Here is a 72,089-nt window from a genome sequence, read left to right as displayed (position 1 = left end):
TTGTTTCTTGCCTTGTCAATTTTTGCCATTCTAACTGGTGTAAGGTGGTATCTCAATGTGGTTTTGAGTTGAATTTCCCTGATGGGTAATGATGATGAACATTTTTTCATGTGTCTGTTAGCCATTTGTATGTCTTCTTTGGAGAAGAGTCTGTTCATGTCTTCTGCCCATTTTTTGACTTGATTATTTGTTTTTTGGGTGTTGAATTTGAGAAGTTCTTTATAGATCTTGGATACCAGCCCTTTATCTGTAGTGTCATTTGCAAATATCTTCTCCCATTCTGTGGGTTGCCTCTTTGTTTTGTTGACTGTTCCCTTTGCTGTGCAGAAGCTTTTTATCTTGATGAAGTCCCAAAAGTTCATTTTTGCTTTTGTTTCACTTGCCTTTGGAGATGTATCTTGAAAGAAGTTGCTGTGACTGATGTCCAAGAGGTTACTGCCTATGTTCTCCTCTAGGGTTTTGATGGATTCCTGTTTCACATTGAGGTCTTTCACCTATTTTGAGCTTATCTTTGTGTATGGTGTTAGAGAATGGTTGAGTTTCATTCTTCTGCATGTGGCTGTCCAATTTTCCCAGCACCATTTATTGAAGAGACTGTGTTTTTTCCATTGCATATTTTTTTCCTACTTTGTCAAAGATTATTTGACCATAGAGTTGAGGGTCCATATCAGCTCTCTATTCTGTTCCATTGGTCTATATGTCTGTTTTTGTGCCAGTATCATGCTGTCTTGGTGATCACTGTTTTGTAATATAGCTTGAAATCGGGCAACGTGATGCCCCCAGCTTTGTTTTTCTTTTTCAACATTTCCTTGGCGATTTGGGGTCTTTTCTGATTCCATACAAATTTTAGGATTGTTTGTTCCAGCACTTTGAAAAATGTCATTGGACTTTTGATCAGGATGGCATTGAAGGTATAGATTGCTCTGGGTAGCGTAGACATTTTAACAATGTTTATTCTTCTGATCCATGAGCATGGAATATTTTTCCATCTTTTTGTGTCTTCTTCAATTTCTTTCATGAGTGTTCCATAGTTCCTAGAGTATAGATCCTTTACCTCTTTGGTTAGGTTTATTCTGAGGCATCTTATGGCTTTTGGTGCTATTATAAATGGAATTGTTTCTCTAATTTCTCTTTCTACAGTTGCATTGTTAGTGTATAAGAAAGCCACTGACTTCTGTGCATTGATTTTGTATCCTGCCACATTACTGAATTGCTGTATGAGTTATAGTAATTAGGGGCTGGAGTCTTTTGGGTTTCCCACATAAAGTATCATGTCATCTGTGAAAAGAGAGAGTTTGCCTTCTTCTTTGCCAATTGGAATACCTTTTATTTCTTTTTGTTGTCTGATTGCTGTTGCTAGGACTTCTAGTACTATGTTGAACAATAGTGGCGAGAGTGAGCATCCTTGACGTGTTCCTGATCTTAAGGGAAAGGCTCTCAGCTTTTCCCCATTGAGGATGATATTTGCTGTGGGTTTTCCATAGATGGATTTTATGAACTTGAGGAATGTTCCCTCTATTCCTGTACTCTGAAGAGTTTTAATCAGGAAAGGATGCCGTATTTTGTCAAATGCTTTTTCTGCATCAATTGAGAGGACCACATGCTTCTTCTCTCTCCTCTTATTAATGTGTTCTATCACATTGATTGATTTGCGAATGTTGAACCACCCTTGCATCCCGGGGACAAGTCCCACTTGGTCGTGGTGGATGATCCTTTTAATGTATTGTTGGATCCTCTTAGCTAGGATTTTGTTGAGGATTTTGGAATCCGAATTCATCAGGGATATTGGTCTGAAATTCTCCTTTATGATAGGGTCTTTGCCTGGTTTGGGAATTAAGGTAATGCTGGCCTCATAGAATGAGTCTGGAAGCTTTCCTTCTGTTTCTATTTTTTGAAACAGCTTCAGTAGAATAGGTACTATTTCTTCTTTGAATGTTCGGTTGAATTCCCCCAGCGAATTCCTTAAGCCCTGGACTCCTGTTTTTTGGGAAGTTTTTGGTCACTGCTTCAATCTCGTTACTGGTTATTGGCCTATTCAGGTTTTCAATTTCTTCCTGTTTCAGTCTTGGCCGTTTATAGGTTTCCATGAAGGCTTCCATTTCATCCAGGTTGCTCAGTTTATTGGCATATAGTTGTTGATAATAATTTCTAATAATTGTTTCTATTTCCTTGGTGTTAGTCGTGATCTCTCCCCTTTCATTCATAATTTTATTTATTGGGGTCCTTTCTCTTTTCTTTTGGATAAGTCTGGCCAGTGGTTTATTGATCTTATTAATTCTTTCAAAGAACCAGCTTCTAGTTTCGTTGATCTGATCTGTGTTTCTGGTTTCTAATTCATTAGTCTCTGCTCTAATCTTAATTATTTCTCTTCTAATGCATGGCTTAGGCATTGTTTGTTGCTTTTTCTCTAGTTCTTTAAGGTGTACAGTTAGTTGGTGAATTCAGGATTTTTCTGTTTTTTACAGTGAGGCTTGGATGGCTATGTATTTCCCCCTTAGGACCGCCTTTGCAGTATCCCATAGGTTTTGGGCCAATGTGTTTTTGTTCTCATTGGTTTCCACGAGTTGTTTAAGTTCTTCTTTGATTTCCTGGTTGACCCAAACATTCTTGAGCAGAGTGGTCTTTAGCTTCCAAGTGTTTGAATTTCTGTCAAATTTTTTCTTGTGATTGAGTTCCAGTTTTAAAACATTATGGTCTGAGAATATGCAGGGAATAATCTCAGTCTTTTGGTATTGGTTGAGACCTGATTTGTGCCCCAGTATATGGTCTGTTCTGGTGAAAGTTCCATGTGTGCTCAAGAAGAATGAGTATTCTGTTGTTTTAGGGTGGAATGTACTGTATATATCTATGAGCTCCATCTAGTGCAGTGTCATTCAAAGCTCTTGTTTCTTTGTTGATTTTCTGCTTAGATGATCTGTCTATTGCTGAGAGTGCAGTATTGAGGTCTCCTACAATTAACATATTGTTATTAATATGACTCCTTATTTTGGTTAACAGTTGGTTTATGTAGGTGGCTGCTCCCATGTTGGGAGCGTTGATATTTAAAATTGTTAGATCTTCTTGTTGGAGAGACCCTTTAAGAATGATATAGTGTCCTTCTGTGTCTCTAACTACAGTCTTTAGTTTAAAATCTAATTTGTCTGATATAAGAATTGCTACCCCAGCTTTTTTTTGAGGTCCGCTGGCATGGAAGATGGATCTCCATCCCTTCACTTTCAGTCTGAATGTATCTTTAGGTTCAAAATGAGTCTCTTGTAGACAGCATATGGATGGGTCCTGTCTTTTTATCCAATCTGCAGTCTTGTGCCATTTTATGGGAGCATTTAGGCCATTCACGTTGAGAGTGATTATTGAGAGATATGAATTAATTGTCATCATGTTGCCTGTGAAGACCTTGTTTTTATAGATTGTCCTTGTATATTTCTTTTCTATATCACTCTTGAGGTCTTTCTCCTTTTATAGAACCCCCCTTAATACCCTTAATATTTCTTGCATGGTCAGCTTAGTGGACACATATTCTTTCAGTTTCTGCTGGTCTTGGAATCTCTGCATCTCTCCATCCATTCTAAATGACAGCCCTGCCAGTTAAAGTATTCTTGGCTGCATGTTCTTCTCATTTAGTACCCTCAGTATGTCTTGCCAAGCCTTTCTGGCTTGCCAGGTCTCTGTGGATAGATCTGACGTTATTCTGATGTTCCTCCCTCTGTACATAAGGAATCTCTTCCCCCTAACTGCCCTTAAGATGGTTTCCTTGGGAAAAAAAAAAAAAAAGATGGTTTCCTTTGTTCTAAGATTTGTGAGTTTTACTATTACATGCCAGGGTGTTGGCCTGTTTTCCTTGATCTTGGGAAGGGTCCTCTCTGGCTCTAGGATATGAATGTTTGTTTCATTCCCCAGATTAGGGAAGTTCTCAGCTATGATTTGCTCAAATATATCTTCTAGTCCTCTCTCTCTCTCCACCCCCTCAGGAATTCCAATAAGTCTGACATTGGAACGTTTCATGGTGTCACTTATTTCTCTGATTCTATTTTCATGGATTCCGCGTTGTTTTTCCCTGGCCTCCTCTTTTCCCTTTTTGTCTATCAGTTGGTCTTCTAGGTCAGTAATTCATTCTTCTGCCTTGCTTACCCTAGCTCTTAGATTACCTAGATTAGATTGGATCTCATTGATAGCATTTTTTAAAATTTTTATTGTTATGTTAATCACCATATATTACATCATTTGTTTTGGTGTAGTGTTCCATGATTCATTGTTTGTTCATAACACCCAGTGCTCCATGCAGAATGCGCCCTCTTTAATACCCATCACCAGGCTAACCCATCCCCCTACCCTCCTCCCCTCTAGAACCCTCAGTTTGTTTTTCAGAGTCCATCATCTCTCATGGTTCGTCTCCCCCTCTGACTTACTCCCCTTCATTCTTCCCCTCCTGCTATCTTCTTCTTTTTCTTTTTTCTTAAAATATGTTGCGTTATTTGTTTCAGAAGTACAGATCTGTGATTCAACAGTCTTGCACAATTCACAGCGCTCACCGTAGCACATACCCTCCCCAATGTCATTCACCCAGCCACCCCATCCCTCCCACCCCCGACCACTCCAGCAACCCTCAGTTGGTTCCTGAGATTAAGAATTCCTCATATCAGTGAGGTCATATGATACATGTCTTTCTCTGATTGACTTATTTCACTCAGCATAACACCCTCCAGTTCCATCCACATCGTTGCAAATGGCAAGATATCATTCCTTTTGATGGCTGCATAATATTCCATTGTGTATATATACCACCTCTTCTTTATCCATTCATCTGTCGATGGACATCTTGGCTCTTTCCACAGTTTGGCTATTGTGGACATTGCTGCTATAAACATTGGGGTGCATGGACCCCTTCGGGTCCCTACATTTGTATCTTTGGGGTAAATACCCAGTAGTGCAATTGCTGGATCAAATGGTAGCTCTAATTTCAACTGTTTGACGAACCTCCATACTGTTTTCCAGAGGGGTTGCACCAGCTTGCATTCCCACCAACAGTGTAGGAGGGTTCCCCTTTCTCCACATCCCTGCCAACATCTGTCGTTCCCTGATTTGTTAATTTTAGCCATTCTGATGGGTGTGAGGTGGTATCTCATTGAGGTTTTGATTTGGATTTCCCTGATGCCGAGCGATGTTGAGCACTTTTTCATGTGCCTGTTTGCCATTTTGATGTCTTCTTTGGAAAAATGTCTGTTCATGTCCTCTGCCCATTTCTTGATTGGATTATTTGTTCTTTGGGTGTTGAGTTTGATAAGTTCTTTATAGATTTTGGATACTAGCCCTTTATCTGATATGTCATTTGCAAATGTTTTCTCCCATTCTGTCGGTTGTCTTTTGGTTTTGTGGACCATTTCTTTTGCTGTGCAAAAGCTTTTTATCTTGATGAAATCCCAATAGTTCATTTTTGCCCTGGCTTCCCTTGCCTTTGGCGATGTTTCTAGGAAGAAGTTGCTGCGGCTGAGGTCGAAGAGGTTGCTGCCTGTGTTCTCCTTTAGGATTTTGATGGACTCCTGTCTCACGTTTAGGTCTTTCAACCATTTGGAGTCTATTTTTGTGTGTGGTGTAAGGAAATGGTCCAGTTTCATTCTTCTGCATGTGGCTGTCCAATTTTCCCAACACCATTTGTTGAACAGACTGTCTTTTTTCCATTGGACATTCTTTCCTGCTTTGTCAAAGATAAGTTCACCATAGAGTTGAGGGTCCATTTCTGGGCTCTCGATTCTGTTCCATTGATCGATGTGTCTGTTTTTGTGCCAGTACCATACTGTCTTGATGATGACAGCTTTGTAATAGAGCTGGAAGTCCGGAATTGGGATGCCGCCAGCTTTGCTTTTCTTTTTCAATATTCCTCTGGCTATTCGGGGTCTCTTCTGGTTCCATACAAATTTTAGGATTATTTGTTCCATTTCTTTGAAAAAAGTGGATGGTATTTCGATGGGGATTGCATTGAATGTGTAGATTGCTCTAGGTAGCATTGACATCTTCACAATGTTGGTTCTTCCAGTCCATGAGCATGGAACGTTTTTCCATTTCTTTGTGTCTTCTTCAATTTCTTTCCTGAGTATTTTATAGTTTTCTAAGTACAGATCCTTTGCCTCTTTGGTTAAATTTATTCCTAGGTATCTTATGGTTTTGGGTGCAATTGTGAATGGGATCGACTCCTTGATTTGTCTCTCTTCTGTCTTGTTGTTGGTGTATAGGAATGCCACTGATTTCTGTGCATTGATTTTATACCCTGCTACTTGACTGAATTCCTGTATGAGTTCTAGCAGTTTTGGGGTGGAGTCTTTTGGGTTTTCCATATACAGTATCATATCATCTGCAAAGAGTGAGAGTTTGACTTCCTCTTTGCTGATTTGGATGCCTTTGATTTCTTTTTGTTGTCTGATTGCTGTGGCTAGGACTTCTAATACTATGTTGAATAGCAGTGGTGAAAGTGGACATCCCTGCCGCATTCCTGACCTTAGGGGAAAAGCTCTCAGCTTTTCCCCATTGAGAATGATATTCCCTGTAGGTTTTTCGTAGATGGCTTTTATGATATTGAGGTATGTACCCTCTATCCCTATACTCTGAAGAGTTTTGATCAAGAAAGGATGCTGTACTTTGTCAAATGCTCTTTCTGCATCTATTGAGAGGATCATATGATTCTTGTTCTTTCTTTTGTTAATGTATTGTATCACGTTGATTGATTTGCGGATGTTGAACCAGCCTTGCAGCCCAGGGATAAATCCCACTGGGTCGTGGTGAATAATCCTTTTAATGTACTGTTGGATCCTATTGGCTAGTATTTTGGTGAGAATTTTTGCATCCATGTTCATCAAGGATATTGGCCTGTAATTCTCCTTTTTGATGGGGTCTTTGTCTGGTTTTGGGATCAAGGTAATGGTGGGCTCATAAAATGAGTTTGGAAGTTTTCCTTCCTTTTCTATTTTTTGGAACAGTTTCAGGAGAATAGGTATTAATTCTTCTTTAAATGTCTGATAGAATTCCCCTGGGAAGTCATCTGGCCCTGGGCTTTTGTTTCTTGGGAGATTTTTGATCACTGCTTCAATTTCCTTAGTGGTTATAGGTCTGTTCAGGTTTTCTATTTCTTCCTGGTTCAGTTTTGGTAGTTGATACATCTCTAGGAATGCACCCATTTCTTCCATTTTTAAGTTCTACCAATTCAGCTTTCATTTCTGCCCTTAGAGACTCTGTTGCCATTAATTGATTTCTCCATTCTAGCTATTGTCTTCACAATTGCTACCCTGAATTCCATCTCCGACATCTTGGTTATATCTGAATCCATTTGTAAATCTGTGGCATAAGTCATATCTCTGAGTCTTTCCTATTTTGGGGGTTCCTCCTCCTAGTCATTCTGTTGATGGTTGAGGGAATGTATAGAATCCAAATTACTGACCGCAACCCAAGCAAGATGCACCTGTTTTCTAGGGACCTTAGGGTTGCTGGCCTCTTGTTTTCCCAGCCTGTTTTTCTGGGGGAGGGGCCTGCTGCACTGTTACTCAGGCAACCCTGTTTAGGCAGAGTTACCCTGTCCCCTGTGGCAGGGGATGGGCTCAGTGGAAACCAGTTTTGGGGGGCTTTTGTTCTCTGGCAGCTTTCCCTGGTGGCTTTCTGCATCTCTTCTGAGAGTGGGAGCAGAAGAGACCGTTTCTAACCCTCTGCCTCAGAGCAGAGAGATCGCAGTCTGTTCTTCAGTGAGCTCTCCAGGCCACACTATCTCCGTTTCTGTGTGTGCTGCTATAAACTGGAGTCCTGGGTTGTGCGCCCCTCAGCAGGGCTACCAGTCCTCACCTCCAGGTCGGGGTATGTGTCCGCCCTTTATGCTTATAAAACCGCCAGGTGCTCCCAGTTCGCATGTGTGGCCCTGCTGCTTTGGGTTTCTGTCCAGGGGCTGCCCTAAAGTCCTTTCTCTGACGCTACCGGTCTGCGAGTCTGTGCCCCATCCCCAGTGTGGGAGGCTATCACTTACCAGCAGTGTAGGATCCCAACGGCCAGGCTCCCTCCCCCTTACGTTTATCCCCTGCTTTTTACCCTGAAACCTCGATATTCTGTTTGTAGACATCCAGATCTGTCTTCTTACATCTCAGGCTGATTTTGTGGATGTTCAGAGTGGTCTTGTAGATATCCAGCTCAAATCCATCGACCAGTTGGAATAGGGTCCCCTACTCCTCTGCTGTCTTTTCCCAGCCTAGGTCATAACATATCTTTGAGCCAGTAACAGAGGCTACATATGCTTATTACTTTTTTTTCCCTGCAGATTCTCTATGGGATACATTTGGCTGTATTAGACCTTCCTGGAATTTTAGTTGATACCCCAATCACCTATGGTTATTAACTATGATCACAGAGTTGTAGGAGAAGCATGAATTTAAGTACTTGGGGATTCCTGGAGAAGGTATGACCTCTGTACTCATGGGGAAATCAGGGCATGATGTCTACTAAGAGATACATTGCTATACCTCAAATTGGTGCCATGGTACTAGGATTATAGTGATTTAAACATTCTCAGTTCTCTCATCTGACAAATGGGATTAATAATGCCGTGGATTAGGCATTATTATTATTTTGACATACTGTTTTTCATATTTGCATTGCTGAACCTCGTAGTTTTTCTCCATTATTTTACCTTTGTCTCATACAGGCAAGACCATGCCCTAATCAGATCAATGAGTATTTACCCAATCTATCTTTTCTAGTTCTTATATTGTTTTACTTTTTACATTTATCTCTCTGATCTTCTTGAAATGTATTTGATATTTGGTGTGAGACAGGGACCCTAATTTCTCTCTTTTCAAACACTTAGCCAGTTGTTTCGATACCACTCATTTAAGGAATCCATCTGCCACCTATTTGTCGTGCCAGTTTCATGATGTACTCCTCCTGGATGTAAACAAGGAAACATAGTTTTATTTCTTGATTTCTTCTTTCTGTTCCAATTATTCACCTACCTAATCCTTTATCAGTATTAAACTGTTTAATTATTGTGGCTTTATAATGCATATTAATATGTGAGTCCTTTTTTTTTTTGCTCTACTTAATCCTGTCCAGCTATTATATGTAATCTTCAGAATCATTTTTGTTCTAAAAACCACATCAAATAAATTAAAGGTGGGTGTTCACTCTTCCAGTTGTTCTCACTCTATACCTATAAATAAGTTTATGTGTGCGGTGTTTTGTATGTCATGGGAAGGATAGGTGATTATCATCTTTAGGTATGTAGGGTGACCATATAATTTAATGTCCAAACCAGGATACTTTCAAGAGTGAAAGAGGGTAGGACAACTGTGTAGGGCAGTAGCTCTACGCTGGTACTCTGACAACCTTGCATACCTCCACATGGGCCATATAGGTGAGGCTCAAACACAGACTGGCCTGAGTCTTAGTGGAATGACCTGTGATTCTCCCAGGAACATGGCAAAATTGGCAGCCTTGTGAAGAGATGTCACAAGGCATTTCTCATTTGACCCCTTATCTTGTGAGAGGCTACTAGGAGGCAATTTCTCACCTGCCTTCCTGGTTTTGATGAGGCATAGGATATTCCACCTCACTCCCCTCTCCTTCGAGTACAGCTGCATTCTATCAGACCACTTAGCTGAAGTCTGAATGAACTCCCCAGCAGCTGAGCAACCTACTGCTCATGTGGTCTTTCATCTGGCCACTTTGATTTGTTGTCATCCTGTAAGTCAAGTGATGCATGAAGGTGACACCATGTTGGTCTTGCTTTTGCTGTCTTTGTAGGTAAGAAACTGAATCTATCTGGGCCCTTTATCTCCTTACTATCTGTTAGTCTGTTTGACAAAATGCTAAATCAGTTGAGATTCGGGAACAGTAAGAATAAAATGCAACAGAACAATCAAGCCCACACTGTTCTCAACATTTTCTCCATGATATGAAAGGGGCTCAGTGGTGGTTTGTCCATAACAGTTTTATGCAGTCAGCAATATCACTAAAATACTTCCCTGGTGATATCTTCTGGTAAGCTCTTGGGCTTTCCATTATTGTGGTTGTACTGCTGGAGGAAGGCAGCTAATCAGACACACATTCTATTTAACTTCAGCCATAATAACATGCTGACTCTAGAACATTTTGGAAAGTACACAAAACTAAAATGACAACTCTTATAAATATTCTTGGTGCATATCCTTTTAGTCTTTTTATTATGTACAACTTTTACATAATTATAATGATGTATTATGTCTATCTTTATATCTGCCTTTTTAATCCTAATGCTTGTAAATGCTTTATAAACATTTTAATGACTGCATATGTTTCCATCAAGTGGATTTATCAGTTTTTGTAAATACTTTCCAATTAAGTGAATTGAAATTATTATTATTTTTTTAAAGATTTTATTTACTTATTTGAGAGAGAGAGAGAATGAGAGATAGAAAGCACGAGAGGGAAAGAGGGTCAGAGGGAGAAGCAGACTCCCTGCTGAGCAGGAAGCCCAATGTGGGACTCGATCCCGGGACTCCAGGATCATGACCTGAGCTGAAGGCAGTCGCTTAACCAACTGAGCCACCCAGGCGCCCCTGAAATTATTTTTCTTTTCTGTTTTTTTAATAGTAGGCAATAATCTTGTGATGAATATATCCACCCCATATGATAGATTCCCAGCAGAGAGAGCTGTTTGTTTTCAGGCTCTTGATGCCTACTGTCAAGTTGATTTTTAAAGGGTTTGCCAATTTACATTCCCACCAGCATCTGTAGTATCCATTGTCTAGCTCTGAAAGTGCAAAACAAATCCCAGAACCTCCTAATTATTTATATTAACTTTTGGGAAATTGGGAATAATTTTGTCTATAAGGACCAAGCAAATCAATGAAACACTAAATGAATGTTTTTTCATAATCAAATAATGTATTGCATTTTTAGTGAACATTTTTTGACAGATAAGTTTTCCTGGCATATTTTTTATTTCTGTTATAAACATATTAAATGTTTGTTGTGGAAGAGGAATGTCTGGTGTGGATTTGATGGTCCTGGATATTATCTAGAATTTCCACAAAGGTAGAATGCATATAGCAGGAGTGTGCTTCCTATTGTTGATCAAAGAAAGATTTCTAGATAGCCACTGTCTTGATTGCACTACCCAGGACATACAATAGACCAGTGGTTGTTAACTACCACGAAAGTAGGGAATCCTTTGGAGAGTGGGGAAATGTAAGGACTTTCTCCCTAAATAAAATGAATGTATGGACATAAACATTAAATTTGCAGAAATTTTCAGGTTATTGATGATCCTCTTGACATATATGTGAAGATTCCAGATTAAGAACTTCTGGTTTAGGCTGTGATAGCCCCACCCTAAAGATGTTGCCCCAGAAGAGTGGAATGTGGTAGACCAATTTTGCTGTAGCACATACGGAATACAGCGTAGTGAACTTTTACTCTCTGGGCACCACACTTCCAGGCACAGTTTTGACTCAAATTTCTGACTGACTTCTTGGCGAGTGAAAGTCCCAGACCCTTGCCTGAAGGAATGTCATCTCAGCCAGTTTTCCTCCCTTTCTTCTAATGTATATCATTTCTTCCCAAAAATGTGAACGTTTGCATTTACAATTGTTGGCCATCGTCCCCGGAAGGTACACATAAATTGTGAGCAGTGGTTCTCAAACTCCAGTATCTGTAAGACTTGTCTAGGAGCAACTGTTAGTATGCAGAGTCCCAGTTCCCACTCTGGAAACTGTTTCAGTTGTCTGTGTTAGACCTTGGATATCTTTTTAAAAATAAATGTTTAATTTTAGAATCATTTGATTCAGGGGCACCTGGGTGGCTCAGTCGTTAAGCTTCTGCCTTCGGCTCAGGTCATGATCCCAGGGTCCTGGAATCAGCCCTGCACTGGGCTCTCTGCACAGTGGGGAGCCTGCTTCTCCCTCTCCCTCTGTCTGCCGTTCCCCCTGCTTATGCTCTTCTGCTCTCTCTGTCAAATAAATAAATAAGTAAATATTTTTAAAAAAGAATCATTTTGATTTACAGAAAACCTGTGAAGATAAAACATAAAAGATCTTTATATTACACACCCAGTTTCATTTCCTCTGTTTTTAACATTTGACATTAGCATGGTACATTTTTCACAGTTAATGAGCTAATACTGATACATTATTATTAACTAAACTCCATACTTTATTCAGATTTCCTTTGTTGTTAGCTAATTTCCTTTTTCTGTTCCAGGAGCCCATCCAGGGTACTACATTACATTTAGTTGTTATATCTCCTTAGCCTCTTCTTGACTATGACAATTTGTCAGATTTCTCATGTTTTTTATGACCTTGACAGTTTTGAGGAGTACTAGTCAAATACTTTTTTAGGAAACCTGTCTAATGGAATTTTTCTGATATTTTTCTCATGATTAGACTGGAGTTATGGGTTTGGGGGAAGACGACCACAGAGGTGAATTACCATTCTCATCACATCATATCAAGGGTATATATTATCAACATGAATTATCATGATTTACGTTAGTCTTGCTCACATGGCAGAGGTAGTCTTCATCACGTTTCTCCACTGTAAAGTTATCCCCGTTTCCCCTTTACCATACTGTCCTCTTTGGTACCAAGTCACTATGTATAGCCCACACTTAAAGAATGGGAAGTTAGGCTCCACCTCTTTGGGGGTGGAATATCTGCATGAAGTATTTGGAATTTGTCTGCAGGGGAGATTTGTCTTATTTTATTCTTATTTATTTCATCATTTATTTATATCAGTATGGATTCAGGGTTACTTATTTTATACTTTGGTCTATAATGTAATGCTACTTTATTTTATTCATATTGTTCCAGTTTAGACTATTGCGAACTCTTATAGTTGCCACCCATGCCCCTTTGCCATACCCCTATCATTGTGTTTTTTCCTCTTCTTTTCTTTTTTTTAGTACTTCCTCACTTTCTGTCTAGTGCTTCAGGCACTTGTTTATTTCTGGCCCCAGCCTTACAATCATCCGTTTCTCTAAGGACCCTTTGTTCTTCTTATCTGGGCATTAGATATGTTTATTGCTACTGGGGCGTCATTGTTTCCAGATCCTCTCAGCTGACAGAGCAAGGGAATATATGTTGTATACTAACATATGTGTGTATATCCAGCTGGCTAGATAGATGTCGTCTGTATTGTCTATGTGTACATCTCTTTCTATATTAAGATAAACATGAGTTCATGCTAATTCTTCACCTTTAACCATTATTACATGGATCATTCTAGCCTTCGCCTTTGTTTGCTGTAATCTCTCATTCTGAGAGTCAGAAGCCTGGCTCCCACAATCCTCTATCTATTTACTTAACTCTTCAATTCCAGTATACATGTTCAGTGTTTCAGAATTGTTAACTTGTACTACCATGGGAAATGACTTTACCAACTTTACTTTTATATAGAGTTCCTTTTGCCTTTAGTCTTACAGTAACCAGTCATTTCCGAAGTTACTTAGGTTACCATCTTTTCCCCCACTGTCCCCTTCAGTGAAGTTGTTTCACACTTGTATAATGTGGTTAGATAGTTTTGTCACACTCTATATTCCATCCTGGGATTTCGGACTTCATAAATGACTTCTAAAATTTGCATACATTAAGATACACTTTGTGTTGTGAAGTTATATGGGTTTTGACAAATGTATAGTGTCATGAATCCACAAATACAGTATCATACAGAATAGTTTCACCACCTTAAAAAATCCTCTGTGCTTCAGCCATTAAACCTTCCTCCCCTAGCCCCATGCTCTGCAAACCTCTGGCCACTGATCTTTTTATTGTCCCTATAGTTTTGCTTTTTTCAGAATGGCATATAATTTGAATCATACAGCCTGTAGCCATTCTGACTGGTTTCTTTCACTTACCAGTATGCTTTCAAGGTTTCTCCATGTCTTTTCATGGCCTTATAACTCATTTCTTTTTATTACAGAATAACATTTCACTGCATAAAAATACAGCAGTTTTTAAAACTCTATTCACCCATTAAGGGGCATTTTGGTTGCTTCTAGTTTTGAGTGACTGAATACAGCTACCATGAACATTTACATTCAGGTTTTTGTGTGAACATAGGTTTTCAAATCAACTGAGTAAATACTTGGGAGCACAACTGTTAGATCATATGGTAAAACTATGTTTAGCTTTTTAAGAGACTGCCAGACTGTCTTCCAAAGTACCATTTTGCATTCATACTGATGAATAAGAGTTCCTCACCAGCAGTTGATATTGTGTTTAGGTTTTATCCATTTTAGTGGATGTATAGTAGTATGTCATTGTAATTTGCATTTCCCTAATGTAAAAGGATCTTGAGCATTTTCATGTGCTTATTTTCTCTGGTGATGTATCGTGATATTTAGTCCATTTTTAATTAGCTTGTTTCTTATTGTTGAGTTTTAAGAATTAATTATATATTTTAGACAAAAGTCCTTTATCAGATATGTATTATCAGGTAGCTGTTTTTTTTTATTTTTTATTGTTATGTTAATCACCATACATTACATCATTCATTCTTGATGTAGTGTTCCATGATTCATTGTTTGTGCATAACACCCAGTGCTCCATGTAGAACGTGCCCTCTTTAATACCCATCACCAGGCTAACCCATCCCCCCACCCTCCTCCCCTCTAGAACCCTCAGTTTGTTTTTCAGAGTCCATCATCTCTCATGGTTCGTCTCCCCCTCCGACCTACTCCCCTTCATTCTTCCCCTCCTGCTATCTTCTTCTTTTTCTTTTTTTTTTCTTAACATATGTTGCATTATTTGTTTCAGAGGTACAGATCTGTGATTCAACAGTCTTGCACAATTCACAGCGCTCACCATAGCACATACCCTCCCCAATGTCTATCACCCAGCCACCCCATCCCTCCCACCCCCCACCACTCCAGCAACACTCAGTTTGTTTCCTGAGATTAAGAATTCCTCATATCAGTGAGGTCATATGATACATGTCTTTCTCTGATTGACTTATTTCACTCAGCATAACAATCAGGTAGCTCTTTTGTAAATTTTTTTTTTTTTCAGTCTATAGCTTATCTTTCTATGGCCTTAATGGTATCTTTTGCAAGCATAAGGTTTAAATTTTAATAAAATCCAACTTATCAATTTTTTTTCTTTCATGGATTATGCTTTTGGTTAGTGTCTAGAAACTCATCATTTCACCCAGGATAACATGGATTTTTCTCCTAGACTTCCTTTTCAGTAAAAAAGCAACTTTTCCTACCACCCCATTCTCATTCCTCACCATAGATTCTGATATGCATGGTCGTTTCTTGTATTACACTTTGGGAAAACATTGGTATAGAATTTAAGAGCTTGGGTATTATATTTAGACAGCTGTCTTTTCAAGTTCTGGCCCCACTATTTCATAGCAATATGATTTTTTTTCCAAGTCCCTTTATGTCTATGAGCTTTAGTCTCCTCATTTGCAAAATGTATCTATAATATCTACAAAGTAGAGTTGTAAAGATTAAATGAGTTGAAACCCGTGTTGTTCAAGGGTCGACTATAAATTGCAATAAGAACTTTTAGGTAAGCCACATGGTAACCACAAAGCAAAAACTGACAGTAGGTTTACAAAAGATAACCAGAAGAGAATCTAAGCATACCACTCTGTAAACCATTCAGTTCACAAACTAAGGCAGCGAGAGAGGAATAAAGGAATGAGGGAACTACAAAATATCCAGAAAACAATTAAAGATAAGGCAAATGAGGCTCTGAGAAATAAAGTTCCTTTTCTAAAGGTCACATAGCTGTTAGATGTCTGAGTCTGGATTGGAACTTAAGATTATCTGATTCCAAAGCCAATCCTCATAAGCACTATGCTCAGCAGTCTCTCATGGTTCAAGTGAAATGGGTGTAACAGTTACTGAGGGTAATAAAGTGATATCCAAGAAAATCAAATAAGGGTTAAACGACAAGATGTATTTTCTGGGTAATTATCAGTTACTTTATCTTAGGTTTCTGTTTTAGAATCTCTGTCCTTAGACTGTCCAAATATTCTTTTGGTTCTTTTGGTAGTGCATATAATGTGACAGCCACCCATCTTTCATGATGATCCTCATTAGGCAAATTATCCACGACTGAAAGCAAAGATAATTCTATTTTATATTTTGGAAATGTGTGTAACAGAGATTCCAGTAATTGTGTGACATTTGTCTTTTTACATTTTCTAAAACTAACAACTCTGTGGGTGATGTAATTTTTAAGAAAGTCAGTTGTTTAATTTCCCAAAGTAAGTTGGATGTCAGTGCTAAAATTTAGAAGCATCCATGCTTTACTTCAACCTCTGCATATGGTTTTTCTTTGCTAATTCGACATTATATATTTCTTAGCACACTATTTCTTGTCAGCATCTTCATGAACTTTGTAATTATTGGTTTATAATTTGACTTTACCTTCATGTAGCATTTGACAGATATGAATTTGTTGTACCTTTGTTATGAAACTCACCATAGTATACCAGTTCTCAATATGTGCCCATTTCACATTATATTGGCACTCCTCAAGGGATGGATGCATGAATTATTCATCTCTATGTGGTATTTGGTACTAAACACAGGCCACTTCCTTAATATCTCCTTTGAATTCAACAAATATGTGTTGAGATGAATAAAGCCATAGAGTGGACTTGCAGATATTTCTGGTCATAATCTCAAGACGTTTCACTGACATCAGGAAGTTTTCATATTCTATCTGACTTTTGCCTATAAAGAATACACTCAAGATTGATATATACATTTGGTACAGTGATGTCTAGCATAAGATTCCAAGTTGGAATTTTGAGGACTAGTAGATCTCTGATTTGCATTTCATATGAAAATTTGCTATTATCAAAATAAATTCTTTATAGCTCAAGAGAATGATTTTGAGAAAGATATCTCTAGAGCGTGAGAAATCTGAGATTTTTCTTTCCACCAAAATACTTTTTAAAACAAAATGTTCTCATTGGGTATCATAGCCCCCATTTCTTTTAATTTCATAAACATCTTTATGAAGTAAAATAAATTTGAAAGCCATTTTTAAAGCAACTTTTCCTGCTGCATTTTAACTGGCATCTGTCCTTTCTCATGATTAATGAAGATTATTGACTTGGCTTGTTTATGACACGTTCCTCAGTATTGGGAGACTTTATCTTATTTCTCCTTCAGATTTTATTTCCCCTACAGTTTTCTAAAGCTGTTAATTTTCTGCAGGTGCTTTGATGCACCTATTCCCAAGGACAGAGATGCTCAGATAAGATTTGGCAACGTGTAGAAAAAAACTTTAACTCTTTGCTCTCCTGGTGGGGAAGTGAAGGATTAATGGAGCAGTGAAAGAGAATAACTGAATTGTTGTTATGGATTGCTTAATAAAAGCAGGTTTGTGAAGCAGTTACATTTCATGTTAAGTAATATTTACAATGTAACCATTTTGCTGTAGGCTGAATGAGAAGATATATGTGAATATGCAGAAAACTGCGAAGTGCCGATGTATGTGAGGCATCATAATTATCATCATTAAGCTATTCGTTATTCAAGCTGCTATCAGAAGCCTTACCACACCTCCTCCCCATCAGCCCCCTCCTCCCAAATTAAGACAAGACAGATTATAGATGTTGACTTCTATTTATTGGGTTTTTATAACTTTTCTTCATTCAAGCAGCACCTAATTTTGGTTGCTTAAATTAGTTTGTGGCAGTCACATGTTCCTATTAGTATCTGTGTTATACCAAAATCTGACCCAGGCCAGCTCCCAGTGCTCATTTCAGCCTAGCGCACCTGCCTTCTAATACCACAGCACTACTCAAAGGACATCTAACATTTTTTATTAATATTGTCTTTGTGGGCCACTCTGTCCTCCCTTCCAACCTTTTCTTTCCTTAATGTGTCTGCTTAAAATTCAGTCTTGTCATATTTTATGACTCCAACTTTTCCTCCATGAAGCTGTCACTTAGATTACCCCCTCCTTGGGGGTAATCATGAACAACTTGAGGTCCCTTTCCTCTTAATAAGTGCTTGAGAAGGGCTCACATGTTGTCTGTTCTGTCTGCCCCAATGTTTCTCCACTCCCACATGGCAGTCTTCTTGTCTGCAAGCTAAATATCCCCAGTTCCTGTCAAACTTTTCCTTCAAGAAGTGTTTGATTCCTTTTACCTAAAACATTTTATTATGACTCTGTCTCCTTCAGTAATGGTGGCTGCTGCCAGATCAAATGTCCCCCATCCCACACAAGTAGAACTGGTTTGTTAGAACCAAGTGCAAATCTGTGTTGGGTTTTTGATCATGGATTTTTGTTTATTTTGCCCTGGAATCGAGAAGATACAGTATTCTGCTCATTCTGTCACCTCAACTGTTTAACTGTTTAAGGGTGTTTCAAGAAAGGGACTATTGGAAGATATAATAATAAAAATAAAATATACCCTATATTGTATTCTTAATATATGCTAGTCATTTTTTATGTCTTCTTTCATTTTATCATCATAACAACTCTTTGAGCCTATTATTATTTTCTGACAACATAACATATCTGTTGAATGGAGGAATTAATTAATGTTCAAGAGCTGCAGTAACTTTCCCAAAGTCCCATAGATCTTAAGTGGCATTCTGTGAGATACCAAGTCTAAACTTCTTAAGTGTCATACTGCACAGTCTGTTTTAAGGAAGATTTTGAAGAATGACAGTGTCCCAAGCACTTATATACTTGACACTGTAATATTTTGTATTTATTGTCACCTTGACCTTTATGTGACCACTAATTCATTAGTTTATTCATACACTTCATATTTATTGAGCACCTAATGTGTGTCAGGCATATGCTAGGCACTGGGCATACTGTGGTAAATAAGGTTTCCTTTACTGCTAATTTTTCAGAACTTTCTGCTATTTAAACTGTGTCCCCTTAGGTGCTGAGGAATATATGGCAATTTCTCATATACATATACCATTTATTCTTCTCCATGTTTTGGGCACAATGGATACTTAAGTTTGTTCAATGGTGTAGTGATGTCATACAAAAAAATACTAGAGTGGGATCCAAGTTCTGGCCCTTGTATTTACTACCCCTGTGACTTTACACAAGTCACTTCATTTATACGAGCCTCAATTTCCTCACCTCAAAGTAGGAACAGTAATCTCTGCCTCACTAGTTCATTGAATCTTACCATGGGGATAAATGAGCTTTGTAAGTACAAGACTGCAAATTTTTCTCATTCCTGTGATAGCCATTGTTGACCAACCAGATAAGCACTAGAAAGTTATTTTTAACTTGGGAAGGGAAGAAGTAGCACAAAATGGGAAATGAGGCTGAGAAATTAAAGTTAACATGTTAGCTTTGAATCCTCTATCATTCTGGTTGCTTTCTTTTGAGCTGTCTTTTATTTGTTGTTATATATTTTTTAAAGATTATTTGAGAGAGAGAGACAGATCATGAGCAGGGGGAGGGGCAGAGGGAGAGGGAGAGAGAGAATCTTAAGCAGAGTCCCGACTGAGCATGAGCCCATCCCGGGTGTTGGGGGGGTGGGTACTTGATCTCAGGACCTTGAGATCATGACTTGAAATGAAATCAAGAGTTCGACACTCAACCAACTGAGCCACCCAGGCGTCCCTGTTGTTATATTTTCAACATATTATCCTAACAGTGACTGGGACTGACACTTTAAAATGCTAGAATGTGCCTGAAGAAAATGATAGTTTTGGGAATTTAAGAGTTGTCAAGGTTATAGAGAGACCTTAGTTTAGGGCTCTTTATGTTCCCTCAAAATGTAAAGATCTGAGGAATATCAGTAAGAAGGAGATGATTTGAAAAATATAGATGAAAGCTTCAAAACTTTACTACTGTGTAGTGCACATTGAGGAAAGGGAAAGCAAAACTTTTAGGTCTTCACAGCCTTTCTTCTTAGAGAAGTTGCAAGACATTTATGTTTATTGCATATGCTATGTTTATTCAGACGTTTCCTCCAGACTGTGTAAGGCTATAGTGCTATTGGCGTGGCCTCTCTAATCGCAGGAGCAGCAAAGACAGGAGAAGGTACAGCTTTAAGAGTATTTTCCTCTGCGTTGTTATTTTAGAAATAAAATTGCAGTCTGGTAACTTGTCTCTGTGTTGTTGCTAATAGCTACTAGATTTGCATAGTCTTCCCTCCTCCACTTCCAAAGCTTTGAAGTAGGAACATTTTATACTGAATGTTTTCTGACTATTTTAATAGAAATACAGTGGCCATTATGGAACAGTGACAAAGTACTGTACATAAGACACACTGGGGAAGAAGAGGACCATTGTGAGCATATCAGTAATGATCACTTATCAAAGTTTTAAAATGAAGACACGACATGGAAGAGTGGGAATTACAGGCTGCTAAGAGTTTAGACAAATGATTTAATAATCCTTCTTGTTTGCATAACATCATATAGTGTGTGCCATACCATCTCTTAAGTTTTCTTGTTTGCTTCTCCCATCAATACTATGAGGTGGCTAAAAACACTTGATTTTGTTGTTGTTGTTTATAACTACCAAAAATTTCCCCCCATTTTTATAGCAACTCTTTTTTGGGGGGGAAATACCCCATCCCCAGTATCTAGAGGGATGCAAGGTATCCTGATTGACCATTCCACAAGAACCGCATGGTTCTACAATGGGAGAGAATAAACAAACACGTAATTAGTAATGTTTGAGGAAGGATGGAAGAAGTCTTGAGGACATGCTTTGCATCCCTGAATGCAGTCCTGCCTGAGGTCTGCTCTATTCTTCTATATTTAAGATGACATATTTCCTTTATGTGAGAGTTAGTTGGGCTTCTGTTCCTTGCAACTGAATGAACAGCCCCCAATGTACAGAAGAGTAAAATGAGTGTGCTTCCCAAGGTCATATACCTATGTGTGTAGAGTTAGGACCCAGATCCAGGCTTCTCGACTCAAAGCCTTTGTTTTCTTATTACACAAACGTTCTGTAATTCTGGCTCTATCTTTAAATACCTGTAGGACTTTGATCAAATTGCTTAGCTATTCTAAGCCTCTGTTTTCATCATTTTTAAAATGAAGTAGCTGGATCAATGATGTCTAGTTTCCTCTTCAGCCCTAGTTTTCACTTATTTTCCAATTTACATATTTATTTTTAATTAAATAAGTAAAGCGGTGCCTGGGTGGCTCAGTCAGTTAAGCGTCTGCCTTCGGCTCAGGCCATGATCCTGGGGCCCTGGGATCGAGTCCCACATTGGGCACTTTGCTCTGTGGGGAGCCTGCTTCTCTCTCTCTCCTCCCCACTTGTGCTCTCTCTATCTCTGTCTCTCTCTTTCAAATAAATAAATAAAATCTAAAAAGAAAAATTAAAAAAAATTAAGAAATAAAAAAATAAGTAAACCATGAAAAATTTCCGTTGTCAACATTCCAAACATTACATATTAAACTAAAGTACCTTTGACCACTGAGCTAATTCCTCTTCCTTTCCCATCAGTTTAGGGTCTATCCTTTAGGAATTTTTCTGTGTATGTAACATAAATATGGATGTTTCTGTAGAATGATTTAGTTTGTGTCTTTATGTGTATTTTTAACTTAAATTGTCTCATATTGTATGCATTGTCATGCAGCTTTTATCATTTTACTATGAGTCATGTAGATTTAGCAAGTAAGTCCATATAGATCTACTTTATTTTCAATTTGTCCATGCTATCATCCTACCATATTTTATTTATCCATAACATGTAGATGGATAATTTGCAGTTTTTCATTATGACAAACAAAGCTACAGTGGGCAACCCTGTCTATATTTGTTTCGTGTGAGTGTTCTAAAATATCAAGGAATTCCAGTTTATAGCTTTTCAGCAATGCATGAGGGTTCCTATTTCACCACATCCCTTGCCAGCCCTTAATATCATTAAACTTTAAAAAAGTTAACAACTGAATTATTGTTTTATATGCACATTTCTGTAATTTGGGGAGATATTGAGCAGGTTTCTTTTTTTTTTTTAGTATATTTGTGATCCCCCCCCCCCCCATGATCGCCACATTCTGCAGTTCTAAGTATTTGACTATGTGGTTAATCTGGATGACCATGGTCTCAGTGGTACCCTGTAGAGTGCTAATTGTCGTATGATAATGAGAATCTTCTTCAGAGAATTTTTGGGTTAGATATCATTGGACTGGCTTGTCCAACGAAGTGTACTTGGAGAACTGACATGGAATTACAGAACGTCATTCTGGAAAGAACTGAATTTTAGCTGTCATTCAGTCCTACCCAACCATCTGATGTGAAAACTGTCTTTAAATTCCTAGCTGAACAAGCATACAACTAATGCTTGAACTGTGCCCCTTGAGGCAGCCCACTCCATCAGTGGATGATTCTGTTAATTGGAACAGTCTTTCTTGCATTAAACCAGATATTGTCTCCCTGTAGTTTCTATCCACTGTCTTGAGTTCAGAGAACAAATCTGCCTCCTTCCATATGACAGCCTTGCTGATACGTGGTGACAGTTTCTATAGTACTTCAAGTCATCTTTTCTCCATGTCAAACACACTAGTTCCCATATGATCCTTATTTCATGTGTTTTTAAGGGTTTTCCCCCCACCTTCTTGGCTACTTTCTGTTGAACAATTCCTAGTTTATCCATGTCCCGTTTATAAAAAAAAATGTGTCGTTGGACTGAGCATTCTCTTCCAACATGAAAACTTCTAGTCTCGTGGGTGGGAGCCTCAGGCTTAGGGGGTTGAGAGCAGGGAGAGAGGCACATTTCTGGATTCATCATGTCAAGGGGGGTGGCTCTTGCTCCTTTTGAGGGCAGGACACAAGGCTTAGCCCCAGACAGGTGGCAGGAAACAGCCATCAAAATAACAACAGGCCACCATTCCCCACATAGTAATGCTTTACACCAGCAGTAGTATTTACTTGGCACTTAGTTAAAGGCTTAGCAATTTCCACCATGAGGATGACCCTAACATGAGGGGACTTCAAGTCCACAATTCCTCATCCACAACTCCAAAATCTAAAAAGTTCTGAGAACCAAACATTTTTCTCTTAACTCAGGGAGAGGCATGTTAAGGCCGACAGACCAAATTTGGACCTGTTTCTATATGGCACACAAGCTAAGAATGTTTTTCTACATTTTTAAATGGTTGAAAACAAAATAATGTATTTATGACAAGTAAAATTTATATGGCATTCAAATTTTCATTTCTAGAAATAAAGCTTTATTGGAGCACACAAAATTGTGTTGCTGGATTCAATACCTTAGAATTTACTTAATAATAATAATAATGAATAGTGATGCTTACAATAATAGAAATTGACTTTTTCTTTAAAGATTTTATTTATTTGAGAGAGAGAGAATGAGAGACAGAGAGCACAAGAGGGAAGAGAGTCTGAGGGAGAAGCAGACTCCCTGCTGAGCAGGGAGCCCGATGGACTCGATCCCGGGACTCCAGGATCATGACCTGAGCCGAAGGCAGTCACTTAACCAACTGAGCCACCCAGGTGCCCCAGAAATTGACCTTTTTAGAGCATCAAGTACTGTGCCAAGCATTTTACATGTATCAATTCATTTAATCCTTATAACAATACTAGGTGTTGGGCTTTTCCTCCCTCATTTGACTAATGAGGAGACTGAGGCCCATGGCAGTTAAGTAATTTACCCAAGACTGCACTGAACAGAGTGGAACTAGAATTTATTATTTATTACTTCTATCATATTTCAGTATATGCACCTAGGACCACATTAGTTCTTCTTTAATTTCTAATTGATTCATATTAACTATCAACTAAAATCCCTAAGTCTTATTTGAATGGACTAGTGGTAAGGCACTGCTTTCCCTCTTGTACAGTTGAGTTTTGGAGCCCAGTTCAGGACCTTATGTTTGTCTCTGTAAACCTGCATATAAGCTCACTTAGTCTATTATAATTCATAGCCCACAGTGCTATTCAAGACATCCTCATTCCATTTTTCTCCCTGATTCAGTTAGCTGGCTCTCTTCTTGTGGTGACTGACTTCACACTTGACACTCTCAACAACAGCACCATATACTACATATTTTCAGCTTAGCTATACATGGGTGAACTGCTTACTTTATTTTGCTTTCCTCTTCTTTTTGAATGCAGAAAGCAAGTTCCCACGGTGGAGGGGGTGGGTATATTTCCACAATTTTATAGAGGTCATATACTCCATTTTTCCTTCCCGCCAGAAGGATCGAAAGCATTTACCAACTTGTCATATGCTTCATGTGACAGTCAGTGTTGTTTATGTTCCTTTCAGATTTTTTCATCGGGGATATGCTTGAAGATGATATTGTGCACCAGACTTGTCAACCTGGTTTCTGCCTTTCTACTTAAGAAAAAAATATATTTTGTGTGTATTAGCTATAAAATAAAATGCCCCTTCTTATACTCTTCCTAGGCTTAAATTGAATAATTAATTCAAAAATCAAGAAACTAGGGTACATTTCAGCTATTTTTTTCTACTTTGAATTCAAAAGTAGATGGAGGAGTATAGTGGAAAGATCAGGGGTTGTGGTAGTAGTGGGAGTGTGGGCAGGAAACCTGGTTTCTGCTGTTGTATTCTCACTGTTTGGCAGATGAATTTCCAGAAGTCATTTCCTTCCTTTTGTGTGTAAAATCTATAAAATGAGGTAACTGGAATCAAGTGAGTTAAGACCCTTCACTACTCAAAAACTACCTTGAATTTAATATATTTTTTTTATAATATAACTCATATTCTTCCAAAATGTTGAAACAGCTTTGTGTGGGTGCTTTGTAAATCTCTACTCAAGCTTCATAAAACAAACAAACAAAAACAAAACAAAACAAACAAAAAAACCCACCACATTCTGGGGCTTTGTCTATGAGAAACATTGCCTATTAGAATTTAGAGGACAAAACATTCTGAGCATTACTTTAGTGCTGGTTCTGACAAAAATAGCCATCACAGTTGGATCATTTTAGAATTATTTTTATAGGCTAAGGCCTTGTGTGGCTGGCTGTGGGCAGATCAAGTACTTTCAGGTTTTGATATTGAAAAGGGAGTCAGAGGCCCCAGCCCTGTTCTTGTACCCCACAATATATCCCCTGGAGGACTGACCTCAAGGAATGCTGGGAGCCTCTTGAAATTCATTCATACACCTGCACAATCAGCTACCAACTTATTAAAAAACAGCTTTTCTGTGAAAACTCTGATTTGCTTTCTGTGTCTGAAAAAAAAATCACATGAGAAACATCTGGGAATCATTTTCAAATCTATTTGTAAATATATTTACATGGATTAAAAAAACACAGGCTGAATTGTTTCATTTCTTTAATGCAATGTCGATTTTGAAATGACTTTGTTATAACCTACTGGTATAAATGAAGATATTAGTGAAGATAAAATAAATAAGTTCTTGTAAATAAACAAGAATTTTTAAAATAACCACCTTCCTGGGTTTTTTTTTGGGGGGGGAGGGACTTTATTTACCTTCAGAATATATTTTACTATGCTTCAGAAGAATTTACTGTTTTTATTTTTATTTTTTGAAAATTTACTGTTTTTAAGTGTTTGTTTTTTTTGTTTCTTTCCATTAGTCTCTGGGTACATTTATCTGTTTAAAAGTGTACATATTTTAATATAATTAATAATGCTAATTTCTCTTAATAATTTCTTTGTAAGAGAATCCAACGAATGCCAACAATATACAGCATTGCAGAAGTGAAAAAAATGTGTGCTTATTTGTCCCTGTGATTTCTGGAACAAACCCTTTTTGGAGAGGATGAAGTGACCCACTTAGCAATACTTAGAATAGTTAATTTCAGTAGTTGACATAAATATCTTAATTATGTTTTTCTCAAAATATTGATTACTTTTTAAAGAGATGGACAAATTATTGTTAAATTGAACATAAATTCAGCAGGAATGCATGTAGTATATTACATTAAATGAAGAGATTCATATTTAAATAAACAGCTCAGAACTATTGAACTGTCCAGTATACTGGGAACTCAGAAGTAAATCAATGGAGAATGGGTGAAAGCTAGGCATATCAAGGAATAAATTAAGACATACCAGTAATTACATATAATAATTATATGTATGGGATATATCTAATTATTACATCACTTTTCCACTCCCCATACTTTCCTAAGGGAAATATTCACACATCCTTCAAGCCATAAGATACTGGAGGCAAAAGATACATTTCTAATCTTCAGAATCTTTGGATTTTACCAGTCTGAGTTTCAAACTTTCAAGTTTTTCCTCCCTTGTTGGATTCAATATCTCTGTAGTCAGACTCACTCTGCATTTCTTGCATGAAGTTTTTTTTTATAAGAATTTATTTTTTATTTTTTATTATTTTTTATTAACATATAATGTCTTACTTGTTTCAGGGGTACAGGTCTGTGATTCATCAGTCTTAAACAATTCAAAGTGCTCACCATAGCACATACCCTCCCCGATGTCCATCACCCAGCCACCATCCCTCCCACCCCTCTCCACTCCAACAACCCTCAGTTTGTTTCCAGAGATTAAGAGTCTCTTATGGTTTGTCTCCCTCTCTGGTTTTGTCTTGTTTCATTTTTCCCTCCCTTCCCCTATGATCCTCTGTCTTGTTTCTCAAATTCCTCATATCAGTGAGATCATATGATATTTGTCCTTCTCTGATTAACTTACTTTGCTTAGCATAATACCCTCTAGTTCCATCCACGTCATTGCAAATGGCAAGATTTCATTTTTTTTTGAATGGCTGCATAATATACCATTGTATATATATACCACATCTTCTTTATCTATTCATCTGTTGAAGGACATCTAGGCTCTTTCCATAGTTTGGCTATTGTAGACATTGCTGCTATAAATACTGTGGTGCAAGTGCCCTGTCGGATCACAACATTTGTATCTTTGGGGTAAATACCCAGTAGTGCAATTGCTGGGTCATGGCATAGGTCTATTTTCAACTTTTTGAGGAACCTCCATTCTGTTTTTCAGAGTGGCTGCACCAGCTTGCATTCCCACCAACAGTGTAGGAGGGTTCCCCTTTCTCCACATCCTCACCAACATCTGTGGTTTCCTGACTTGTTAATTTTAGCCATTCTGAGTTGTATGAGGTGGTATGTCCCTGAGGTTTTGATTTGTATTTCCCTGATGCCGAGTGATGTTGAGCACTTTTTCATGTGTCTGTTGGCCATTTGGATGTCTTCTTTGCAGAAATGTCTGTTCATGTCTTCTGCCCATTTCTTGATTGGATTATTGGTTCTTTGGGTGTTTAATTTGGTAAGTTCTTTATAGATTTTGGATACTAGCCCTTTATCTGATACGTCATTTGCAAATATCCTCTCTCATTCTGTCGGTTGTCTCTTGGTTTTGTTGACTGTTTCTTTTGCTGTGCAAAAACTTTTTATCTTGATGAGGTCCCAATAGTTCATTTTTGCCCTTGCTTCCCTTGCCTTTGGAGACGTGTCATGCAAGAAGTTTCAGTGGCTGAGGTCGAAGAGGTTGCTGCCTGTGTTCTGCTCAAGGATTTTGATGGATTCCTGTCTCACATTTAGGTTTTTCATCCATTTTGAGTCTATTTTTGTGTGTGGTATAAGGAAATGGTCTAGTTTCATTCTTCTGCATGTGGCTGTCCAATTTTCCCAACACCATTTGTTGAAGAGACTGTCTTTTTTCCATTGGACATTCTTTCCTGCTTTGTCGAAGATTAGTTGACCATAGAGTTGAGGGTCCATTTCTGGGCTCTCTATTCTGTACCATTGATCTATGTGTCTCATTTTGTGCCAGTACCATACTGTCTTGATGATGACAGCTTTGTAATAGAGCTTGAAATCCAGAATTGTGATGCCACCGGCTTTGCTTTTCTTTTTCAACATTCCTCTGGCTATTTGGGGTCTTTTCTGGTTCCATATAAATTTTAGGATTATTTGTTCCATTTCTTTGAAAAAAGTGGATGGTATTTTGATAGGGATTGCATTAAGTGTGTAGATTGCTCTAGGTAGCATAGACATTTTCACAATATTTATTCTTCCATTCCATGAGCATGGAACGTTTTTCCATTTTTTTGTCTTCCTCAATTTCTTTCATGAATATTTTCTCGTTTTCTGAGTACAGATTCTTTGCCTCTTTGGTTAGATTTATTCCTAGGTATCTTATGGTTTTGGGTGCAGTTGTAAATGGGATCGACTCCTTAATTTCTCTTTCTTCTGTCTTGTTGTTGGTGTATAGAAATGCCCCTGATTTCTGTGCATTGATTTTATATCCTTCCACTTTACTGAATTCCTGTATGAGTTCTAGCATTTTTGGGGTGGAGTCTTTTGGGTTTTCCACATGAAGTATCATATCATCTGCAAAGAGTGAGAGTTTGACTTCTTCTTTGGGATTCGGATGACTTTTATTTCTTTTTGTTGTGTGATTGCTGAGGCTAGGACTTCTAGTACTATGTTAAATAGCAGTGGTGGTAGTGGACATCCCTGCTGTGTTCCTGACTTAGGGGAAAAGCTCTCAGTTTTTCCCTGTTGAGAATGATACTTGCTGTGGGGTTTTTCATAGATGGCTTTTATGAAATTGAGGTATGTACCCTCTATTCCTACATTCTGAAGAGTTTTAATCAAGAAAGGATGCTGTACTTTGTCAGATGCTTTTTCTGCATCTGTTGAGAGGACCATATGGTTCTTATCCTTTCTTTGATTAATGTGGTGTATCACATTGATTGATTTGGAGGTGTGGAACCACCCCACAGCCCAGGAGTAAATCCCACTTGGTCTTGGTTAATAATCCTTTTAATGTACTGTTGGATCCTATTGGGTAGTGTTTTGGTGAGAATTTTGGCATCCATGTTCATCAGGGATATTGGTCTGTAATTCTCCTTTTTGACGGGGTCTTTGTCTGGTTTTGGCATCAAGGTAATGTTGGCCTCATAAAATGAGTTTGGAAGTTTTCCTTCCATTTATATTTTTTAGAAGAGTTTCAGAAAACTAGGTATTAATTCTTCTTTAAATGTTTGGTAGCATTCCCCCGGGAAGCCATCTGGCCCTGGACTCTTGTTTGTTGGGAGATTTTTGATTACTGTTTCAATTTACTTAGTGGTTATGGGTCTGTTTAGGTTTTTTTCCTGGTTCAGTTTTGGTAGTTCATACATCACTAGGAATTCATCCATTTCTTCCAGATTGTCTAATTTGCTGGCATATCGTTGCTCATAATACATTCTTATAATTGTTCGTATTTCTTTGGTGTTGGTTGTGATCTCTCCTCTTTCATTCATGATTTTCTTGATTTGGGTCCTTTCTCTTTTCTTTTTGATAAGTCTAAACCAAGGGTTTATCAAACTTACTAATTCTTTCAAAGAACCAGCTCCTAGTTTGTTTTTAAATTTAATTTTATTTTATTAGTCACCATACAGTACATCATTAGTTTTTGATGTAGTGTTGCATGATTCAATGTTTGCATGTAACACCCAGGGCTCCATGCAATATGCGTCCTCCTTAATACACATCACCAGGCTAACCCATCCCCCCACACCCCTCCCTCTAAAACCCTCAGTTTGTTTCCCAGAGTCCATAGGCTCTCATGGTTCATCTGCCCCTCTGATCCCCTACCTTCATTTTTCCCTTCCTTCTCCTAATGTCCTCCACGCTATTCCTTATGTTCCACAAATAAGTGAAACCATATGATAATTGCCTTTCTCTGCTTGACTTATTTCACTTAGCATCATCTCCTCCAGTCCCATCCATGTTGATGTAAAAGTTGGGTATTCATCCTTTCTGATGGCTGAGTAATATTCCATTGTATATAGGGACCACATCTTCTTTATCCATTCATCTGTTGAAGGGCATCTCTTTGGAAAACAGTGTGGAGGTTACTCAAAAAATTAAAAATAGAGCTACCCTATGACCCAGGAATTGCACTACTGGGTATTTACCCCAAAGACACAGATTCAGTGAAAAGAAGGGCCATATGCACCCCAATGTTCATAGCAGTATTGCCAGCTCCTAGTTTCATTGATCTGTTCTACTGTTCTTTTGGTTTCTATTTCATTGATTTCTGCTCTGATCTTTATTATTTCTCTTCTCCTGCTGGGTTTAGGCTTTATTTGCTGTTCTTTCTCCAGCTCCTTTAGGTGTAGGCTTGTATTGCTATACACTTTCCTCTTAGGACTGCCTTTGCTGAACCCCAAAGATTTTGAACAGTTGTGTTTTCATTTTCATTTGTTTCCATGAATTTTTTTTAATTCTTCTTTAATTTCCCTGTTGACCCATTCTTTCTTTAGTAGAATGCTCTTTAGCCTTCGAACTTTCCTCTTGTGATTAAGTTCCTGTTTCAAAGCATTGTGGTCTGAAAATATGCAGGGAAGGATCCCAGTCTTTTGGTACTGTTTGAGACCTGATTTGTGACCCAGAATGTGATCTATTCTGGAGAATGTTCCATGGGCACTAGAGAAGAATGCGTATTCTGTTGCTTTGGGATGGAATGTTCTGAATATATCTGTGAAGTCCATCTGGTCCAGTGTGTCATTTAAAGCCTTTATTTCCTTGTTGTTCTTTTGCTTAGATGATCTGTCCATGTCAGTGAGGGGGATGTTAAAGTCCCCTACTATTATTGTATTATTGTCGATGTGTTTTTTTGCTTTTGTTATTAATTGGCTTATATAATTGGCTGCTCCCATGTTAGGGGCATAGATATTTAAAATTATTAGATCTTCTCATTGGATAGACCCTTTAAGTAGGATATAGTGTCATTCTTCATTTCTTATTATTGTCTTTGGTTTAAAATCGAATTTGTCTGATATAAGGGTTGCCACCCCAGCTTTCTTTTGATGTCTATTAGCGTTGTAAATCGTTTCCCACCCTCTCACTTTCAATCTGGAAGTGTCATTGGGTCTAAAATGAGTCTCTTGCAGACAGCAAATGGATGGGTCTTTTTTTTTATGAACCGTTTGTCTTTTTTTTTTAATTTTTTTAAAAAAATTTTGTGTATTTATTTGACAGAGAGACAGCAAGAGAGGGAACACAAGCAAGGGGAGCAGGAGAGGGAGAAGCAGGCTCCCCACTGAGCAGGGAGCCCGATGTGGGGCTCGATCCCAGGACTCTGGGATTATGACCTGAGCCAAAGGCAGACATTTAATGACTGACCCACCCAGGCCCCCCTGGGTCTTGTTTTTTTTTTTTTTTATCCAGTCTGATACCCTGTGTCTTTTGGTTGGGTCATTTAGCCCATTTACATTCAAAGATATGAATTTAGTGCCATTGTATTGCCTGTAAGGTGTTACTGTATATTGTCTCTGTTCCTTTCTGGTCTGTGTTACTTTTAGGCTCTTTCTTTGCTTAGAGGACCTCTTTCGATATTTCTTGTAGGGCTGGTTTGGTGTCTGCAAATTCTTTTCATTTTTGTTTGTCCTGGAACCTTTTTATCTCTCCTTCTATTTTCAATGGCAGCCTAGCTGCATAGAGTATTCTTGGCTGCATATTTTTCTCATTTAGTGCTCTTGAATATATCGTGCCAGTCCTTTCTGGCCTGCCAGGTCTCTGGATAGGTCTGCTGCCAATATAATGTTTCCACCATTGTAGCTTACAGACCTCTTGTCCCGAGCTGCTTTCAGGATTTTCTCTTTGTCTCTGAGACTTGTGAGTTTTACTATTAGATATTGGGGTGTTGACCTATTTTTATTGATTTTGAGGGGGGTTCTCTTTGCCTCCTGGATTTTGATGCCTGTTTCCTTCCCTAAATTAGGGAAGTTGTCTGCTATAATTAGCTCCAGTATACTTTCTGCCCCTCTCTTTCTTCTTCTGGGATCCCAATTATTCTAATGTTGTTTGCTTTATGGTATTACTTATCTCTTGAATTCTCTTCTCATGATCCAGTAGTTGTTTATCTCTCTTTTTCTCAGCTTCTTTATTCTCCACCATTTGGTCTTCTATATCACTAATTCTCTCTTCTGCCTCATTTATCCTAGCAGTTAGAGTCTCCATTTGTTATTGCACCTAATTAATAGGCTTTTTGATTTTGACTTAGATTTTAGTTCTTTTATTTCTCCAGAAAGGTATTGTATTCTCTAATATCGTCTATGCTTTCTTCAAGCCCAGCTAGTATCTTTATAATCATCATTCTGAACTCTGGTTCCGACATCTTACTAATGTTTGTATTGATTAAGTCCCTGACAGTCGGTACTGCCCTTTGTTCTTTTTTTTTTGAGGTGAATTTTTCTGTCTTGTCATTTTGTCCAGAGGAGAATAGATGAATGAGTGAACCAAATGCTAACAAGGTAACAATGACCCCAGAAAAATATATACTAAACAAATCAGAAGAGGCCCGAAACTGGGAGGAAAAGAAAGAGAAAAAAAAAGAATATGATTAGGCTGGTGAATAAAACAGAGACACACAGTAGATTTTGGGTGTATTTTGGTCTGTTAGAGAAAATTGCCTGCCAACATTTTAAGGAAAGAAAAAGTTATATATATACAAAAATAAGGGTAAATACGATGAAGGGATGGAATATGATTGTAAAGATGAATATTAAAGATTTTTAAAAAGGAATTGATAAGTTGGTTGAGAGAAGAATGAAAAAAAATTATAAAAAGAATTTGATCAGGCAGGAGCCTAGGACAGCATCATACATTAGATTTAGGGTATATTTTGGTCTGTTAGAAGAAATTGGATCCCAAAATTTTAAAGAAAGAAAAATTTATATATACAAATTAAGGTTAAATACAATGAAGGGATAAAATATGACTGTAAAAATGAAAGTTAAAAAAGATTAAAAAAGGAATTGATAAGATGTTAATTGAAAAAGGACAGAAGAAAAATTCAACTAAAAAATAGAAAAAGAAAATTTAAAAAATTAACTTTGAAAGACTAAATGATCATGGGTAAAGGCCATGAATTCTATGTGGTGTATTCCTCTTGAGCTGGGGTTTTGCTGTTCTCATTGATTAGTCAACTTCTTCTTGGGTGGCTGTTCTTGCTGATCTTTTGGGGGAGGGGCCTGTTGCAGTGATTCTCAACAGGGAGGCAGAATTGCCCCACCCTTGCCAGGGGCCAGGCTAAGTAATTTGCTCGGGTTTGCTCTTGGGAGCTTTTGATCCCTGCAAGCTTTCCATGCAGCTTTGGAGGATGAGAGTGAAAATGGCGGCCTCCCAATCTCCGCCCTGAAGGATCTGAGAACTTGGACCCCCACTCCTCAGTGCACCCCCAGAGAAAAGCAGTCAGTCACTCCCATCTCTCCGGTGTCCAGCCGCACTCCGAGCTCACCCGGCCTGTGACTGAGTGTTTCTATCTCCAGCCCCCGACCCCTTTTGGAGTCTTCAAACCCAGCAGATTCCTGTGGTGCGCTCCCGTCCCACTCCTCCAGGGGGAGGAAGGGGAGTCTCCCTGGATCTGCTGCTTGTTGGGTCCCTGCTGGAAGAGCAGTGCCCTGCCTGTGCCGCGGATCATGGTTTATGGCAACCCCAAGCTGAGAGCCCACTCCTCGGCTCTGTCTCTGCAGCCGGTTTCCCCACACTGATACTTGGGAGTTCTGCTGCACTCAGGCACCTCCAGTCTTTCTGTGACCCTGAGGGTCCTGAGACCACACTGTCCCAGCGAGGGTTCCACCGACATCCCTCAGCGGAGCTGACTTCTACAAGTTCAGATTTTGTGCTCCGTGGCTCTATCACTTGCCAGAAGCGGCTGACTGAGACTCCCTTCCCCCATGGTCTTTCTTCTCAAAATATTGCCTCAGATTCACTTCTCCTCACCTTCTACCTTCCATAAAGTGGTCGCTTTTCTGTTCAAAGAGTTGCTGCTATTCTTTTCTTCGATCTCCTATTGAGTTTGTAGGTGTTCAGAATGGTTTGATCCCTATCTAGCTGAATTCCTGTGCCCAGATGAAATTAAGTCTCCTACTCCTCCACCATCTTCCTCCTCCCCTCTTGCATGAAGTTCTAATATGAAAGCCTTTTTGCCTTAACACCTAATATTTAATTTCTTTATTTTTTTGGCATATTAAATCAACCAACATTTATTCATAGAGTCATTTCAACAGGTGTTTAATGAGAGATTCCCATTTGTGAAGTACCCTTCCAGGCACTGAGTAATTCAGGGTGAATAAAACCAACCAAATGTCTCTGTCCTGATAGAGCTTACAGATCATAAACATATAATTTCAGGTAGTTCTTTGACTAAAATAAAGGAAGTAGAGAGTTGGAAGAAGGAATTGGTGTATAGAATACCTCTACAAGGAGGTGATATTTGAGTGACATAAGGAATGATGTAAGTAAATACCTGGGAGAATGTGTCCTAGATGGAAGAAATGACAAGTGCAACAGTATGAAAGAGTTTGAAATGTCAAAGGAAGTGGCAAAGAAGACCAGTGTTTCTGGAGCAGAGTAAACTAGAGAAAGTGTAGTAGAGGATGTCAGAGAGCTAATAAGATCTGGGATGTGGGGCAATATAGGCCACTTAAGAAATTTAGATTTGATTCTAAAGATAAAGGGAAGCCATTGAAGAGTTTTGAAATAGGGACTGACGGATATATAGATTATTATCTACTCAACACAAGATACAGATTTTTATCTAGTTTATATTTACTTCTAGTATCCTTTTCACAGCTTTATTCAAGTATACTTGACATATAGTAAGCTGCACATATTTTAAGTGTATGATTTGAAATGTTTTGAAAAATGTATATAGCCATGAAAGCATCACAATCAATAAAGTGAGCATATTTGTTACCTTCAAAAGATTCCTTGTGAGGTAATTCCTTTGTTATCCTTCCCTTTCACTCTTCCCTGCCCTCACCCTGTCCCCAAGCAACCACAGATCTGCTCTCACTATAGCACTATAGAATAATTTCTATTTTCTAGAATTTTACATAAACACAAAGACACAGTATATATTTGTTATTGTCTGAGTTCTTCAGTTTGCATAATTATTTTGAGATTCTTCAATGTTTTGTGTTTATCAATAGCATCCCTTTTTATTAATGAGTAGTAGTCTATTATATGGATATACCACAATTTGTTAAACATCTGTTGATGGTTATTTTTAAAATAACAGCTTTATTCAGGTATGATTAATATACCATGAAGTTCACACTGTGATGTGTACACTGAAGTATTTTATTTTAGTATATTCACAAAGTTATGTAACCATAACCACAATCTAATTCCAGAACATTTTTATCATCCTAGAAAGCAACCCCATATCCATTAGAACTCACCCCCCATTGCTTCTTTCCTCAGCCCCTGGCAACCACCAATCTACTTTTTATCTCTATGGACTGACCTATTCCATTTTGTAAATGGATTCAGACAATGTGTGGGCTTTTGTGTTTGGACTCTTTGACTTAGCATAATGCTTTCAAGGTTCATCCAGTAGTAGCATCAGTAATTCATCCCTTTTTATGGCTGAATAATATTCCATTATATAGGTTTTCCCTGTTTTGTCTGTTAATTGGCTGAGGACATTGGATTGTTTTCACTTTTTGGATCTTGTGAATAATGCTACAATGGACATTCATGTCCACGTTTTTATGTGGACATGTTATGAATACTTTGAGGTATATATTTGAACTAGAATTGCTAAGTCATATAGTAGCTCTATGTTTAATATTTTGAAGACTGCCAAAATGTCTTCCAAAGCAGCTGCACCATTTTACATTCTCATAAGCAATGTTTGAGGGTTCCAAATTCTCCATATCCTCATTAAACTTCTTACTGTTTGCTTTTTTAAAAAAATATAGCCATATAGTAGATGTGAAGTGGTATCTCATACTTTTGATTTGCATTTTTCTAATGACTAATGATGTTGAACAACTTTTCATGTGCATATTAACTATTTGTATATCTTTTTTTAGAGAAATAACTTTACAGACTCTATCCATTTTTAATTGGGTTGTTTTTTATTGTTGTAATAATTCTTTTTATATTCTGACTGTGAGTTTTTATTAGATGTATGATTTACAAATATTTCTTCCATTTAGTGATTTGTATTTTTACTTTCTTAATGGTATCCATTGAAGCCCAAATTTTTAAAATTTTGATAAAGTTTAATATATTTTTTTCTTTTGTCATGCTTTAGGTTTCATGTGTAAGGTTTTGGTGAAGCTCAATAGATCTGTTTTTTCCTTTTGTTGCTTGTGTCTTTGATGTGACATGTAAGAAGGCTTTTCTATTTTTCACTTTTAGCATATAGAAATACCATTGATTTTTATATATTGATCTTATATTCCACAACCTTGCTAAAGTCACTTATTAGTTCTAGAAGCTTTTTTGTGGATTTTAAAGTATTTTCTCCTTAGGTAAATCTTAATTGTTACTTCGTTCTGTTCTGGATGACTTTTTTTTTTCCCCTTATTACGTTGGCTAGAACCTCTAATACAATGTTGAAGAGAAGTGGTGAGCACTAATATCTTTACCTTTTCTTTAGTTTAGAGGGAAAATATTTTGTCATTTATTGTGTTAGTTTTAGTTTTTGTATAAATGCCTTTTATTAGATGGGGAGGTCCCCTTCTATTTCTAAATTGCTGAGAGGTTTTGTTTTGTTTTTTAAATGTCAGGAATATCTGTTGGATTTTGTCAAGTGCTTTTTCTGCTGCTATTGAGATGATCATGTGTTTTGTTCTTTTATAGTCTGTTAATTGGTGAATAACATTATTTTTTAAATGTTAATCTAATATTACATAAAATCCACTTGGTTATGGTATATTATATATTTTGTATATTGTTTGTTTTAAAATTGGTTAATACTTTTTGAATTTTTGTTCATGGAGGACATTGGTTTGCAGTTTTGTCTTCTTGTAATACCTTTGTTTTTTGTATCAAAGTTATGATGGACTTATATAGTGAGGAAGCATTCTCTCCTGTTAATTTTGTGGATGACTTTGTGTAGAATTGGTATCATTTCTTCTTTTGATATTTGTTAGAATTCTCAGAAGTTTGTTGGGTCAGGAATTTTCCTTGTGTGAAGTTTTTATCTTAAACTTCCATTTCTTTTTATAAATATAGTACTTTTTATGTTATCTATTTTTTTGTGAGCTTGGGTAGCTTGTGTTTTCAAGGTATTTATAATTTCATTTAAGTTGCTGAATTTATTGGCATAAAGTTGTTCATAACATTCAATTATTATCTAATTAAATCTATGGAACCTTTAGTAATGCCATCTCCATCATTCCTAGTATCCATTTTTCTCCAGATTGGTTTGGCTAGATGTGTATTAGTTATATTGATCTCTTAAAAGAAATTTTGTTTCACTAATTTTTCATATTATTTTTGTTTTCTATTTGATTTATTTCTGTTTCAATATTATTTTTTTTATTCCGTTTAGTTTGGATTTAATTTGCTCTTTGTCTTAGTTTCTAAATGTAGAAGCTTGGGCCATTGCATTGAGACCATTATTTTTTATTTTTTTATTTTTATTTTTTAAAAAGATTTTATTTATTTATTTGACAGAGACACAGCGAGAGAAGGAACACAAGCAGGGGGAGTAGAAGAGGGAGAAGCAGACTTCACGCTGAGCAGGGAGCCCGATGCGGGGCTCGATCCCAGGACCCCAGGATCATGACCCGAGCCAAAGGCAGACACTTAACGACTGAGCCACCCAGGCGCCCTAAGACCATTATTCTTTTTTAATACAGGAATTTTAGTATTACAGATTTACCTCTAAATTTGCTAAAGCTGAATTCCCCAAATTTTGATAAGATTGTGTTTTCATCCCCATTCAGTTCAAAGTACTTTCTAATTTCCTTTCATTACTTTCTTGACCCATATGCTCTTTAGAAGTATGTTATCTAATATTCAGTTAATTGGGAATTTCCTAGACATTTTTTGATGTTGATTCCTAATCTAATTCCACGGTGATCAGAGAACATGCCTTGTATGATTTGAATCATTTTATATTTATTCAGACTCATGACACTGTATATAGTTCTATCTTGGTAAATGTTTTGTGTGGACCTGAAAAGACTGTGTTCTGTTTTGGACTGAGTGTTCCATGAAAGTCAAATAAGTGTGGTAGTTTGATATTGTTTTGGTTGATATATTTTTTTGATTTTCTGTTTCTTTTATCAATTATTGGAAGAAGGATTTTGAAATATCTAATAATAATTATGAATTTGTGCATATTTATTTGTTCCTTACATTGTGGACTTTGAATCTCTATTACTTTGGTTGCCTAACTATTTAAATTCTCATGTTCCTTTAATGAGTTGTGCCTTAGAAAATTGGAAGTTTATAAACTAGAAAGTTCATAATTTCCCTCATTTTGCCTGGTGATATTCTTGCCTCTGAAATCTATCTGACATTAATGTAGGTATTCTAGCTTTCTTTTGGTTAGTATTTCCTCTTTGCCTAAATTCAGATAGTTATCATTCCAATGTCTTTAAGGCTGCTGGCAGTTTTAGTTTGCTACAGTAGCCATAACAAAGTACCACACACTGGGTGACTTAAGAGAAATTTATTCTCTCACAGTTCTGGAGGCTATAATTCTAATATCAAAGTGTTAGCAGAGTTGGATCCTTCTAAGAATTATAAGAAAGAAATTTTTCCATGCCTCTCAACCAGATTCTGGTGATTTTCTGGCAATCTTTGGCATTCTTTGGCTTGTGAAAGCATCATTTCAATCTCCTCCTTCATCTTCACATGGTATTCTCCTTGTGTGTATAGCTCTGTGTCCAAATTTCCCCTTTTTATAAAGATACCAGTCATATTGGATTAAGACCCACCCTCATGATTTCATCTTAGCAAATTATATCTATTATAATTATATATAATTATTATATCTATATATATTATTTCCGAATAAGATCACATTCTAAGGTGATTCTAATGGTGGTTAGGACTTCAATTCATGAATTATGGTCATTCTAATGGTAGTTAGGACTTCAACTCATGAATTATGGGGGAACACATTTCAACCTATAACATTGGTTTTTTCCTTCTGCAGTGTCTAATATGCTATGTATACCATCCAGTGTATTTTTCATTTCAGACCTGTAATTTACAGTACTAGAAGTTTAATTGGGGTACTTTTTATATGTTTCATATGCCTGCATAACATGTTCAATCTTTTCTCTTGTTTCTTGAACAGGTAGAATATAGTTATAATGGTTATTTTAATGTTCTTATCTACTTATTTGATCATATGTGCCTTTTTCTGGTCTGTTTCAGTTGAAAGGATTTTCTGTTCATTATTGCTCCTATTTTCCTGCTTTCTTGCATTTTTGGTAATTTTTTTATTTAATGCCAGCTAATGTTGGATTGTTTTTTGGTGTATTTTTTCCCTAAAATTATTCTCAAACTTAAGTCTGCAATGCTTTTAACTTATTTGGGAACAGTTTGATTTTTTTGAGGCTTGATTTTAAGCTTCATTAAATAGGACTGGACTAACTATTAATGTAGGACTAATTTTTGTCCACTACAGAGGCCCTCTGAGGATCCTACCTGATGCCATGGGAAATACAGGGTTTTCCATTCTGACTTTTGGGAATATGAAATGTTTCCTGTTCTGGTTGAGCTCCGAGAATTGTTCCTTCTTTTTTTATGTGATTCTTTCCCTACCCTCAGGTAGTTGCCTCACATTTATGTACCAATGAGTGCTCAGCTAAGGCTAAGGAGTTGAGGGGACCCTCTACAAATTTTTGTGCAGGTCTCTCCTCTCTTATATTCTGCCTTGAGAACACTAGCTGCATTTCCCTCCTTAGACTCCCAGCTCTGTCTTCTTAACATAGGGAAGCCACTAGGTTCCACTTGAATTCTCCCTCCCTGTGATGCAGCCTAAACTCTCCTTCCAGGCAGTAAATTAGGACGATAATAAGGCTTCACTTTGCTTGTTTTGTGTCTTGCTATACCTCATCTCCAATATGTGAAAACCATTGTTTCATATATAGTCCAGTGTTTTTACTTGTTTCTGCCAGGAGGATAATTCCATTCTCTGTTATGCCATTTCAGCCATATGTTTCCTAAGAGATTATTTTATTATTTAACTTTTTATTATGAAAATGATATTTTCTTATAAATTTTTCTAACAAAACAGACATGTATATAGGAAAATTTGCATTTCCACCATTCTCCCCACCCTGTATTCTCCCAAAAAAACTGCATTCGTGCTCTTCAGAGGAAACATTTTATAGTTGGTATGTTCACTTACAGATAATTTTATAATCATATAAAAATATATACATGCATATATCATATATATGTATAACCATATACATATGCAAACATTATACATAGATAAATATTTTGACAAAAATGAGATATTAGTTATTATTTTATAAATTGGATTTCTTGCTCTGTGGGTTTTTGGAATATGTCATACAGACCCATCTAATTATTTTAATTGCATAGAACTCTATAGTATGGATGCACCATTTTTTAAAATTTAGTTATTCCTTTAAAGATATACATAAGGATTCTTACCTAATTTTCACTATCACAAATGTTACAATGAACATTTTTGAACCATATGTCTTTGTATATGTGTTATTTCTGTAGAAAAGACTCCTAAAAATGTAATGTACTTTCTAAGGTTTGATAGGATTTGATAAAATATCCTACAAAGTAGTTGTACTTTGTACGTTCCTAACCAACAGTGTAGGAGTGTTTCCTATTTTTTTTTTTTTTGTCAATCTGATGGAAGAAAATTGTCCCTTTGTTTTAATTTATACTTACTTCATGCATATTGACATTGGATGCCTATTCTTACCCATTTGTGGTTATTTATGAATTGCCTCTTCCTAACCACTGTCTTTTTCAATTAGGTTATTTTCTTTTTCTTTTTGATTTATATGAGAATTTTATATTTTTATTTTTCTATTATTACATTGTGATTATTTTCTCTCAGGCTGTAGTTTATGTTTTGACTTTGTATAAAGCACTATTTGCCATATGAGAAAAATGTCTCCTGAAAAAGTATAGACCTCTTTCTTTTTTCTCTTTTGAAAATTCCCCCTCATCCATCACCTAGAGGGCAAAGCACTAAAATGGTTAACTGGGTTTGAGAAAAAGAAAAGCAGCCTCTGACATTCAGGAGCTAGGCCTGGCAGTCATAGCTTGTATTGAACATAAACACTTCCATAGAACATTATCATCAAACCAGGCCCCTCTGTGACTTTGATGAATCTAGAACAACAACAACAACAACAAAAAGACCACTCCAAAATCATGACTGAACATAGAGAAATGGTGAACACTGTGCAAGTCACAAAAAAATGACTACACATTACCCTGTTACCCTGTGCTGGCCGGCTGACAGGAGTGACTGCTGGTTACCAGTTACAGCTTTACCTTTGCTTTAGACTGGCCTCCATATAGATAAGATTTATTAAGATACCCAGTCATCCTATCATCCCTACTTCCTGACAGCATCCAATTCAGACCAAAACACTGCCTTCTTAAAACTTCCCCCAAATCACCTTATGTAAGCCCAAATCCTATAACAAGCACTTTCTGTCATCTTCTTACTGAGACGTGCTCCAGTTCCCTGTCGTGTGTGTTCTTGCTCACTGCAGTGAGTAATCAACCCAGCATGGGCAACTGTGGCATGTTCCTGTTGGTCTTTGGCTAAAGGGCTCTGAAAGAAGAATTATGAAAGTGTTGTGGCTCATAGTCTAACGGCTTTATGTTTTAATAGAAAAGGTCATTTTTCAGTCATATAATAATTTAAACTTTCAGAGATACTATGTACATTAGGGCAAAATAATAAGTATCAGGGAGTCAGTGTACTGTGCTTGAAAAAGCACTGTGGTTTTGATATGAGAAGATCTGAATTTGCAACATACTAGCAGGATGGTTTGGGGGAAGTTTGTTAATCTCTCTAAGCTTTGATTTCCTCATCTGCAAATGGAGATAATAAGTCTTATAAGGTTGTTGTGAGAATCAAATGATATAAAGTATATGGAGGCTTTTGTAAGCTAAGACATGTCCTGTAAATATGAAGGACTTTTAAACAAATTGAATGTCAGAGCTGGAAGGGAACTGATTGCATGCAAATCTCCCTTCGCTTCGTTTTATTCATGGGAAACAAAAAACACAGAGAATTGGCTTGCCTTAGATCATAAAACATCTTTGGGGGATGACTTGAGATTAGATTCTAGATCTTATGACTTTGAGTCTATCATCCTTTCTATTGAATGAAATATTTTTTTCTTTTTTATTCTTTCTTTATTCTCTATAACAAAAATTGATCCATCTAATGATTTTTGAGATGACACTATCTTTGAGATTAACTCCTCTGAATTCCCCAAACAATTTGCAGCATTAGAGGCTTCAGGGTATTTATGGGATTATGTTTAAGCCACAAACGTGTATTTAAAAAATAATTGCCAATCTTTTCACATCTGAATGATTCTTTTGGAATTACCCCCCCACCTTTTTTTTTTTTTTTAAATACATTGACTCTCTTTGTCTAACCAAGATTCAGGGTCTTATTTGATGGTGATTTCACCTGGTTATAATTGGGTGTTACACAATTGTGTTTGCTCTGCCTTGCAATACAAGGTTTAAAAAAAGAAAAAAATAATAATCTTGGAACCTGGGGAAAGTATTCTCTTCACTGATTACAAATTGCTATCTGTTTGCCAGTCAGCTCTTTATTCTGGTTACTTATTCTTTCTAACATGTTTGACTGCACAAATCACAAAACAGAGGGATAAAAAGATCTTTCAGAATCTGTATTTGCTATGTTGCAAGCTCAGTAACCATATGGAACACAAAAGCCCAGGGCCTTAAGTATGAACCAACATTTTGTTGTTTTGCTTTCCCCCTTAGCATTTTGAGTATGTGTCTTTTTAATTGCTGCTGACATGGAGTCTTTATTATAGAAAGAGATTGTGGGGTGTGTGTATGTGTATGCGTGTGTGTAAAGTACATTGAGGGGGGGTACCAAAATTATTGTAAGAAGCAACATTTTATGCAGCAGGCAAAGATCGTAATCTAGGCATTGTAAATAATTGGGAATTTTTTTGTGAACCTTTTAGACATTGCCCAGGCATTGATTACACAAACATTTATTACTCTGCTTCTATCATATTAGAATAAATGCTTACTATAACCTAACCCCAAAGGATTTAGATTATAGGAACTGACTTCAAAGCAGATGAAAAATGAGACAAATGAGACACTTACTTTTCACACATGTTGGAGACCTGTTTTGTGACAGTCACTGTTCTCAACCTGAGAATACAAAGTGAAGAAGACATGGGTTTGCCCTTATGGAGCTATAGCAACACTTCTTTTTTTTTATTTTTTTAAGGATTTATGTATTTATTTGAGGGGGGAAAGGGGCAGAGGAGAGGGAGAGGGAGAATCCACCAGCAGACTCCCAGCTGAGTGTGGAGCCCGAGGTGGGCTTAATCCCAGGAACCTGAGATCATGACCTGAGCCAAAACCAAGAGTTGGCAGCTTAACCGACTGAGCCACCCAGGTGCCCCTATAGCAAAGCTTCTTAATGAAGCAAGAACCAGAAGACATGGCAAGGAGACTAAGTATTGTCTCTTCGTACTGAGAGTTCTATAGCTTCTCTCAGCTTTGTAGGTGAGGCATTTTCTATGCAGTGCATCTTGCAGATTGAGCTTCCTCAGTTGTGTACCTCTTTGCTATCCATTGATAAGTCTTCATGGAATGCAAGCCAACTTGAATATTAATGTAGATGCATTTTTAGGAAGACATATCTGCTTTCTAGGTTCATATATGACATCCCCCAATCAAATATAAATGATAGATTTATCTGGCCACTGATGGGAACATAGGCATAGGTAACAGAATTTTTAAGAAGTTCCATGACTAATACAATATTTATTTCCCCACAAATCTGGCAAAATATATTGCCAAATACCAGAAAATGTAGGATCTTGTAAGAGGAAAAACACAAAACCACATAAGTTTACTGAGAAAGAAATTGAACTTCAGGTGGTTGAATGGTGTCTTCAGAATCACCAGCTACAAAGTGCTAGAATTGTGAACAGCAATTTATCATTTAATCCTCCCAATAACCTTTTAATTTAGCTATTGGTGTTATTCATCTTTCACACCTGAGGAAACTGAGGTCCAGAAAAGGTAAGTTTCTTGTCCAGGGCCACCTGGCTAATAAGTGTCAGAGCCAGGATTTGACCCTGGAGTTTTGACTTGACAGTCTACGCTTTTAACCCCATACTATTCTGCCTTTCCAGGAATAGCCTTAGTCACAGTTTCCTGAGTTTTCTTCCTTCAACCTATCCCCATTTATGTCCACTTTTTTTCATTATACCGTGATACTAAATATACATATGTACAAATAGACACATACATACGCAACATAGAACATTTTATTTTATTATTTTATTTTATTTTATTTTTTATTTTATTTTATTTATTTTATTTTATTTTATTTTTTTATTTATTTTATTTTATTTATTTTATTTTATTTTATTTTATATTTTATTTTATTTTATTTTATTTTATTTTATTATTTTTTGGCAGAGAGAGACAAAGCGAGAGAAGGAACACAAGCAGGGGGAATGGGAGAGGGAGAAGCAGGCTTCCTGCGGAGCAGGGAGCCCAATGCGGGACTCAATCCCAATCATGACCTGAGCCGAAGGCAGATGCTTAACGACTGAGCCACCCAGCTGCCCCACATAAAACATTTTAAATATAGGAATGTATGTCTCTATGTCTTTGTCTCTCTCTATCTTCTTGGCTTCTCAATGTGTCTGCAAAATCATGATTGATAAATGACTCAGCTCAGAGATCAGAGACTGATTCTGTTTTATCATCAGCCAGGGAAGAGAAGCTTCCTTTAGGCATTCTAAGCATAAGGCAAGATGAACAGGGTGCTAATTAGTTCTAGCCCTATCAGTCTGCTGTCCTTTGTTGGGGGCCAAGAAGGAAAGAGGTTAGATTGTGCATAACAATATGGTCCACTGGCCTGATTACAAGGATCCAAGAGGGTTTTTGCAGCATGAGCATATGGACATTTTGCAATATTTACAGGGGGAAATATACGCTGACTGGCATAGAGGTTACAAATGGTTTCATGTTGGAAGCCTCTTCAGATTTTTTCCCATAGGTATTGTTGCTCACCATCCTCTCAGATTTGTTTTTAATTCAAAGAAAATATTTTAATTATAATCTGAACTATAGTTTTTCTAGAGGAAATTATGAAAAAAATACCACTGGAAAAATGATTTAATGGAAAGAACATTGGTCTTAGAGTTAGAAATCATGGGCTGAGTCCTATTTCTGCCCTGTGCATTAATTACCCTTTTTTCATACCTGGAGAAAATTAACCCATTGGGCACCCTGATTTCACTTTAAATTAAAGTGAATTTCACTTTAAAGTAATGCTCTCAAAACTCAAATTAGGTCTCAATACTGCCTGGAATTTCAACTGTTTCTCTATAGTAAGGTCATTTTTCTATCCTCTGAGACTTCATTTTTTTTTAAAGATTTTATTTATTTGAGAGAGAGAGAGAGAAATACAGCATGACAGGGGAGAGGGTCAGAGGGAGAAGCGGATTTCCCGATGGGCTGGGAGCCTGATGTGGGACTCGATCCCAGAATTCTGGGATCATGATCTGATCCGAAGGCAGTTGCCTAACCAACTGAGCCACCCAGGTGCCCCGAGACTTCATTTTAATACCTTCTCTCTTCATAAATTTTATATACCACCCCCATTCCCATATTCCCAGTCCTATACCTCACTGAGAAACAAAAAGCCATGGAGAGGAGCCTGTTCTGTCTTTTTACTGCAAAATCTCTACACCTCACATTTGCATATCCTCTCTCTCCTCTTATCACCAAGGAAGTGTTCCTATTCCTGTCAAAGAGCAGTCCCGGGACGCCTGGGTGACTCAGTCCGTTAAGCATCTGCCTTTGGCTCAGGTCATGATCCCAGGGTCCTGGGATGGAGCCCTGCATTGGGCTCCCTGCTCAGTGGGGAGTCTGCTTCCCCCTCTGCCCCTGCTCATGTTATCACTCTCTCTCTGTCACTGTCTCTCTCAAATAAATAAGTAAAATCTTAAAAAAAAAAGAGCAGTCCCTTCACATTTGCACTGAATCCCATTCTTTCACCTAACCACGTATTTTGCTCTTTCACTTATACCTTCTTTCTCTTGCAACATCAGTTTTTCCTTCTCTATTGGATTTGTTATACACACATGCTATAATATTTTCTTCATGCTACTTATCTCTCCATGAATAATCCAATTTCTCTGCTCTCCTTACTGCAAACCATGCAAGAGCTGTCAATACTCACTGTTTCTCCTTCCCAGCATTCCTCTCTCTATCCCACTCCAGACTTCACGCTGTCTACTCCACTGATTTTGCTTTCATCAAGGTCTCTAGCCATCCATGTTCCGAATTTAATGATCAACCATCAGTCTTTTCTTAAATAGTTGGCCGCTCCGTCTTGGTTTAAACAACTTCTTCCCTTGTCTTTTGTACTTCACATTTAACCTGGGTATTTTTCTACCTCACAGACTTCTCTTTCTTATGCTCCTTTACTGTCTCCTACTTATTCAGTACCAAAACCTTGGTCTTAGGCTCTCTACTCTTTTTCTATATTCATTAGATCTCATTCAATCTCTGATTCCCAGGATTTTCTCCTATCCATGTACTATGTTTTTTATTTCTTTCATACACAGCAGTTATCAAAAGCTGATCAGAAATTGTTTGTGAAGGAATGGAGCAGTGGATAAGATTGGAAAAGCGGTTTTTGATCAGCTTTTACAGGCCTCATATACTCAGCTTTATGGACTCTATGTTGTGGTCAGCAAAGTACCAAGGATAATTTTTTCAGGGGGTTAAATTTATGAAAACAGGAACAGAATATGAGAAGCAAAGCGTATCAGTTACAAAGTTATGAAGTTGAGCATTGTAATGTCTTGATGCAGGGTGAGCAGGACCTGAATTAGATATTTTGTGAGAGTAGAACTATAACAAAGTAATGGACAAAGAAAGACAGTAAAGAAGATTTGACAGGAGTTGGTCAATGATTTTTTTTTAAAGATTTTATTTATTTATTTGACAGAGAGAGACACAGCGAGAGAGGGAACACAAGCAGGGGGAGTGGAAGAGGGAGAAGCAGGCTCCCCGCTGAGCAAGGATCCCCATGTGGGGCTCAATCCCAGGACCCTGGGATCATGACCTGAGCTGAAGGCAGACGCTTAACGACTGAGCCACCCAGGCACACCAAGAGTTGGTGAGTGATTGAATAAGAACAGAGAAGAGTACCTCTCTTCATGATACTTAATCCACATGATTTGGAGGATGAGGTGTTAATATTGGTAATGAAAACGTTCTCTCTAGGGACTGACTGACTTCAAAATTGGAGCTAAATTTACTCTTATGGCTCCACTTAAATTGACATGGTACATTGGTCTGATGTCTTTTACGAAATCAGCTCAAAAAATTCTTGTATTCAGACTCACTCTTTGTTCTGTTTTGATTTTTCTACTGTAGCTAAAGATCCCTTTGTGCCTTTTCTTTGTTTTTGGCCAAAGGCTATTGCAAAAACAATGAAATTACGACCTAGTTCTGTGGGCAGAAAGAGGAAGGTTTAGAGGGAAAACTGGTTTGGGCCAATAGATGTAGTTTCAAACATGTTAGGTTTAAGGTGATGTCAAGATATCCCAATGGAAATCACAGTTATGAAGATGGAGCTCAAGCTTAGGAAACACTGAATGGTGAAGTCAGTCTGGACAGTAATTCATCAGAGTGCAATGGCTCTGAGACATAGCTAGGAGCAGTGTTCTAAGGATTGAGGTTGGGGATTATATTTCACAACCAGCAGAGCATATTAAGCCAATCAAAGAGACAGATGAGATGCCCACAGAAAGGTAGGGGAAACAAACAAGCAAGCAAAAATACAAGAGAATGAATAGCCAAGAAAACATTTTGAAAAGCAGGGAGGGGTTGACTATGCTGAATGATGGCCTAGAGCTATCAGAGAAAAAGACTGAGGATTTTGCAATGGTAAGTTTGACTTTGAGGAGTACGTTTTCAGTGAAGTGGTAGGGGTGACAGTCTTAGTGAAAAAGAGATGAGTCAATATGCGAAAAAGAGAAATAGCTGTAGGAGGTAGCATTTTCAGGGGAAAGCATTTTAAAAATAGTTTTATTAGGTTACTGTTTTATTTTGTGGGAATATGATACACACTTCTTGTAAAGATTAAAAAAATAAAGTGTGGATGAGAAAGTAAAAAAAAAATATGAAAAGTAACAATACAGAAAAATAACCACCATTATTGTTTTGATATATGTACCTGCAGATAATTATCTATGCATAGATTTATGATTTTTTTAAGTTCTCTATACCTCATCTGCATGGTTCAAATCTTAACACCAGACATGAAAACAGAATCCCATTTGTTATGCATATGAGGAAAAAGGAAAGATAGAAGTGGCATCAATCACACAATTTTTTCATATCTTTCTCCCTACATGTTGGCCCTTGATAGAAGACTCCTGAGTTGAAAATCCTCTCCAGGGACGCCTGGGTGGCTCAGTCATTAAGCGTCTGCCTTCGGCTCAGGTCATGATCCCAGGGTCCTGGGATCCAGCCCCGCATCAGGCTCTCTGCTCAGTGGAGAGCCTGCTTCTCCCTCTCCCACTCCCCCTGCTTGTGTCCCTTCTCTCGCTGTGTCTCTCTGTCAAATAAATAAATAAAATCTTAAAAATAAAAGAAAATCCTTTCCAGTGGGATGGATGTTATTTATTGTTAATACAAAGTCACTGTCTCACTCTGGACCATGATTCAGGTGTGTGGATCTTCATACCCCAGCCTTTTTTTTTTTTTTTTTCCTGTCTCAGGGTGATCAAGAGGAGTTTGCTTTCAGGGGATCATCCTGAGGTTATGGGTGTGTTCTAAACTTCAAGCTGTAACCAGAACTCAAAACACTTTTAGCACTTCTTCCAGTGTGAGTGTTGGGTCATATTCATGTACTCAGAGTAGAACTAGCTTTTCACTAGTCCTTTTCCCCAAGGCTGCCACATCAAAAGTGGGGACCATACATACTGGCTTATTGCCTCCTAAGATCCAGGCAGAGATGATGGTGTCTTCATCTATTGATGATTTAGCTACTTCATCATGCTTAGGGGAGACAAGTTTAATAAATCAGAACATTCTTCTGGCAGGGTCCTCTTGACCACATACAGTGCAATATTTTGATCCAAATCGTTGTTCTCTGAACACTTGCCTTTGACTGTATTAGACTGAAGAACTACATCTGCAGAGGAAGAAGCTCCTATACAGGCTGGAACCTACATCCATGTTCTTATTCCAATTCTTGAGGTTAGATAATAACAAACAGAACTTTAAGGAATATTTTTATATATGTATGTGCATATATTATTACACATGTAGAATCATACTGCATATTATTTGATAACCTGCTTATTTTCATTTCATGGTATCTCCACGTCAATAAATATAGATTTACATTATTACTCTTAGTGGGAACATAGTGTTCCATAATTCATTTCATAAACCTTTTATTGGTGGCTACTTGTGTGTGTTTCCAGGATTTTACCAACATGGTAAACAAGTAAACATTGGGGGAAATTTCCTTGTGCATACATAGTTTTTCCCTTGTGCAATTAGTTTCTTGAGATAAATTCCTAGAATTGAGATTTTGAGGTCAGAAGACTAGTAACGTGTTTTGTTGAGTGTTAAAGAAAGTATTTTTATTCATTACTGACACACAAGTAAATTAATATAATTTTTATAGAGTATTATTTAATAATATGTAATAAAACAGAATTATCTTAAGAAACAAAGAAAAAGACATAAAACATATGTAAAATTTAGCAAATGTTTGTATAGTGAACAGCATTATAATAACCTACTGAGGTCAAGAAACAAAGTATTACTTTCACCTAAGACTTTCCTCCTGTACCCCCTGGCCAGTTGTAACTCTGCCTCTCCCCCAGTAGTAATCATAGCTTTATGATAGTGTTACATGAATGTATGAATGCCTGAACAATATAGACCAGGGATCACTATATTGCAGTTCATGGACCAAATCTGGCCTATCACTTGTTTTTTGTAAATAGTTTTATTGGAACAGAGCCACACCCTTTTGATTATGTATGGCTCTGGCATTTTTGCTGTCATGGTGTCTGAATTGAGTTGTTAGAGTTGTTGATCTAAACTATTTACTATTTATCCCTTTATAGGCAAGCTTTGCTGATCCCTGATATGGATGAGTTTTGCTTGTATAAGAAGACTCACACAGTATATGCTCTTTGTGACTTGCTTTTTTCCCCTTCAACATTATATTTGTAAGATTCATCCACAACAGGCCATTGTTTTCTAATGCTTAAAAGCCCTTTTATGGATCACTGTATTATGAATTTCAGGAAAAATGTGTACACATTGATTTTTTTTTACCAAGTGACCATCATGCTCTAAGTGTTAAATTTCTTCTGAGTTGAATTAGCTTTGCAAGTAATAGCAGCATACAATGGATTGAAATTAATATATTAAAAAATTTGGAAAATAATTACTAAATATAAAATGTTATTTGCCAAAAATGCATTTCTTAATGAGATGCAGGGAATTTTTTCTGTCTCCTTCCCATTCATTCTTATACACTAAGATGATTATTACTAATTGCTAGAATGAGACAGGGTTCATTATCAATTCTATCTTCATTTTTTTTTCTTTTTTGGATGAAAATACCAAAGAGACTTTGTTCTCATAAATAAGTACATGAGAATGGATGGAGGCGTTTTCCTTTTATAGTCATTTCACTCAGTTCTTTAAACTTTTTTGTGAGTTACCTACTCAAAATTATGTATTTTGCACATTATATATTAAAATTATATATCATAAAATTATATGACAAGTCATTCTTTAATTTTGTTGAAAACAAAAGATTGGAAATTAGCTGACTTGCAAAAAGGATTTGCTAAATAGTCATTAGAGTCGTTCACTTTCTCAAGTCCATTATCAATATTTCTAATTATCCTCTTGCCCTTGAGGTCGTTTTCTTTTTCTTTCCTTGAACTTTTTGTTGTCAAATAAAACAAAGATAAAAAAGTGCACAAAATGAGCATATGACTTTATCTCTAACACCGGCTATCAAGCAGTAAAACATCGTCACCCAATGTCATATCCTCTTGCGTGCCTCCTGTCCAAATCACCACTCCCTCCCTCAGACCATATTTTAACAAAATGAAGATATCTGTGTTTATAGGAAGCCACAAAATGACCAATGGAGAAATCAGGATCAAAGACGCTTAGAACTGAGAAAGAAGACATGATGAAACAAGGTCTTGAAGAAGGCAGGGGAGGATAGAATAAGATAAATTCTACATCATTATGTGGTGTTAATCTTGGAAAGGAGGAGTTTCTCTTCTTTTTAGTCAGAGAAGAAGGAAGAGAGGACAAATTTATTCAACTAGTTATTTAGCAAAGATTTATTAAGTCCCTATTGATTGACAATGCTGTAGAAAGCAGAGAGAGAGATTTTAAAGAGGAAAAGAAACTATACTTAGGCTCTCCTGCTAAGATGAACTTCATCTCTTCAAGAACGAGAAGAGGTCATGGGCTCCGAGTAAGAGCTGTTTAGAGGAGGGAATATTTGGACATTTGAGGAGTGTGAACAAGATTTCAAAAAGCTACAGTGAGGAAAGCCCTAAGGAATGAATCAGCACATTTTCCTTGCAGGGCTCTGGAAAGAGCCAAGCCTAGCATTTTGTTTTGAAAGCTAAGCTTGGAATGCTCATATCATACATCACAGTGAATTTTATTGATTCCATTTTTAAAATTGCACCTGCCATGGAGTTGTGCCAAAACACACATACCAAATTAAAGCACAAAAACCAATAAAACATAACAAGAGCTGAATGCTGCAAATTCAATTGCTTATTAGAAAAAACACATTAGCCTTAAAATGTTAGCTTGTCAGAAAACAATTCCCTTCCACCAATGTCAGCCTCGAAGGTAGCTAATTGGAAATATATAGAATTAGGACAGGTAGGGAATTCAATAAAGCAGACCCTTCAGTGGAAGAAACTTTGCTCCAGGACCTTGCTGGTGGAATTGGAAAGGTGTCATCAGGCACAGGCCCACAGACCAGAGCTCTCACTGAGCAAGTAACAACTCTGGTGTTCTGAGTTCGCCTTTAGCAACTCAAGTCATCTTTTAAAATATCCTCTTTGATGTAATATTTTAATATGTCTCTTTAAGAGTGCTCAAAAGCTACTAGGATATGTGAATATTTTAGAAATAAAAACATCCAAAAAAAAAAAGCTAGCCGGTGAGCTTTCTTTCATATTTTCTTTTTGTTCAGCAAGGCAGTTTTGTGGTTTTTCTTCTTTCGGTTCTTTCTGTTCTTTGAAAATTAACCTGCATTTTCGATTTTGGATTTGTACAGAGTGGAGTCGTTACTGAAGTCTTCATCAGCATTTAAGCCAACAGAAAACAGCTACACCTGCTATTATCTTTTGTGCTGAGAGAGGTATTGATTGTAATGCCCTGGGTTCTCTGAAGACTTAGGGAAAGAGGCCTCTGAAACTGAGGCAAATGGTGGAGCATTGCTTTAGATCCCTAAGGCTGAGAGAACTGCAAAGGTGACTCAGGGGAAAGTTATTTATAAGATCATTGAACAGAATATGAAAAGGAAACTATTTTACTTCAAATATGATACTTTTTTGTTATTATTAACTGAATCATAGAATTTGAATTAGAAGAGATTTCCTAAGTCATCTGGTCCAGTGATTTCCTAACACTAATTTCCATACTGACACAAGACTGGGATGATATTTTCACCAATCCATGACAGACTTAGAAATAAAATAAGAGGGCGCCTGGGTGGCTCAGTTGGTTAAGCGACTGCCTTCAGCTCAGGTCATGATCCTGGAGTCCCAGGATCGAGTCCCACATTGGGCTCCCTGCTCAGCAGGGAGTCTGCTTCTCCCTCTGACCCTCTTCCCTCTCGTGCTCTCTATCTCTCATTCTCTCTCTCTCAAATAAATAAATAAAATCTTTAAAAAAAAGAAAATAAGAGAACAGTGTAGAGAGGTTTTCTATGAAGCTAGATTTATTTGTCTTTAATCCTGGTATTATGTTCTTCCTACTTCTTGGTCCTAAAATATTATTTCTTTTGTGAGATGATGTGTGCACATGGTGGGATGTTTATAATGTCCTTGGTTGACAAAAGGAAACATTAGTGGTTCCCCCATATATTTTATAAATTCTATTGAATGGTGAAAATAACATTCTGGGGCCACTACACTGGCTTTTTTTTTTTTTTAAGATTTATTCATTTGAGAGAGAGAGAGGGAGAACGGGGGGAGGGGAGGGGCAGAATGAGAATAGTCAAGCAGATTCCCACTGGGTGCAGAGTCCAACATGGGGCTCAATCTCACAAACCATGAGATCAGGACCTAAGCCAAAACCAAGTCATTCACCTAACTGACTGAACCACCCAGGCACCCCTACACTGGCTTTTAAACGTAGAAAGAGAGACATAGAATATGCTCCCTACCTCACCACTTAATACTTGGTTAGACCAAATGAAGTAATCTCTATACTTTTTAAATTTATTTTATTTTATTAAATTCAATTAGCCAAGGCGTAGTACATCATTAGTTTTTAATATAATGTTCAATGATTCATTAGTTGAGTATATCACACAGTGCTCATCATATCACGTGCCCTCTTTAATGCCCATCACCCAGTTACCCCATCCCCCCCCACCTCCCTTTTCACAACCCTCAGTTTGTTTCCCGGAGTCAAGAATCTCTATTCTTTTGGAATTTGGGGCAGCGCTCATGTGAAGCTACACTAGAAATTAGACAGCATTCAGGTTGGTGACCAAGATCTCAGCTTTCCTGCACCCTTCTTTTCCTCTGCATACTTAATATCTTTACTTTCTAGTGCAGTCCACAATGTTCTACCCCATTTTCCTCTAAATAGAGCCTAACTTTGAAAGAATTAGCGTTGAGTCATTTATTTAACTCAGTTGCAAAGTGAGAGTGAACTGGAGGTGTTAGGAGGTATCATCAGTATATAGGTGGGATCTAAATTCTTATATCACTTTAATGAACTGAACATCCCCCATTTTATATCCCCCCCAGCTCATTTCTTTTCTCTACTAAACACATTCTTCTCTTCTCCCTTTCTTCCCACTCACTTTTCAATTCACCCCAATTTGGTTTTGTCCTTATTCAAGTGGAAATGCTTTCAGCAAGGTCAGCAGTAACATCTGTGCTACTAAAACCAATGGTCAATTTACCATTTTCATCTTACTCAACTTCTCAGCACCATTTAACACATTGGCAGTTCCCTTGTCTTCAAACATAGAAATCTACCAAAATTGTCCCATTTCAGAGCCTTTGCACTAGGTTTTCCCTCTTCTTCAGTGCTTACTCTTTCTGATAAATCCTTCAGATGTCCTCTGAAATAATACTTCCTTAGAGAGGACTTCACTTAATGCTCAATTTAAAATAGTTCAGTCCATCCCAACCATTACTGCTGCCTGTTATTCTCTCTCAGCATCCCAAAACTTCCTTCATAGCACTTATAAGTGTTTTGTTAATTATTTGTGTCTTTTAGTTACTGTCTGCTTCTCCCAGTACTGAAGCTACATGAAGGCAGGGAGCATTCATTGCTATATTCACTGCTGTACCTCCAGAACCCAGCACAATGCTTAATGCATAATAGTTATTTAATAAAGACTTGTTGAATGATTTGATGGATAGATGAATGCTAATAGTCCCACAGTCTGTTCAGTAGTCTCACTTGAAAATGCATAGGAAGGCCTTTGTGTTTTCTCTGCAATAATTCTAGCATCTGTCTCTTCCTTTCAATCCTTACTTCCACTTCCCTTGCTCAAGTTGCCATCACTTCTTACTTTACCATTTAATAAGACCTATATAACTCACCTTCCCTCTTCTCTTACCAAACTTTAATCCACACTATATATTGCAGTTAACCTTATAACCTTCCTGAACCTCAGACTTTACCATTTTCCTAGGCAGAAAAGAAAAAAAGCCTCCCCTTTGTCTAGAGAGTTTCTTCTAAACTTTGTATCCTGGCATTTATGGCCCTCGAAGACCTGGCTCTAACCTCTTCCAGCTATAAGTGATCATGACATCTCGTGAGTTCACCTCTTTTTAATATACAGGAGTCTGCCTTATCCATGGTCTCTCTTTTCACAGCTTTGGTTACACACCATCAGCCTTGGTCTGAAAGCAGATGATCCCCGTTCTGATGCAGTATCAGAAGGTCAGCAGTGGTCTAACACAGTGGCACAATACCTACGTCATTCACCTCACTACATCTCCTCATGTAGGCATTTTATCATCTCACATCATGACAAGAAGAAGGGAGAGTACAACGCAATAAGGTATTTTGAGAGAGAGAGAGATCACATTCATGTAACTTTTATTGCAGTATATTGTTATAATTGTTCTATTTTATTATTGTTGTTAATCTCTTCTGGTGCCTAATTTATAAATTAAACTATATCATAGTATGTATGTATAGGGAAAGCCAGAGTCTACATAGGGTTCGGTACTATCCATGGTCTCAGGCATCCACAGGGGATCTTGGAATGTATCCCCTGCAGATAAGGAGGGACTACTGTACTTATGAAGTTCTTGTGGAACTTTTATGACTCAATGTGGAGTTACTATGCCATTTTAGTAGAATGAGAACACCTTGAGGACCAATACATGTTATATTTTCTAATCTCATAGCATAGGTAATATAAAATATCTTGATACATAGTAAGGTCTATAAATATTTGTTTTTATAAATCATTGCATGACCCTCATCTTGCAGTTCTATGTTCACGATCAAACAGACTACAGAATATAAGAAATAATTGATTGCAAATCCATATAATGTTTGGGTATAACAAATTAAAATGAGTACTGTATATTTTGGTTAAAGCAATGGATGACTTACTAGCTGCGATAAAGTTAAATATATTCGAACAACTAATCTTTGTGGCTTCCTGAGCCAAAATACGAAAAAAAAACTTGTCCTCAGAAGCTGTCCAACTAAAAGGCCATCCAATTAATCACAAGACCCTTAGCAAAAACTGTTGATGCATGTAGCCTTTTTGCCAAACAGATCTGCAAGATATGAAGAGAACAATAGCCTCAGGCAGCACACTCAGGAGATGAGACTGTAAAATGTGAAAAAGCCCACTCTGAACATTTCCAGCACAGACTGGCTGTCTGCAGGTCCTGATATTGACACCTAAGTACACTGTTTAGACTACCTTCACCACCCCTTTAGTCCCTCATGTGACAATCTTGACAGTTTAGCAAAGGAATTCAAATAGCAAAACATATATTTTTCAATTTTGTTTAAAAATTATTTTTGAGTTCTATAATGCTGCATGGAAACAATGTAATAGAATTAAGGCTAAATTAGTAGGTAGGCATTTACTTTGTGGAGTATTTTTCTTAACATAGTAGTTCTCAATTCTAGCTGTACGTTAAAGCTATCTGAAGAGTTTCCAAAAATTCAGATGTCCACGCCCTACCCCTACATATTCTAATTTAGTTGGTCTGGGGTGGATCCAGGCATGGGAGGCTTTTTGAAAGTTCCCTAGGTAAATCTAATGTGCTGCCAGTGTTGAGAACCATTGCAACTCATTGAAGATTGGCAGTCAGCTGTAGGTTATTAAGGAGTAAAATAATTGATATTCAGGGACTTTTGGTTTCATTCTAACACTGTTTTTTCTCTCATAAAGCTACAAGCTTGAGATGTGAATACTTCACACTCAACACCTACCATGAATGCCAGCGAAACTCCACACTCATAGAATATCAATTAGTATTCCATTAGGCACTAGCTGTCCAGTTACATTTTTTGAGTTGAGAGGGTTGACATGCCATGTGTAATCACTCTCAACCATGGTCTAGTCTCTGAGTAAACAAAGTGCATGACTGACATTTGAGATATGTCATACTTTATCCCTGTTTATCTTCTGTTTTCATCTTCTGCTGTGCCTGATTCTCTTTCCAGCTTATGTTGCAATCACACTGAATGATGTTACAGTCCCCTCCACTCCAATAATGCACACACTTTTTATGTCTGCAGGCTTTTGCTCATGCTGTTTCCTCTGTTTGGACTCTCTCTTCTTGTCTGTCCAAAATTTCCTACTCATCCTTCTATACCAAGAGTTCTTAATAGTGCACATCCTGAGTTAGTAAGCAAAATATACATCTGTGTATTTGTGTTGGATGCATTTTTATTGGAAGGGATATCATAAATTTCATTACATCCCCCAAATGGTCTGTGACCTCGTAAAGATTAAAATCCATTCCTCTTGCTTGTGCTCAGATGTGACACAGAAACACATTCTGAATCTTCCTTGTCTCCAACTGTTCCAACCAAGTTCCCTGTCACAGTTACTCTGTACTTCTTCTGGGTTCCCATGGCAATTTAAGTGTCCCTCTTTTTATATCATTTTTACTTGTCTCACATTGGACTGGGAGCTCATTGAAGACAGGAAAAATGACATTCATTTTTGCTCCGAAAGCTTAGTACAAACATATTTATTTGTATACAGCTGGAGATAATGTTGAAGCTCAGATTAACTTGCCTGGAATTTAAAGTTACGCACTGAAGTTCTGAGAGGAGCCAGTACTTGTGTCTTCCAACTGTTACCCATATGGTTCAACTTTTGACCAGTCATTTCCTTTTTCAGGTCACACTTAATGTGAACACCGAGAAATACAATATTTCTGCTTAATAAAATATGAAAATCTTGAGCTATGATACATTGATTTCCAGGGCATCTATGTCTTATATATATCATATACAAGATAACATTACTGACGTATATATAATATACAACATATGTGCAATACAATATATGCATATATGTATATAATATATAATATAACATTTATATAATTACATATAGACATATATATTTAAATTTAAAATATAAATATAATAATAAAGTATTAATACAGTTAATATATTAACATATATTACATATAATGATTAGTTAATATATAATATATTCAGTATATAATATATAGTTATATATATGCTATATGTTATATAAAGTATATATATAACAATCAGTGTGGCTCTCCACTCAGAATATTTTCTTTGGTATTTTATTTAATTTTTTAAAGATTTATTTATTTATTTGAGAGAGAGAGAGCATGAGCAAGGGGAAGTGCAGAAGGCGAGGGAGAGGGAGATTAAGAGAATCTCAAGCAGACTCCCTGCTGAGCATAGAGCCCGACCTGGGGCTTGATCTCATGACCCTGAGATCATGACGTGTGCCATAACCAAGAATTGATGCTTAACCAGCTAGGCCACCCGGTGCCCCTTCTTTGGTATTTTAATTATATGAGTTCTAAAAAGAAAAAAATACATAAAATGGAGGGGAAGAAATTGGGAAATAACTCAAGAAAAATTCTTAGAACTTGAAGATGTTTATTTATAGACTAAAAGATTAGTTGGGGCACCTGGGTGGCTCAGTTGGTTAAGCGTCTGCCTTCGGCTCCAGTCATGATCTCCAGGTCCTGAGACATAGCCCCAAGTCAGGCTCTCTGATCATTGGGGAACCTCCTCCTCCCTCTCCCTCTGCCCTTCCCCCCAACTCATGCTCTCTCCCTCCCATTAATAAATAAAATCTTTGAAAAATAAATAAATAAATAAAAGACTAACACCCAGCAAAACAGATGAAAATAGACTCATGCCAAGATACATTACTGTGAAATTGCAGAACACTGGAAACAAGGAGAAAATTGTACAAGTTTCTAGAGGGGTAGAAATAGGTCAAGAATCAGTATAGCTTAAGAATTTTCAACACCAGGCAATGGAGTGATGCTTTGAAAATTCATAAGGAAAATTATTCTGGCTATACATAAGCAAATAAATATATAAATAGGAAACAGAGGTTTTCAGATATATGAGCTCTCAAAAATTTTGTCTCCCTGTGCACATTTTTTTCAGGAAGCTATAGGAGATTTTTCTCCACCAAAAGGAAGAAGTAAACGAAGAAAGAGGAAGATGTGGGATGCAAAAACTATGAGGCATTATCTAAGAGAGAGAAATAAAATCCCTACAAGGGTGGTGAAGGGAGACCCTAGGATGACAAATTTGAACGTGACATAGAGCAGCCCATCAAGACTGTTGCAGGTCAAGAGCCTTCAGGAGTAGTCTTCAAGATGAATAACATTGATAGAACAATTGATGAGACAAAAGTCTTGGGGAGAGATTTAGATGATTAGTAAAAAGTTTGTGATTGAATTAGTGAAAATAAAAGCACAATTAAGTTGGAATTTGATAACAAAATCACTAATGTAAATACATCTCGGAGTTCATGGATTATCATAATGGAATAATTAGAACTTAGTGATTTTGAAAGAATTAGAGGCTAAACTTGTGAGTGGCAACAAAAGTGGTATTTTATTAGGAATTTATAGACTTAAGTGTTTTTACTAGAAAAGAGAAAAAACGAAAATTAATGTGCTAGGTATCTACCTCAAGAATTAGAAAGGAAACAGCAGAATTAATTCTGAGAAACTAAAGTGAAGAGATAATAACAATGCAGTGGAAATTAATAAAATGAAATAGAATCAGTACAGCCAAAATTTGTTCTTTGAAAAAATAATAAAATGGACAAATCTCAGGCAAGATGAATTAAGGAAGAAAAGAGAGAAAGCAAAAATAAAATTAAAAATTAAAAGGGGGGAGCCCCTGGGTGGCTCATTCGGTTAAGCATCTGCCTTCGGCTCTGGTCATGATCCCAGGGTGCTGGGATGGAGTCCTGCATCGGGCTTCCTGCTCAGCAGGGCGTCTGCTTCTCCCTCTGCCCCTTCTCCCAACTCATATGCTCTTGCTCTCTCAAAAATAAATAATTTTTTTTAAAAAGAAAAGGGGTACATAACTATAGATAGAGTGTAGATTAAGAAGCTAATAAGAGAATATACTACTTTATACCAAAAATTTGAAAACTTAGATCAAATGGAAAGTTTTATAAATATGTAACTTAGTAAAATTGATGCAAGAAGAAATATATAATCTGAATAGTCATAAATATTAAAGGAAATGAAGGATTAATTAAAGTTGATCCAACAGATAAAACACTAGATACAGATTTTCTTTTCCAAATAGAAGATTCCAATTTATATGACAAATTCTAAAAAATAAAAAGGAAGGAAAATCTGAAACTTATTCTATGAGGTTAGCAGAACTTTGATACCAATACCACACAAAGTACAAAAAAAGATATTAAACTTATACTCCATTCCTATCCATGAGACAAATAGTAAAATTACAAATGTAAAAGCATTTGTGTGAATTCTTCAAGGTTTAAGATGAAGGTTGCTTCTGCTACCCATCCAGGATCACTGCTATTCTGGGATAACCCAACAAAAATTCCTATCTTGAGGTTTCCTGTAGTACTGGAGTACTATGGAACTGCACTGCAAATATATGTGACAATTAGCCTGTGGCCAGGACTTGTCAGGGATGCATATTTTTGCCATTTCCCCTGCTTGCTCTGCTCAGCACCAAGGAACTTCAACTTTGCTGAAGTTCCTTGAGATTGGAAAAGGGAATAGGTTTACTTTGTTTCACCTTTACCTTGAAGATGGGGTCCTTTGGTATCCCAGATCCATTTGGAGATAGTCTGCTATTAAACTCCTTTTCTTAGGTAAGCCCTGGGCCTTGGGTTACAGTTTCTCTTGACATATGAGGCTGATCATTCCTTCTCAGTCTGCCAGTTTTCAATACTATTAAAGTTCCTTCTGTCTAGAATTGTTTCATTGGAGGAGTGGGTCCAAATAACCTCAGATGCCATTATGGAACACAGAAGTTGGTGAATTTTTTTTGTCTCCTCTGTGACAGCCTTTAGCAGTTAGTATTCTTCATATGATACTATGTTTTTTTCTGTTCCATTACTCTTTTTTTTTTTGCCTGATAGTATACTTTTTATAGGTTTGGGCCTGCTATTTTTTGAGCACATTTTGAATGAAGAAAGTTTTTCCTGAACCAAGTATTTGCAGGCTGTCTGGATGAGAAGAGTTCAGGGAAGAGTTGAAAGATAGTAGGGATTTTCCTTGACATTCAGAATATGTGTGTGTGTGTATGTGCAGGTGTGTGTGTGTGTGTATGAGGGGTTTTTTGGTAAGCTTTTTTATAAGCTGGTCCAAATTAATAATTTTGCATAGTATATCCTATCATCTCAGAACATTTGTTGAAGAGACTATTCTTTCCCAGTTGAATTGACTTGCCACTCAGAAAGCAATTGACCAGAAATGTATGGGTTTATTTCTGGACTTCCAATTCTATTCTATCTATCTATGTCTATACTTATGCCAATAACACACAGTGTTGATTACTGTAGCTTTACAGTAAGTTTTGAAATAGGAAAGTGTTTCTTCCAACTTTGGTTTTTTTCTTGTCTTCTATGTCTTTCCATATGAATTTTGGGATCAGCTTGTCAATTTCTGTTAAAAAGACAGCTGGGATTTTGATAGGGATTGCAGTAAATCTATAGATCACTTTTTGGAAGAGTTGCCATCTAATTGATTACTTTTCAAATCTATGAACACAGGATTTATTTATACTCTTTTAGGTATTCTTTATTTCAACATATTTCATAGTTTTCAGTGTTGAAGTCTTACAGTTTTGTTACATTTATTAAGTTTTTTATTCTTTTTGATGCTATTGTAAATAGACTTGATTTTTTAATTTTCATTTTAGGTTGCTCACTGCTGATGTACAGAAATACTACTGAGGTTTTTGAATTAATCTTGTGTCCTGAAAACTTGTTGAACTTATTAGCTATAATAGTTTCTTTGCAAGCTCCTTAGAATTTTTTATATATGAGATCATGCCATCTGCAAATAGAGAAAATTTAATTTTTTTCTTATCTGGATGCCTTTTATTTCTTTTCCTTGCCTATTTGCCATACCTAGAACCTCTATTACAATGCTGAATAGAAGTGGAAAGAACAAACATCCTTTCTTTGTTTTTAATCTTGGGGGGGGAATGTTCAGGGCTTTTGTTGGTAAGTATGATTGATGTTAGCTGTGGGATTTTCATAGATGCCCTTTATCAGGTTGAGGAAGCTCCCTTCTATCCCTAGTTTGTTGAATATTTTTACCATGAAAGGGTGTTAGGTTTTGTCAAATTTTTTTTTTTTTTTTTTTTTGCTTATTGAGATGATCATGCTTTTCTTTCTTTCTTTCCTTTTTTTTTACTTTAGTCATTGATTTTCATATGTTTAACTTTTTATTCCTTGGATAAATCCCAATTGGGCATGGTCTATAATCCATATATATATATATATATATATATATATATGGTTTGCTAGCATTTTGTTGAGGATTTGGGGGACTATATTTATAAGGGAATTTGGTCCCTACTATTGTGTTGTCTATTCCTTCAATTCTGTCAGTTTTTGCTTCATCTATTTTAAGGTTATTTTTTTTAGGTGCATGTATAATTATAATTCTTACATCTTCTTCATAGATTGACCCATTTATTATTATGAAATATCCACATTTAACCTCCTGAAATTCTTAAGTAACAATTTTTTTCTACAGTGTATTTTGTCTGACATATTTTTTTTAGGTGCATGTATAATTATAATTCTTACATCTTCTTCATAGATTGACCCTTTTATTATTATGAAATATCCACATTTAACCTCCTAAAATTCTTAAGTAACAATTTTTTTTCTACAGTGTATTTTGTCTGACATCAGTATATACACGCCTGCTTTCTCTTGGTCACTTTTTGCATTGTATATGTTTTCATTTTTACATTCAACTCACTTGTGTCTTTGGATTGAATAAGTGTTTTTGTAGGCAGTAAATAATTCAATTATGGGTTTTTTAAAAATTCTTCCAACTTCTGCCTTTTAATTGGTGTGTTTAATCCATTTACATCTTATGCAATTACTGATAAAGTAGGATTTACACTGCCATATTGCTACTTGTTTTCTATATGCAATTTCCTTTCTGTTTCTGTTCTACCATTACTGCTTTCTTTTTTTATACAAAGATATTTTCCAGTATGCAATTTTTAATTCCCTCATAATTTTGGTAGTATTTTATTTATTTTTTTAAATTTTATTTTATTATGTTATGTTAGTCACCATACAATACATCATTAGTTTTTGATGTAGTGATCCACGCTTCATTGTTTTCATATAACACCCAGTGCTCCATGTAGTACGTGCCCTCCTTAATACCCATCACCGGGCTAACCCATCCCCCCACCCCCGTCCCCTCTAAAACCCTCAGTTTGTTTCTCAGAGTCCATAGTCTCTCAGGGTTCATCTCTCCCTCCAATTTCCCCCCCTCCAATTCCTCCCCCTAATTTTTCCCTTCCTTCTAATGTCCTCCATACTATTCCTTATGTTCCACAAATAAGTGAAACCATACGATAATTGACTTTCTCTGCTTGACTTATTTTGCTTAGAATAATCTCCTCCAGTCCCATCCATGTTGATGTAAAAGTTGGGTATTCATCCTTTCTGATGGCTGAGTAATATTCCATTGTATATATGGACCACATCTTCTTTATCCATTCATCTGTTGAAGGGCATCTCAGCTCTTTCCACAGTTTGGCTATTGGAGACAGTGCTGCTATGAACATTGGGGTGCATATGGCTCTTCTTTTCACTGCTTTGTAATATAGCTTGAAATCAGGCAACGTGATACCCTCAGCTTTGTTTTTCTTTTTCAACATTTCCTTGGTGATTCGGAGTCTTTTCTGATTCCATATAAATTTTAGGATTTTTTGTTCCAGCACTTTGAAAACAATGTCATTGGAATTTTGATCGGGTTGGCATTGAAGGTATAGATTGCTCTGGGCAGCATAGACATTTTAACAATGTTAATTCTTCCAATCCATGAGCATGGAATGTTTTACCATCTTTTTGTGTCTTCTTTAATTTCTTTCATGAGTGTTCTGTAGTTCCTAGAGTATAGATCCTTTACCTCTTTGGTTAGGTTTATTCCAAGGTATCTTATTGTTTTTGGTGCTATTGGAAATGGAATTGTTTTATGGGAGCATTTAGGCCGTTCACCTTGAGAGTGATTATTGAAAGATATGAATTAATTGTCATCATGTTGCCTGTGAAGACCTTGTTTTTATAGATTGTCTGCATATTTCTTTTCTATATCACTCTTGGGGTCTTTCTCCTTTTATAGAACCCCCCTTAATATTTCTTACAGGGCCAGCTTAGTGGTCACATATTCTTTCAGTTTCTGCTGGTCTTGGAAGCTCTGCGTCTCTCCATCCATTCTAAATGACAGCCTTGCCAGATAAAGTATTCTTGGCTGCATGTTCTTCTCATTTAGTACTCTGAATATGTCTTGCCAGGGCTTTCTGGCTTGCCAGGTCTCTGTGGATAGGTCTGACGTTATTCTGATGTTCCTCCCTCTGTACATAAGGAATCTCTTCCCCCTAACTGCCCTTAAGATGATTTCCTTGGTTCTAAGATTTGCGAGTTTTACTATTATATGCCAGGTGTTGGCCTGTTTTCCTTGATCTTGGGAGGGGTCCTCTCTGCCTCTAGGACACAAATGTTTGTTTTATTCCCCAGATTAGGGAAGTTCTCAGCTACGATTTGCTCAAATATATCTCCTAGTTCTCTCTCTCCACCCCCTCAGGGATTCCAATAATTCTGACATTGGAAAGTTTCATGGTGTCACTTATTTCTCTGATTCTATTTTCATGGATTCTGAATTGTTTTTCCCTGGCCTCCTCTTTTCCCTTTTTGTCTATCAGTTGGTCTTCTAGGTCACTAATTCATTCTTCTGCCTCACTTACCCTAGCTGTTAGATTACGTAGATTAGATTGGATCTCATTGATAGCATTTTCAAGTTCTGCCAATTCAGCTTTCATTTCTGCCCTTAGAGACTCTGTTGCCATTAATAGATTTCTCCATTCTAGCTATTTTCTTCATAATTGCTAGCCTGAATTCCATCTCCGACATCTTGGTTATATCTGAATCCATTTGTAAATATATGGCATAAGTAATAATCTCTGAGTCTTTCCTATTTTGGGGGTTCCTCCTCCTAGTCATTCTGTTGATGGGTGGTTGAGGGAATGTATAGAGTCCAAATTATTGACCACAACCCAAGCAAGATGCACCTGTTTTCTAGGGACCTTAGGGTTGCTGGCCTCTTGTTTTCCCAACCTGTCTTCTGGGGGAGGGGCCTGCTGCACCGTTACTCAGGCAACCCTGTTTGGGCAGATTTGCTCTGCCCCCTGTGGTGGGGGATGGGCTCAGTGAAAACTGTTTTGGGGGGGCTTTTGTTCTCTGGTGGCTTTCCACGTCTCTTCTGAGAGTCAGAGCAGAAGAGACTGTTTCCAACCCTCTGCCTCAGAGCAGAGAGATTGCAGTCTGTTCTTCAGTGAGCTCTCCAGACCACACTATCTCCGTTTCTGTCTGTGCTGCTATAAACCGCAGTGTCCTGAGAAGTACGTCCTTCAGCAGCCTTCCCAGTCCTTGCCTCCAGGTCAGGGTACGTCTTTGCCCTTTGTGCTTCTAAAATAGCCAGCTACCCTTAGTTCGCACGTGCAGCCCTACCACTCTGGGTTTCCATCTGGGGGGCTGCTCTAAAGTCCTTTCCCCGCCACTACTGGTCTGTGAGTCTGTGCCAGTTCCCCAGTGCGGGAGGCTATTGCTCACCAGTGGTGTAGGATCCCAATGGCTGGCTCCCTCCCCCTTCCATGTATCCTCTGATATCTGCCCGCAGAATCATGGCCCCCACTTTGTACCTGAAAACCAACTGCCTGAAATATTCTGTTTGTAGAGATCCAGATCTTCTTACATCCCGGGCTGATTTCATGCATGCTCAGAATGGTCTGGTAGATATCCAGCTCAATTCCGGCGACCGGTTGGAATAGGACTCCTACTCCTCTGCCATCTTTTCCGGTAGTACTTTAAAATGTTATTTTGCTAGTAGTTGTACTGAGGGTAACATTTATCATCTTAATTTGTAACCACCTATTTCAAATTAATACCAACTTAATTTCTGTAATAAACACAAATTTTGCTCTGGTATAGATTCATTCATTTCCCCTTCTTTTGTATTATTATTGACACTCAAATTACAACTTTACACATTGTATGCCCATCAGTAGAGATTTATAGCTATTTCTTTATGCAGTTGGCTTTAAAATAAGATACAAGAAAATCAATTACAAAAAATACAGTTATAGTGTATTTACATTTACCTATGTAATTATCTTTATCAGTGTTTTTTTTTTTTTTCTTTATATGGATTTGGGTTACTGTCTTCTGTCCTTTCAGACTGAAGAACTCACTTTAGGATTTTCTTTTAGGGCAGGTCTTCTAGAAAATAATACTCTGTTTTTGTCTTAATTTCTCCTTCATTTTTTTTAAATTTTTTTATTGTTATGTTAATCACCATATATTACATCATTAGTTTTTGATGTAGTGTTCCATGATTCATTGTTTGTTCATAACACCCAGTACTCCATGCAGAATGTGCCCTCTTTAATACCCATCACAGGGCTAACCCATCCCCCTACCTTCCTCCCCTCTAGAACCTCAGTTTGTTTTTCAGAGTCCATCATCTCTCATGGTTCGTCTCCCCCTCTGACTTACTCCCCTTCATTCTTCCCCTCCTGCTATCTTCTTCTTTTTCTTTTTTCTTAAAATATGTTGCGTTATTTGTTTCAGAAGTACAGATCTGTGATTCAACAGTCTTGCACAATTCACAGCGCTCACCGTAGCACATACCCTCCCCAATCTCTATCACCCAGTCACCCCATCCCTCCCACTCCCAACAACTCCAGTATCACTCTGTTTGTTTCCTGAGATTAAGAATTCCTCATATCAGTGAGGTCATATGATACATGTCTTTCTCTGATTGACTTATTTCACTCAGCATAACACCCTCCAGTTCCATCCACGTCGTTGCAAATGGCAAGATCTCATTCCTTTTATGGCTGCATAATATTCCATTGTGTATATATACCACCTCTTCTTTATCCATTCATCTGTCGATGGACATCTTGGCTCTTTCCACAGTTTGGCTATTGTGGACATTGCTGCTATAAACATTGGGGTGCATGGACCCCTTCGGGTCCCTACATTTGTATCTTTGGGGTAAATACCCAGTAGTGCAATTGCTGGATCAAATGGTAGCTCTAATTTCAACTGTTTGACGAACCTCCATACTGTTTTCCAGAGTGGTTGCACCAGCTTGCATTCCCACCAACAGTGTAGGAGGGTTCCCCTTTCTCCACATCCCCGCCAACATCTGTCGTTCCCTGACTTGTTAATTTTAGCGATTCTGACGGGTGTGAGGTGGTATCTCATTGAGGTTTTGATTTGGATTTCCCTGATGCCGAGCGATGTTGAGGACTTTTTCATGTGCCTGTTTGCCATTTTGATGTCTTCTTTGGAAAAATGTCTGTTCATGTCCTCTGCCCATTTCTTGATTGGATTATTTGTTCTTTGGGTGTTGAGTTTGATAAGTTCTTTATAGATTTTGGATACTAGCCCTTTATCTGATATGTCATTTGCAAATATTTTCTCCCATTCTGTCGGTTGTCTTTTGGTTTTGTGGACTGTTTCTTTTGCTGTGCAAAAGCTTTTCATCTTGATGAAATCCCAATAGTTCATTTTTGCCCTGGCTTCCCTTGCCTTTGGTGATGTTTCTAGGAAGAAGTTGCTGCGGCTGAGGTCGAAGAGGTTGCTACCTGTGTTCTCCTTTAGGATTTTGATGGACTCCTGTCTCACGTTTAGGTCTTTCAACCATTTGGAGTCTATTTTTGTGTGTGGTGTAAGGAAATGGTCCAGTTTCATTCTTCTGCATGTGGCTGTCCAATTTTCCCAACACCATTTGTTCAAGAAACTGTCTTTTTTCCTTTGGACATTCTTTCCTGCTTTGTCAAAGATAAGTTGACCATAGAGTTGAGGGTCCATTTCTGGGCTCTCTTTTCTGTGCCATTGATCGATGTGTCTGTTTTTGTGCCAGTACCATACTGTCTTGATGATGACAGCTTTATAATAGAGCTGGAAGTCCGGAATTGGGATGCCGCCAGCTTTGCTTTTCTTTTTCAATATTCCTCTGGCTATTCGGGGTCTCTTCTGGTTCCATACAAATTTTAGGATTATTTGTTCCATTTCTTTGAAAAAAGTGGATGGTATTTTGATGGGGATTGCATTGAATGTGTCAATTGCTCTAGGTAGCATTGACATCTTCACAATGTTGGTTCTCCCAATCCATGACCATGGAACGTTTTTCCATTTCTTTGTGTCTTCTTCAATTTCTTTCATGAGTATTTTATAGTTTTCTGAGTACAGATCCTTTGTCTCTTTGGTTAGATTTATTCCTAGGTATCTTACGGTTTTGGGTGCAATTGTAAATGGGATCGACTCCTTGATTTGTCTCTCTTCTGTCTTGTTGTTGGTGTATAGGAATGCCACTGATTTCTGTGCATTGATTTTATATCCTGCTACTTTATTGAATTCCTGTATGAGTTCTAGCAGTTTTGGGGTGGAGGCTTTTGGGTTTTCCACATACAGTATCATATCATCTGCAAAGAGTGAGAGTTTGACTTCCTCTTTGCCGATTTGGATGCCATTGATTTCTTTTTGTTGTCTGATTGCTATGGCTAGGACTTCTAATACTATGTTGAATAGCAGTGGTGAGAGTGGACATCCCTGCCGCGTTCCTGACCTTAGGGGAAAAGCTCTCAGCCTTTCCCCATTGAGAGTGATATTTGCTGTAGGTTTTTCATAGATGGCTTTTATGATATTGAGGTATGTACCCTCTATCCCTATACTCTGAAGAGTTTTGATCAAGAAAGGTTGCTGTACTTTGTCAAAAGCTTTTTCTGCATCTATTGAGAGGATCATATGATTCTTGTTCTTTCTTTTGTTAATGTATTGTATCACGTTGATTGATTTGCGGATGTTGAACCAGCCTTGCAGCCCAGGGATAAATCCCACTTGGTCGTGGTGAATAATCCTTTTAATGTACTGTTGGATCCTATTGGCTAGTATTTTGGTGAGAATTTTTGCATACATGTTCATCAAGGATATTGGCCTGTAATTCTCCTTTATGATGGGGTCTTTGTCTGGTTTTGGGATCAAGGTAATGGTGGGCTCATAAAATGAGTTTGGAAGTTTTCCTTCCATTTCTATTTTTTGGAACAGTTTCAGGAGAATAGGTATTAATTCTTCTTTAAATGTCTGATAGAATTCCCCTGGGAAGCCATCTGGCCCTGGGCTTTTGTTTCTTGGGAGATTTTTAATGACTGTTTCAATTTCCTTAGTGGTTATAGGTCTGTTCAGGTTTTCTATTTCTTCCTGGTTCAATTTTGGTAGTTGATACATCTCTAGGAATGCACCCATTTCTTCCAGGTTATCTAATTTGCTGGCATAGAGTTGCTCATAATATGTTTTTATAGTTGTTTGTATTTCTTTGGTGTTGGTTGTGATCTCTCCTCTTTCATTCATGATTTTGTTGATTTGGGTCATTTCTCTTTTCTTTTTGATCAGTCTGGCCAGGGGTTTATCAATCTTGTTAATTCTTTCAAAGAACAACCCCCAGTTTCATTGATATGTTCTACTGTTCTTTGGGTTTCTAGTTCATTGATTTCTGCTCTGATCTTTATGATTTCTCTTCTCCTGCTGGGTTTAGGCTTTATTTGCTCTTCTTTCTCCAGCTCCTTTAGGTGTAGGGTTAGGTTGTGTATTTGAGACCTTTCTTGTTTCTTGAGAAAGGCTTGTATTGCTATATATTTTCCTCTCAGGACTGACTTTGCTGTATCCCAAAGATTTCTAACCGTTGTGTTTTCATTTTCATTGGTTTCCATGAATTTTTTTAATTCTTCTTTAATTTCCTGGTTGACCCATTCATTCTTTAGTAGGATGCTCTTTAGCCTCCATGTTTTTGAGTTCTTTCCGACTTTCCTCTTGTGATTGAGTTCTAGTTTCAAAGCATTGTGGTCTGAAAATATGCAGGGAATGATCCCAATCTTTTGGTACCGGTTGAGACCTGATTTGTGACCTAGGATGTGATCAATTCTGGAGAATGTTCCATGGGCATTAGAGAAGAATGTGTATTCCGTTGCTTTGGGATGGAATGTTCTGAATATGTCTGTGAAGTCCATTTGGTCCAGTGTGTCATTTAAAGTCTTTATTTCCTTGTTGATCTTTTGCTTAGATGATCTGTCCATTTCAGTGAGGGGGGGTGTTAAAGTCCCCCACTATTATTGTATTGTTGTCAATGTGTTTCTTTGCTTTTGTTATTAATTGCATTATATAATTGGCTGCTCCCATGTTCGGGGCATAGATATTTACAATTGTTAGATCTTCTTGTTGGATAGACCCTTTAAGTAGGATATAGTGTCCTTCCTCATCTGTTATTACAGTCTTTGTTTTAAAATCTAGTTTGTCTGATATAAGGATTGCCACCCCAGCTTTCTTTTGGTGTCCATTAGCATGGTAAATGGTTTTCCACCCCCTCACTTTCAATCTGGGGGTGTCTTTGGGTGTAAAATGAGTCTCCTGCAGACAGCATATCGATGGGTCTTGTTTTTTAATCCAATCTGATAGCCTGTGTCTTTTGATTGGGGCATTTAGCCCATTGACATTCAAGGTAACTATTTAAGGGTATGAATTTAGTGCCATTGTATTGCCTCTAAGGTGACTGTAACTGTATGTTGTCTGTGTTCCTTTCTGATCTATGCTGCTTTTAGGGTCTCTCTTTGCTTAGAGGACCCCTTTCAATATTTCTTGGAGGGCTGGTTTCGTGTTTGCAAATTCCTTTAGTTTTTGTTTGTCCTGGAAGCTTTTTATCTCTCCTTCTATTTTCAATGACAGCCTAGCTGGATATAATATTCTTGGCTGCATATTTTTCTCGTTTAGTGCTCTGAAGATATCTTGCCAGTCCTTTCTGGCCTTCCAGCTCTCTGTGGATAGGTCTGTTGCCAGTCTAATGTTTCTACCATTGTAGGTTACATATCTCTTCTCCCGAGCTGCTTTCAGGATTTTCTCTTTGTCTCTGAGACTCGTAAGTTTTACTATTAGATGTCGGGGTGTTGACCTATTATTATTGATTTTGAGAGGGGTTCTCTGTGCCTCCTGGATTTTGATGCCTGTTTCCTTCCTCACATTAGGGAAGTTCTCTTCTATTATTTGCTCCAATATACCTTCTGCCCCTCTCTCTCTCTCTTCTTCTTCTGGGATCCCAATTATTCTAATGTTGTTTCGTCTCATCGTATCACTTATCTCTCGAATTCTGCCCTCGTGTTCCTGTAGTTGTTTCTGTCTCTTTTTCTCAGCCTCTTTATTTTCCATCATTTGGTCTTCTATATCACTGATTCTCTCTTCTGCCTCATTTATCCTAGCAGTTAGTGCCCCCATTTTTGATTGCACCTCATCAATAGCCTTTTTGATTTCGACTTGGTTAGATTTTAGTTCTTTTATTTCTCCAGAAAGGGTCTCTGTAATAACTTCCATGCTTTTTTCAAGCCCAGCTAGTATCTTTAAAGTCATGATTCTGAACTCTAGGTCCGACATCGTACTAATGTCCGTATTGAGTAGGTCCCTGGCTGATGGTACTACCTCTTGTTCTTTTTGCTGAGGTGATGTTTTTCGTCTTGTCATTTTGTCCAGAGGAGAAGAGATGAATGAGAGAACAAAATGCTAACAGGTTTACAATGTCCTCAGCAAATATACTGTATACAAATCAGAAAAGACCTGAAACCAGGGGAAAAGAAAGGGAAAGAAAGAAAAAAGAAAGAGGAAGAAAAAAAGAAAAAAAAAACAAAAACAGAACAATACAAAAAAAGCAGAATATGATCAAATATGATCAGGCTAGTGCATAGATCAGTGCCACACACTAGATTTTGGGCGTATTTTGGTCTGTTAGAAAAAAGTGCCTCCTAAAATTTTAAAGGAAGAAAGACATATGTACAAAATAAGGGTTGATACAATGAAGGGATGGAAGATGACTGTAAAGATGAAAATTATAAAAGATTTTATAAAAGGACTTGATAAGTTAAGAAGTTGTTTGAAAAAAGAAAGAAGAAGATTTAAGAAAAAGAAAAAGGAAAAAGGGAGAGAATGTGATCAGGCAGGAGACTAGAACAAAGCCATACACTAGTGATTTAGGGTATATTTTGATCTGTTAGAAGAAACTGTATCTCAAAATTTTAAAGAGAGAACAACTTATATATATATGCCAAAAATAAGGGTAACTACTATGAAGGGATAAAATATGACTCTAAAAATGA

Source organism: Zalophus californianus, chromosome X (genome assembly GCF_009762305.2).
Source record: "Zalophus californianus isolate mZalCal1 chromosome X, mZalCal1.pri.v2, whole genome shotgun sequence".
Lineage (NCBI taxonomy): Eukaryota > Metazoa > Chordata > Mammalia > Carnivora > Otariidae > Zalophus > Zalophus californianus.
The sequence above is the reverse complement of the archived record's forward strand: the minus strand, read 5'-3'. Positions refer to the sequence as shown.